The 72089-nt window shown below is 40.6% G+C and overlaps 3 protein-coding genes across 3 annotated transcripts; 1 reads left to right on the top strand and 2 right to left on the bottom strand.

The window, feature by feature from the left end:
* Positions 1 to 17328: 17328 nt before the first annotated feature.
* LOC114274929 (uncharacterized) lies at positions 17329 to 25446 on the bottom strand. Its single transcript, XM_082908574.1, has 7 exons — positions 24619 to 25446; positions 22732 to 24510; positions 22140 to 22575; positions 21768 to 21992; positions 19228 to 19242; positions 18279 to 18413; positions 17329 to 17522 (listed from the first exon to the last, which is right to left on the bottom strand). Exons 1-7 carry the CDS (start codon positions 25444 to 25446, stop codon positions 17329 to 17331), a joined length of 3612 nt encoding a protein of 1203 aa, XP_082764700.1.
* An 18912-nt stretch (positions 25447 to 44358) lies between these two features.
* Positions 44359 to 48173, top strand: LOC145813286 (uncharacterized). The gene is made up of 8 exons (XM_082908573.1): positions 44359 to 44604; positions 44715 to 45029; positions 45167 to 45455; positions 45608 to 45710; positions 45807 to 45987; positions 46096 to 46329; positions 46453 to 47090; positions 47441 to 48173. Exons 1-8 carry the CDS (start codon positions 44359 to 44361, stop codon positions 48171 to 48173), a joined length of 2739 nt encoding a protein of 912 aa, XP_082764699.1.
* Positions 48174 to 57209: 9036 nt separating this feature from the next.
* LOC145813285 (uncharacterized) lies at positions 57210 to 57677 on the bottom strand. Its single transcript, XM_082908572.1, has one exon. The coding sequence runs from the start codon at positions 57675 to 57677 to the stop codon at positions 57210 to 57212; it is 468 nt and encodes a 155-aa protein (XP_082764698.1).
* Positions 57678 to 72089: the final 14412 nt, after the last annotated feature.

Below are 72089 nucleotides of genomic sequence, written 5' to 3'. Positions count from 1 at the left end.
GCCGAAAAGTTGGAATCGAAAAGACCAAGGAGAATCTTGCCGAAGAGGTTTGCCGATGTGAAAATTGGGGATTTAGGCATGGTTGGATCAAGGCATCTCAGGCCGCGAAGGTTCTTCGAGCGTCAGGCATTGATTCGGCATCGCCACTCTACCAGAGTACACATTTTCTGTTTTCTGCTTTTGAAGTCGAGAGGAGTGAGGATGAGGGTGATGCCGAATAAGGATACTCATTGTAAGGTTGAAACGCAGATTACGTTCAAAACTATGTAATTTATTGTTTGATTGAATAAAAACGTGCTAGTTATAAATTTTTCGTTGCAGTTCGTATTCGGCATATACATGTTTCGTTTTGTTGCATTAATGTTTGAATGAACGTATAAGCACTGATCGGCCCAAGTATCTGTTAAATGTCCTATGATGCGCCGGTTTATAGGCAAGGTCAGCCCATGTGTGATATCCGTTTTAGTCTAAACGAGGCCATTGTAATTGGGCAGTTTATAACTAGGCCATTTATCTGTGATCGTTGTCTAGATAACTAGGCCATTGTAGCTTGAGGAAGTTGAAAACCAGTGAGTGGAGTGGCTGCGGCAAATTCATCCCGGCCTGGGGCCTGGATGTTTGGCCGGTTGCATTGATAATTCTGTCCTTGCCCAGCCAGTGCATGTGCTTCAAAAGGCCGTTTGGATAACTAGGCAGTGGTGAATGTCGACCGACGTTCGTCTCGTGGAGTTTGAGCGTTAATGAAATTGCCTCGGGATTGGGGCCTCGAGATCGCTACCAGTATTGAAAATAAAAGGAGTGGGCGTCTCATGCAAAATAAGCACGCTTGATTCCTCATCACTTGTTATGTGAGGTAAGATAAGTGGGGGTGTTAGTTAGAGAAGCTCGAACTTCGGTCGAGCTTGCTGTTGCAATGGATCGTAGTAGAGAACCCACCCATATGGGAGGTAGGGCATCCAAAAGATGGCATGAGTCTTCAAGTCATCGAAGTAGATCGCCCCGAAAGGAGAGACAACGACCATTGAGTTTGTCCTTCCTTGTCCTGGATCTTCGCCTTGACGTTGTCAATGGTATCAGGGGAAGTTTGGCAATGCGCAAGTCATGGGCTTGGGCAAAGTTGGCTCAAGGCATTCCAAGACGTGGAGGGCGTCGATTTGGCGTTGCCACTTTACCAACGCGTCTTTTCCCCTTTTTCGCTTTTGAGGTTGAAAATGGATATTGTAATGTTCAAATGCGGGTTGTGTTTATGTAACTACTGTTTTAATCAAATAAAATGTTTCATTTTGAACGTTTGTGCCTTATTCTGGGCGTTTTTATAGATTTAATTAGGCACCTCACTTTGCATATTGGCATATTTTGTTTCGTTCATGTGGACTTGTAGTTTGTGTGATAATTTTCGTATGTAACAAGAGGTCCATAAGATGTGCCCAATTCGCTAAGTTGATGAATGGCATTGTGTTCAATTATAGTCTGATTCGGCTCAGCTTAGGTACTTGGCCGTCCGACATAATGAATCAGCCTGTACGAGCTTTAGGAGCCGAATGGGGATATGATTTGCAGAAGGGGCTCCGAATCCGGAGGCTTATTTGAGCCAATCGTGGTATCAATGAAAGACGCTCCGAATCCGGAGACTTTAATCGGCCCCAACATGTTTTGAACCGAAGGGAACTCTGAATCCGGAGGCTTAATCGGCCCTAAGGTGTCATGCACCGTAGGGCGCTCCGAATCAGGAGGTTTATTTGAACCAATCGTGATATCGACGAAGGGCGCTCTGAATCCGGAGACTTAATCGGCCCTAAGGTTTCATGCACCGTAAGGCGCTCCGAATCCGGAGGCTTAATCGGCCCTACGGTGTCATGCACTGTAGGGTGCTCCGAATACGGAGGCTTATTTGAGCCAATCGTGATATCTACGAAGGGCGCTCCGAATCCGGAGACTTAATCGGCCCTACAGTTCTGCACCGTAGAGCGCTCTGAATCCAGAGGCTTAATCGGCCCTAAGGTGTCATGCACCGTAGGGCGCTCTGAATTCGGAGGCTTATTTGAGCCAATTGTGATATCCACGAAGGGCGCTCCGAATCCAAAGACTTAATCAGCCCTAAGGTGTCATACACCGTTGGGCGCTCTAAATCCGGAGGCTTGAGCCAATCATGATATCCACGAAGGGCACTTCGAATCCGGATATTTAATCGGCCCTAAGGTGTCATACACGGTAGGGCGCTCCAAATCCGGAGGCTTAATCGGCCCTAAGGTGTCATGCACCGTAAGGCGCTCCAAATCCGGAGGCTTATTTGAGCTAATCGTGATATCCACGAAGGGCACTCCGAATCCGGAGGCTTATTGACACTATAATGGGAGGTGAATTGCACGATGGAAAAAGATGAGACTTTTCATTGCAGAAGTCAGCCAAATACAAGTATCAAAGCCCACAAGTCGGGTCAGTGATAGAACTTTCGTAAAGCTTGCTCATGCTGACTGCCGGCAGCCACGGATCTCTTCAACGCCACGGGCAGTCGGGAAGCGCATAAGCTGATGATAGGTGCTAGGCACGGCCTGCATGATATGCAGCCAGGTTCGCCCCATGATGACATTATACGGTCAAGGAAGCTTTACGACCAAGAATTCAACCTTGATTGTTCTGGAGCCCGCTCGAACGGGTAATGTGATCTTCCCTAACGGGTACTCTAGATTCGTGTTCAAACCGAATAACGGATAAGGCGCTGGAGACAGATCTGACTCGTTGAAGCTGAGTTTGATGAGGGTCTCATAATACATAACCACCGACGTACTCCCTGGATCTACGAGAATGCGTTCGACGGTAAACTGGTTTATTTGTAATCTAATGATCAACGGGTCAATGTGGGAGATTGTCATGTCAACAAGATCAGACTCGTTGAAGGCAATACTCGGAGATTTTTTGGGCCGTTTGGTTGGAGTATGTTGCTCTCGGGGGACTGGATGCGATTGATTTGTGTGCACGGTTAGAGGTACCGGCAGGCTGTATATCATATGGATCATGCCAAGTGGAGGTGAATCTTGTCTTAAGGCTAGTGCCTTGGTTGGGTTGCCTTTTCTTACATACTGTTGCAGCCGGCCATCTTGCACCAGTTCCTCCAGGTGATCCTTTAATGCGTAGCAACTTTCAGTTTCGTGGCCATGATCTTTGTGATACTCGCAGTGCTTATCCCGCCTTCGTGTGTCAGGAGGGCCTACCATCTTCAACGGCCATTTGAAGAACGGGAGATGTTGGATTTTGGACATTACCGCATTGATCGGCTCTGTCAGTTCCATGTATTTTTTGCCGGTACGTCTCGTGTGCCTGCTGTCGACCTGCAGTTGTTCATTCATTCGGTGAGAGCATTGATCGTTCGATCGGCGAGATTCCCGCCTTTTATCTTGTTTACCCCGCTGCCGTGGTTCTGGGCTTTGAGGCGGTACAGAACTTATTGGCTGAGCAATTTCAGGGGAGGCCGTTTTATTGGATATGCATCCGGCTTTAACCCGCTAGGCATCGTCATCTACCTTGCAGTATTCTTCAACTTTCTTCATCAACCCCCAGACCGTTTTGGGGAGTCTTCTAGTCAAGGAACTGCGGAGGGCACTGTCTGGGTTCAATCCCATTTTGAAGGCGGTGATGGCCATGGAGTCATTGCAAGCTTCGTCAACAAGATTAAAGCATTTCCAATAGCGTGCCGAATACGCTCTCAGTGTTTCTTCAGGTTGAATTTGCATCACCCAGAGAGAGTCTGCTTGTTTCAGTTGGACCTTGTTGGTGATAAATCTGGGCCTGAAGGACTTCTGTAATTGATGGAAGCTTTTGACCGAAGCCGGCTCCAGTTTGTAATACCACCTGACTGCCAGAGGTCTCAAGCTGCTGGGGAATATTCGGCACATGAGGGCCTCGTTGTCTGCATGCAATGTCATGGCTTGCTTGTAATGACGGATGTGATCGGTGGGGTCTGATTTTCCATCGTAGATGGTAAATGACAGACCTTTGAACTTCTTGGGCAGAATTGCCCTTGTAATCCATCGGACAAAGGGATCGTGCTGATCTTCTTCATCCGAGGTGTTTCTCCTGCGCTTATTCCTTATTCGTAGACTTTTTTCGAAGGAGCTGGAGGTTTCGGATCGTCCCTTCTCATCGGGCTCCGCGGATAATAAGTTGGAGTCACTATCGGTGTCCCTTGGTCGGGCTCGAGGTCGTTGTTCACCTGCCCTTCGAGGTCGTTCGGGATCTTGGCGCACGGTTTCTTTGGATTTCACTACTTCTAGGGCCAAATCTTGATGGAGACGTCCATTTTCAGCGATCATATTCTCCAGCCTCTGTTCATTCTGCTTTACTTGTTCCATAATTGCTTGCATTGTCTCTTGCGCTGAAGTCGTTGGTGAGTCAAAGTTTAAAGTGCGTCTTGCAGCGATGGTTTCCTCTCCGAGCATATTTGCTGGAGTAAGGTTATTCCTCTGTGTAATCTCGTCAGTGGCTACCAGAGGATCTTCGGTTACACCTTCCATGGATGTATTCGAGTATTTCCCACAGACGGCGCCAGTTGTGGGGATAATGATTTGAAAATACCCTTTGGATCCTGGGAGATGCTAGGGTTCCTCAGATAGTCACCTGAAAGGAAATAAACACTCCGACATGGATGCCGGAATTAGCACTCCAACGGACAAGTCGGTCTCAAACTTTAGGTTACTTGTATTCTAAGTTCAGCCAGGAGATCCTCTCTTTATCTGTAGTTCCTGTATTTATACTCGCTTACTGGGCCTCGAGGCCAGGGCCTACTCGTTACTCATTGTCCTCTCTGATATTCGGCTCCATGGATTTACGCTTATCCGGCCTATCTATTGTATTCGGCCTCCTGAGCACGCCGGATAACACCAAATAGTGTCTGTTCTGCAGAATACGCTCTTCCCGGCCTTGCCAAATATTCGGCTCCCACATTGAGTAATGAGTGTAATGAGGCCCAAGTTGAGTTACCAATAGGGGTTTGTAAATACTCGGATGTCTTTCTGGAGGTCTTACTAATCTATCACCTCACCGAGAGATCAAGTTCTCTATTGATTTAGTGCCTAGCATGGCACCGATCTCTATGGCTCCGTATAGATTTGCACCTGCCGAAATAAGTGAGTCAAAGATTCAACTCCAGGAATTATTAGATAAGGGCTTCATCCACCCTAGTACTTCGCCTTGAGAAGCACCCATCTTGTTTGCCGAAAAGAAAGATGGTGCATTGCGGCTTTGTATAGATTACCAAAAGTTGAACCGGGTAACTGTCAAGAACAAGTATCCAATGCCTCGTATAGATGATCTATTTGATCAATTGAAAGGATCTTGTTGCTTCTCGAAGATAGACTTAAGATCGGGTTATAACTAGTTGAGAGTAAGGGAGAAGGACATCCCAAAGACGGCATTCCGTATGTAGTATGGCCATTATGAGTTTCTAGTAATGCCTTTTGGGCTAACTAATGCACCGGCCGTGTTCATGGATTTGATGAATCGGATTTTTCATGTGTTTCTAGACCGTTTTGTAGTCGCCTTTGTGAACGATATCCTAATTTACTCACACTCTGCAGAGAAACACGATGAACACTTGCGAGTAGTACTTGAGTTACTTAAGGCTCACAAACTATATGCTAAGTTTGGGAAATGTGAGTTTTGGCTGAAAAAGGTTAAGTTCTTAAGTCATGTGGTATTCGGGGAAGAGGTGACTGTAGACTCATCCAAGATAGAGGCAGTTCAAGACTGGGAATAACCCAAGAATGCTTTTGAGGTCCGTAGTTTCTTGGGGTTGGCCGGGTATTACCGCCGATTTGTGAAAGATTTTTCTAGACTAGCCTCGCCATTGACTAAGCTGACGAGAAAAGGGATCAAATTTGTGTGGAGTGAGACTTGTGAGAAATCATTCCAAGAACTTAAAGTTAGGCTAACCACTACTCCAGTTTTGATTATTCCGGAGAAGGGTTTGGGCTATTCAGTATATTATGATGCCTTGCGGAAAGACTTGGGTTATGCTTTGATGCAAGAGGGAAATGTAGTGGCCTATGGCTCACGGTAGTTGAAAACACATGAGAGGAACTATGCTACTCACGACTTAGAGTTAGCGGCGATGATCTTTGCCTTAAAGGTTTGGACGCATTACCTTTATGGTGAGAAGTTCGAGGTGTTTTTCGATCATAAGAGTCTGAAGTATCTGTTTACATAGAAAGATTTGAATTTGAGACAGAGGAGGTGGATGGAGTTCATAGAGGACTATGATTTTGAGTTGCATTATCATCCGAGAAAGGCCAATGTTGTAGCCGACGCCTTGAGTAGAAAGTCAATTAGCAGTATGGCTTGTATCGCAATTTGAGAGTGGAAGATGTTAGGTACTCTTGGTGAGTTTGACTCGCATTTGGGCGAGTCCGTTGAGTTTGCAACCTTGTTTTCAATGGTTACATAGCCTACACTTGTGAATCAAGTGTTAAAAGCACAAAAGGGTGACCTTGAGATGGAATCTCTCGGGGAGAAGATCTCCAATGGGAAGGTAGAGAAGGGCTTGAATATGTATCCCGACCAGAGTATGAGATACGATGGCCGTTTGTTTGTGCCAAAGAGTTGCCGAGAGGAAGTACTCCGAGAGTTTCACCACTCGCGCCTTGCGGTGCATCCGGGAGGCACAAAGATGTGTCACGACCTTAGTCGCCAATTTTGGTGGAGGGGTATGAAGAAGGATGTGGTGGTGTTTGTATCGAGGTGTCTTACTTGTCAGCAAGTGAAGGCCGAACATCAGAGACTAGTAGGTTTGTTGTAACCCTTACCTATAGCCAAATAGAAGTGGGAGCATGTTACGATGGATTTCGTTGTGGGTCTTCCTAGAACTCAGCGGGGCAGTGATGCCATTTGGGTTGTAGTTGACCGGTTGACCAAGTTGGCGCATTTTATACCTATGCGTGTGAGTGACTAAATAGATTTCCTTGCCGACTTGTATATTCGGGACCTAATGAGGTTGCACGAGGTCCCAGTGACGATTATTTCGAATAGAGATCCGTGTTTTACGGCCCAGTTGTGGTAGAGTTTACAGAGTGCCTTGGGCACTAGACTGACTTTTAGCACAGCATATCATCCTCAAAAGATGGGCAGTCAGAGCGTACCATTCAGATTTTAAAGGATATGCTTTGGGATTGTGTCCTCGATTTTAATGGTTTATGGGAGAAGCACTTGCCCTTGGTAGAGTTTGCCTATAACATTAGCTTCTAGTCGAGTATTGGCATGGCACCATTTGAGGCCTTGTATGGCCGACCGTGTAGGTCTCCTATGTATTAGGCCGAGATGGGTGATACACCTTTGTTGGGTCCAGAGTTGGTTCGGGAACTGATAGAGAAAGTAGCACTTATTCATAGGAGGTTAGTTACGGCTCAGAGTCTCCAGAAAAGCTATGCTGACCGTAGGAGGAGACCATTGTCTTTTGAGGTAGGAGATCACGTCTTTTTGAAGATATCACCTAGACGAGGTTTGATGAGATTTGGCAAGAGTGGGAAGTTGTCTCCTCGATTTATTGGGCCTTTTGAGATCCTTGAGCGGATCGGAGAGGTTGCTTATCGTTTGGCGTTGCCACCACAGCTTTTCGGGATTCATGGTGTGTTTCATATTAGCATGCTTTGGAAATATGAGTCGGATCCATCACCTGTATTGGATTAGACCGATTTAGAGGTAGACGAAGACGTCTCGTATGAGGAGAGACCGGTGAGAGTCTTGGATACCCGGGATTGAGTGTTGCGAGGCAAGACAATTCCCTTAGTAAAAGTATTGTGAAAACATCACGAAGTCAAGGAAGTGACTTGGGAGCATGAATTAGAAGTCTGAGACAAATATCCAGATTTGTTTGTGGGTGGTTAATCATGTTTTGAGATTTTGATTATGTTAATGGAATGTAATAACATTGTATATGTCTTAAATTATAAAACATTGTATATGTCAGGGGAGTTTGGGATCATAAGTTCAATATAAAAATTGTATATGTTTTAAGAATATAAAATATTGTGTATGTTGTATCACTTTTGGGAGCATTGTATATGCCGTATAAATTTCAGAAAAAGAACATGGATTTTGATTAATCATTACACATGATTTGGGAAAGTGTGAATTATTTATTCAATATTGAGATGTTGTCAAATTTGTGGATGAGAATGGATGACGGATGAATAGGTCATGGTGATGGAATTAAATGATTATCGTGGTTGTAATTAGTTTTAACTGTGTTTTAAAACTTAATTTGAAATTTTGGGGACGAAATTCTTTAAGAGGGGAAGGTTATAGCAATTCTGATTTTGACCCCGACACTTGTAGCAGTCCGGACTCAGGTTTATGGTTTCTGCATGTTGTTCATTGTCTTTCCCCTTTATTTCTCCTTAAACTTGGTTATTTGGACGTGTTGAGTGTGTTTGGAATAGGTTGGATGCTTAGTTGTCAAACCTTGCTGCCTAGAATTTTGCCCCTCCGCTTGAGCAGGCCTTCTTGTGCTCGAGTGGGGTTTGCCAACCCTCAGTACTTTGCACGTCTGCAAAAAAAAATACTAGATGAGTGTTTTCTACGCTCGAGCGGCATTTCCTACGCTCGAGCGAGTGAGGGCTCGAGCGTCCCTTTTTGCGCTTAAATGGTTTGTCTGTTATTTGCAAAAGTACTGGAGGTGTGTATTCTACGCTCGAGCAGGCCTCTTCTTACGCTTAAGCAGAACAACTTATTGTGTTTGACGCTCGAGCGTCAACTCCTCTGCTCGAGCGGACTGTGCATCTATCAGATCGCAAAAATGACTTTGCACATCACTTTTTCAGATCTTTTCTTCTAAAAACCGTAAAGTGAGGCCTTCTGTCTCTAAAATACTCTCTCTCTACTTTTTCTCCTTGATTCGTTGATCTCTCTGCCCTAGTGTCTTGGGAAAAAGGGTAGAGCATCATGGGAGCTTCACTTTGAACCGATTGGAATTTGCTTTTAGCATCGTTGGAGTTTTATGCTTGCTCCATTGGCCTTCTAAACTTGAGGTAGGGACTCTCTACACCTTAATATGGGTTTTAGTTTGGTTATAGGTTGTTATATGAAAATGGTGAGATTTTGGGGATGTTTTGAGCAAACCTAGGGTTGGGATCAAAGTTTGAAAAGTGTGGTTTTATGTGAGTGTTGTATAAATGGTTTTGGAATTTGGATATAAGGTTACCATGTGTCAAAATAGTTGATTTTGGCCTTTGGATTGATATTTGGAAAATAAGAAGTTTGCCTTAAAATATCTTGGGTAATTATTTTGTACAAATAATGAAATTGGTATGGAGAATGTGAAATTGGGAGGATGTATACATAAATGGTATTGTTGGATTTGTTTAATCACTCACCTATGGAAATTTGATGAATTATCTGTTATAACGATTGCGTATCTATATAGAGATAACTGTTTTAGACTATCGATAGAGGATAGTCATGATTGTTGTAGACACTGTATGTGAATTAGGCAAATTGACACTAATCATTTAGCCATTATCATTGAATATGATATGAATGATATACATTGTATATGTAAGATATTTGGGAGTTAAAAGATGATGTAGTCCATGATTTTTAGGAGAAGAAAGGAGATGGACTCCATTGAACTAAGTTGGCCTTTTTGTCTAGGGTGAAAGTCTCGAAAACCATTTGTATACATGAGTGGCGATTCCCGCGGATGAAATTTTCGTAAAATAGTAAATGGAAGTGAATGTATTTATATGATGATTTATCTGTGGAAACTTTTGAGGTGTAACCTCTGTTGACGGATTAAATGCAGTGAATGTATCTATTAAACAAAAGGAATGAATTGAGGTGTACGTTTTGATATCTCATGGTTGTGGAAAGAGTTACACGGATTTTGTCATTGGACAATGAACATATGCATTATACTTATATCTTATTAATTCTCATATACTGTGCTAGTATGTTTCTCTTGAGCTTTGCTCACCCTACTTGGGAAACCATTTCCGCTGAGGCAATAGCTTGAAAGAATACATGGGAGCGAGGGCTTCTTTATTTTGTTGTATATTTTTGTATAGCCAAGGGCTTTAAACTGTATTAAGCTAGGCTCACTTTTGTGTAACCAAGTAATGACTTGGAAAGATGTAAGCCCGTAAGGCATCCTTTTTGTCAATCATTAACTGGTATTATATGCAATAGGTTCAGGATGTGTATTTATAAATGTATATCGCATGTATTATCTTTTGTAACAGAACTCTGATGAATGAAGGCATATCGTTCCCATTATTACTTCTCTTATGAGTTGGATTTATTATAATAATTTTGGGGCATGACAACTTATCAGTCCCTCACAAGTTGAAAGGTGGGAGACCAACTACAAGCTTGGACTGGAGAAAAAGAAAATGAGAAACAGGAAGAGATTTGTTAAAAATGCCAGCCACTTGATCAGAAGAAGCCACATGATAAATAGGAAGTTGCTTAGCTGAGACTTTCTCACGCACAAAGTGATAATCAATTTCGATATGCTCGGTCCGAGCGTGAAACACTAGGTTAGTGTAGACACTTCATTTTTGACCGTCCTCAAGACTTGGACATCATCATTTGAACACTCGATGATCATCCATGTTTGTGTTCGTTTTGAGTTCTCGGAGGTCTCGATTGCACGCCTTGCCTCAAGACCTCTCGACTTGTTTGTTTTGTGCTTGGTTGTGGACCAAACACTTGTTTTTTGGCTTCTAGGGGCAGGGAATGGCTTGTTGGCCATCCCCACACCTCACTGGCCATGGCTTGAGGCCACCGGCCCTATTTTCTTACTACCGGCCAAATGTGTTGGCCGGTCGGCATTGTTTTTGGTTAGCCGACCATTGTTTTGGTCGATCGGCCACTTTTTCTGGCCGAGACCTTTTCTTTGCCTTTTTCAGGCATTATGTATACCAGCTGTGCCAGCTGGTAAGCATAGACCCTGCCCTCCATACACGTGTATGGAGGATTTGCACCCTTGTTTTAGCTTCTTGAGGAAGTTTGAACCTTTTGGACCTTTGTTTTAGCTTCTTGAGGAAGCTTGAAACTTTTGAACCCTTGTTTTAGCTTCTTGAGGAAGCTTGAACCTTTTGGACCTTTGTTTTAGCTTCTTGAGGAAGTTTGAACCTTTTGAACCCTTATTTTAGCTTCTTGAGGAAGCTTGAATCTTTGTTTTAGTTTCTTGAGGATGCTTGAACCTTTGCTCTGGCTTCTCCACGAAGCTTGAACCCTCTTGTTTCTCTATAAGAGAGGGTCTCCCTCTCCTTTAGAGAGGTTCCAAAAAAATTAGTCTAAGGCAAAAAGATATATATCCCTTTATATCTCTCTATTTTGGCTCCAAGTGTGCATTGTTCTTGACCCTTTTTGAGGTCCTTTCGATGTTTGTTTAAGACTATTTTGTTGTTGAGGGTCATCTACCCTCTTGCATGCTTGTTTTAGCCTTGTTTTGTGCCATGCCATATGGCCTTCGAGCTAGTCTTTTCTTGGCCTTCCTACCACTGAAATCCAGTGGATTTTCAGTAGTGAGAATGTGATTTTGAGGGCCAAAATCAGAGAGGGGTGACCCTCTCCCTTGTTGTCTTGTTTACTAGCATATTTGGCCCTTCAAAGGAGCCTATATTTTCACACCTCCAAGCCTTGTTTCAGCCCCTTTTTGGTGACTTTTAGGGCCTTCCTAGGCTCTGTCCAGAGTTGGTTTTGTCATCTTGGGTGTCCCTCTTGCATGTGTAGAATAATCCTATTCATAGCTTATCAAAGGAGTATGTCATTCTTGCATGTATTGATCACTTTTCAGTGGGTTTTTGGGCATTATTTGGCATGTCATACCTCTGTATTTTGCTGGTTTAGCGGCCTCTTGAATGCTTCACATACTTGTAGTGTAAACCATGCTCGCTAGCTTACATTGCATGTTGTCTTGGCCCTTGATTCTAGCATATTTTGGCCATGTTCTAAACTGATTTTATTCATGATTTGGGCTGCCTTAGCTCTGTTTTGAGGTCCCATGGTCTAATGATGCTTTCCATGTATGCTTGTAGTGTAATAGCCATGCCTAGCTTTGAGTTTTGAAGCCTATTGCATGCTTATATTGAGGTGCTTGCATGTTTTAGTATCATTATGTATGATATTTCAGAGCTTATTCATTCACCATCTTCCCATGTTTATCACTCTTTAAGAACATTTGAGAGTTATACTTGTATGCCCCATTTATGAGCCATTGCATGAGCTTCATTTTTTTGTGCACTTCAAGACATCATCTTAGTCCATTTTGGCCACTGATTTGGGCCTATTTGAGAGCTGCCCATATTGGTTTAAGTCCATTGTTTGCATGTTGTTGCATGCTTGCCTTGCATGTTGTTACATACTTGGCTTATTAACACGTTGTTGCATGTTTAAGTGGTATTGCATTTGGCATGCACCTCTTGTTAAGTTGCCTAACATGTTGTTACATGTTTGCCTCACATGTTGTTACATGCTTGAATGTTGTCACATGCCTTGCATGTTTGCATGCTTGTTTAGGTTGCATTGCATTTGGCATGCTTGTTACTATTAGCCTTGCATGGCATTGCCATTAACATGCTCATGTTGCATTAGTTTTGCTTGCATGTTTACATCTCTTGTCTCTTGATCAAACATGATAGAGGTTGGGGGCCCCTTTTATGTTGTGTGCATTTCATTTGGTATTAAATGCATATTTGACACCTTTGGCCATCATGCATCGAAATGCGTGATTGGTGGCCCGAGGGTTGAGGACCATGCTCCTTTGAGTCTTAAACATGATAAGGAGGGTGGTCGTGCATACATTTGGCTTGCAAATTCCATGACATGCACTGTTTGTCCTCTGTTACAGCAAAACCAGTGTTCTGCAAGAAGAAATGGCCGGTCGGCAACTTTCAGTGCCGACCAACTACCAATATCCAGCTGATGGCTCCATCGTTGGTCGATGACCTTCCTTCCATGGCCTGTAGTCCTGTCTCTTGGCTGGTGACCTCCCACAGTGTTCAGGGAGTGGTTCAGAAGTAGCCTTTGGACTTGTGTAGCTTTTAGAGGCATGAAACAGTGCAAACAGAGGCAACAGTTGGCATGGCAACGGGTTTCCAAGCAAGGCGAATCGAGCATACATCATCCAATCATTTCGAGGTGGAGCTGCGGTGGCCTCTTTACTTCATACTTGGATTGTTTTGTAATTAATTTGTTAATTAATTCAGGGTTTTGTAATATTTAATTAGCTAGGGTAGTTGATTAATTATTCGGTCTGTATTATTTATTCGGACCCTTCGCGAGAGGGCGAGCTTTATAATAAGTGTGCGTGTGTGTGATGCATGTCTTCCAACCCCCATTTCTTTCTCCCTTTTATTTACTAGCTTTTGATGGTTAGTTTAGGGCATGTTTCAATTAGCATACTTATTCTCGCATGTTTGCATCATTCATCTGTATTGCATACACCGGGCTTGGCGCATCATACTAATCGCATAGCATTTCAATTCCAACTTGAATACGTGTATCGAATTGCCGCATTTCACATGTCATTCTTAGAATAGACGAGCTTATTTTAGTTGCATTTTGCATGTGTTGCATTAGCCATCTTAACATGAATTAGGATCATGCATGATTCCTAACTAGTTTCTTGTTTTGGCTCGGAGTACTAGGTAAGCTTTTTATGCTTTAGAATCTTACATGAGTGTGAGTGTTGCCATGACAACATGCTTGTCATGAGGCTATTTGCTTACGTGATATAACTGCCTGAATACCTGTGGATGAAGGTTGGGTTGCTTAAATTAGAATAATTCGTCGAAACCCGTGTTTTAGCCTACTTGCGAGTAGCAAACTTCAAACCATTTTCAAAACAAACGGATATGCGATGCATTGTTCCAACTTAGGCAATCTAGTCTATACTTGTATGCTGTGCACATCACATAGTAATTCTAGGCTAATAAACTGGAATAAGAGCACATGTGTTTTCAAAAACTTGATACCATGCTTAGCAGTGGCCGATCTTCGATCGGGTGAGCAGAGGTGTTCATGAAATGACCTTCCCCAATCGTACCCAAGTTCCCAAGCCGAGACAACTTTTGTGATGATGGACACGTGGCCTTAGGCATGAGTCAGGGTTTCCTAAATTCTCCCAAAACAAAATATTTAGGTGGCGACTCTGTATCTGACAAAGCAATCCATGTTTGGCACTTCTTTCTAAAAATTTGTTTTTGAAAACGATTTGCCGGATTTGGACTCTTTGGTGATTTATCGGTCTCGCATTGCACTTTGCGGGATTAGGTTCAAAACCATGACATTTGAGTCCGAATTGTAGTGAGCCCAAATGAACAAAACAGGATTTCCTCCTGGGACGTTCAGGGACGTCTACAGTTAGCAGCAAGAGAAAGAGCAAACAAGTTATCACACCAGAGAACAGGAACTGAAGAAGGAGTAAAAGAAGTAGAAGTAACTGAGATTGAGACAAAAAAAATAACCAAAAGAAGAAGTAACAGAAATGCCAAGGAAATAGGAGAGTTTGCCTAATTCCTTAAGGGAAAAAAGCTGAATGTAACTGAGAAATGAGGTGTTGAAGATGAGAAACAGAACTCCCAATAATGAGAATATCATCCACATAAACCAAAAGACAGGTTAATGAGGAAAAAGAGGCTTGAACAAACAAAAAATTGTCACAATGAATATTGACAAAACCAAGAGAAAGCAAGAAATTAGAGAAAGTGGAAAACCAAGCACGTGGAGCTTGTTTCAAACCATAGAGAGACTTTTTATGCTTGCAAACATAGGTATGAAATTGAGAATGAACAAAACTAGGAGGCTGAGACATGAAAACATCTTTTTCAAGGTGGCCATGAAAAAAAGCATTGGAGACATCCAATTGTTGAATAGGCCAGTTATAGTGGAGAGCAATACAAAGAAAAACTCTGATGGTAGGCAACTTAGTAATTGGACTGAAAGTGTCTAAGAAATCAATGCATGCTTCCTAAAGATATCCCTTTGCAACAAGTCGAGATTTGTACCTAGCAATAAAACCATCTGAGCCTTTTTTTAATCCAAAACACCCATTTGCAACCAACAATATTTTGAATAAGAGAACATGGCACAAAAGTCCAAGTATGCTGATCTTGTAAGGCAATAAACTCCTCAAGCATAGAATTAAACCAATGAGGACATTGAAGAGCTTCTTTATAAGATTGTGGTTCTGAGGTAAAAAGAGAAAATGAAGAAGAAGAAAGAGCAGTTAGACCAAATTGAGAAGAAGTGGTAGCTGCTTTAGCTCGAGCAAATTGAGAAGAAGTGGCAGCAGCTTTAGCTCGAGTAACCATAGAATGGGAATTTGTAGAAGCATGAGGAGGTAAAATTGGAATAGTAAGATGAATACCAGGTGGAGAAGAAGAAATAGGAGAGGAAATACAACCAGGAGCTGTAGAAGAGGATGTAGGAGAAGGAGAGGCTGAACTAGGGAAGACAGAACCAGGAGATACGGAACTTGAATCATTGAGAGTAGAAGAAGATGACTCAGACATAAGAGAATCAGAACTAGCAAGAGGAAGAGTATGAGATAAAGTAGAAGGAGAAGGGGGAACAGAAGATGTAGGACCTTAGAAAAATAAAGAAATAGCATCCTTAGAAGAAAGGAGAAGAGGAAGAAATGAAGATAAGGAAGCAAAGGAAAAGAGAGCTCATCAAAAATGACATGTCCAGAGATATAAACAGTGCCAGAGAGACGATCCAAACACCTATAACCCTTGTAACTATGATGATAGCCAATAAACACACAAGCCTTTGATCTAGGCTCCAACTTATGAGAGGTATAGGGACGTAACCAAGGATAACATTTACGCCCAAACACCTTAAGAAATGCATAGTCTAGAGCAGTCTTGTATAAAACTTCAAAATGACTAAGATAGCCCAGCTTAGGACTGCTATTCGATTTATCAAATAAGTAGCTGTAGCTAGAGTTTCAAACCAGAACTTCAAAGGAACAAAAGACTGATCAAGTAAGGTAATGGCAATCTCAATGAGATGTCGATGTTTTCTTTCAGCCACACCATTCTGAGATGGTATATGAGGACAACTCAATTAATGAACAATACCAGTAAACTGAAGAAGAGAATGAAACTATCTTGATGTATATTCACCTCCACCATCAGTCCTTAAGATCTTAAGAGAGGCAGAGAATTGTTTTTCAACATAAACTTTGAAATCCAAAAACTTAGAGTACACTTCACTTTTGTAAGAGAGAGTGTAAATCCAAGTAAAATTGTTAAAATCATCTTTAAAAACAACATAATACTTAGAAGAATCAGATTGAACAAATAGCCCCCAAACATCTGAGTGAATTAAAGCAAGAAGAGATGTAGTTTTATTAGTAGACAACACAAAAGGAAATCTGTGGCTTTTGGATACACAACAACTATTACAAAGGAAAGAACAATCTTTATGACAAAACTGAAAGCCACATTTATTTGCCATAGTATGAAAAACATCAGAAGATGGATGCCTTAGTCTTTTGTGCCAAGTAGTAACAAGAGAATTAGTACTAGAAAAGGCTTTAAAAGTAGCAGAGAATGAAGAAGGAAAATGGTAAAAACCATTGTGGTATTGACCTCTACATAGCACCTTGTTGCTGAGATTGTCCTGAACAACAAATGACTTATCATCAAAAGTAATAAAGCAATTATTATCATAAGTCAATTGATGAATAGATAACAAGTTGGATGATATTTGAGGAACATGAAGCAAGTTATTAAGTTTGAAGTGAAAAGAAGGAGTAGACAAAATACCAGTTCCTGAGTTGTGAATAGGAAGAGCATTACCATCGCCAATCAAGACCGGATCAGAGCCTTGATAAGGTTTATAAAGGTGAAGATTACTCAAGTCATTGGTAAAATGAGATGTGGCTGCGGAGTCCACATACCATGGAGGAGGAGATGAAACTGAATTCACAGGTAATGGATGATAGACTGGAGCAGAATAAGCCTTGGGATTGGAAGTACCAACAGAAGGACCCACAGTATAGGAAGGAAACACGGGCTGAAAAGATGAATTCATATGATGTCTACACTCAAGAGCTGAGTGATTTCCTTTACCACAAATTTGACAGACCAAACCATAGCTTTGAGGCCTACCATTTCTTCGATCTCGATTATTGTTGTATCTGCCTCCACGATACTAATATTGTGAAGAATGACCTCTTCCGTTCTGAAATGAGAAGTGCTTAGTAAAAGCAAGGCCAGAGGAACTCTAATTAAAATTAGAAGCACCAGAGGAATGACGTAAAATGTTAGATCCATTTGTAGCAACAAAAGTTATAGTAAGGTCAGAAGAACTACCAATTTTATGACATTATTCAACATATATAGCCTCAGAACAAAGTAAAGCACATAAATCATCCATAGTAAGCACTTCAGATTTAGCACGAGTAGCAGTTTTGAAAGCATTGTACTCTTCAGGGAGTCCATTGAGAACTAGAAGAATTAGATATTCATCATAGATATGAGAAGAAGCCAGAGCTAACTGATCAACAAGATCTCTGATTTCTTAAAGATAAACTTCCATAGATTTAGATTTCTTGGAGACTGTACTCAATTTGTTCTTGAGCTGGTGTATATATGATCTAGACAAGGAAGTAAACCGCTTCTCAAGACTAAACCAAAGCTCTATGCTACGTTTCAGATGAAGAACTGAAGAATAGATTTAAGGTGTAAGAGTGGATATGAGACAACTAAGCAGACAAGAATCAACAAGTTTCCATTTCAAAAACTCAAAATTAGCAATAGCTTGATTATTGAAATCTAGGACTGTAGTAGGAGGACAAATAGTAGATCCATCAAGAAAACTGAAAAGTTCAGTAGCTTCAAAGAAATTCTTAATTGACTCTTCCGGATGGAATAATTTGTTGATTCAAGTTTAACTGTTATCAGGGAATTAAGATTGGAGACAAACAGAAGCACATTGGAAGGCAATGAAGTCTTCTCAGATGAAACCGTTCCTGACTGATCTACCATGGAAGACTTGCTAGGTTGTATCACCATTGTTGTTCATGAGAGCTTGAGGAGGCTCTGATACCATGTAAAAAGTAGAGAGAGAGAGAGAGAGAGAGAGAGAGAAAAAAACTTTAAAAGATATTATTCATTTCAGTTACACAATTGTAGCACTTGACTAGTTCACTTATACACACAGATGTATTGTTCACTCTAACTAAGTTTGCCACAGAATTTGTTGTGAATTTGTTACATGCAAATGATCTCATGTAAACAGACTAGACGATTGTACTATTCCCTCAACATTCATACCAATAGCTAACCTACAATTGCCATACAAAGTAGTCTTAGTAGGTCTCCTATGTGCACCTGAAGAGAACCTCGAGACCTGACTTATACCAGCTGCTATAGCAAATATAGCTGGAGCTGCTATAGCTGAAGGTGTAACTGTTGAAACAATCTTCTGTGTAAATAAAATAAATTGAAACTAAATCAAACAAAATAAATAAATAACGTACCGAATTTATTTATTGAACCGAATTAAAAATAAAAGACCAAGTCAAGTGTGTGACACTCTGTCCTTAAGATAGATTTGCCCCGCTATGGTGCTTACGGTTGAGTGGCGTCTATCCCCCAGGATACAATGATCTTCACAAAATTGTTGTAGCACACCAAACAAATTTGTACGGTGAACCAAACCTGTGTTCTATACCCTCTTTATTATTTCCTAAAACTATATATGAAGAATATATGCACTAGAGCAAAGTGGACAGCAAATGGGACAATTTCCAGACTGATTTTCAAATCCCTAACCACTGCTGGAATGTTGGTGTTTATAGGCAATAAAAAGCTGCCCGAACATGTCATGCCCCTAACTCGCCCCTAAAAGTTTTGGGCATGAACTAATCCGAAACAGACATCTAACCTGCTATATAAAATATTTGGGGCCTGAATGGAAGAGTTAATATAAAAGTTTAACATACAAACACAACCATTGAGCTACTACACAAATGCCAGGATCATGACTCGGAATTAAACTCATAGTAGACATGTGTCTGATATGACGTTATATACACATTTACAAGTCCAGCCCAGAGGTTGGGCATACAACAAAATATTAGATACAACAAGTTTGGTCTACAAAACATTAGCACAAAATGACATGGTCTGACAAAACTGCCCTAGCATGCAAAAGGCTTCTCCAAATGCCTGGTTGTCCTTAGGTTGACAAAAGATAGATGATAACGATGCTAGAACTGACCTCCAAGTTGGTTTCCTACAGAATCAGACAAAATTTCAAAGTGAGACAAGCTCAGTGAATAATAATACTTAAGCAGTTTAATAACTAGCTTTAGTAACAATGCGTAACAATGCATTCACAAAATGAGATTCAAAAGTGAGTCTGATATGGTTTTACTTGCAGAACGGCCGTTGGCCCAGAATAATCAGAACAGCCTTTCGACCCAGAACAGCCTTTCGGCCCAGAACAGTCTTTCAGCCCAAAACGTACAAATATGTACGTATATCTTTTCAGTATTTCATTTTCATTAAGTTCCAATCAATACATATGCTAAAATCGAAACTGACGGAAAACAGAATGTTATTAACAGATATAGCGGAAAATAAATGTACATTCAATGTACTATTACTCACAGTGTTGTGATGGTGTGCTAGTTCCTTCCGGAGTGTGCCCTGCATACAACCATAACTTGTGAATTAGTTCTCTTTCTTCTTAACTCATTGAGGAATCATTCCCTGTGTTATTACCCTTCAAATGAATTATAACCATCTTAAATCATTAGAAAATATTCTAAAAATACCAGAGAGTCAAGCACGCAAAACTGAACCAATACAGTTTCTTTCTGAAAATAAGTTCCCCGCTCGAGCGCCAATTTGGCCGCTCGAGCGTACTGTACAATTTTAACAAAAATGCTAAAAGGTCGATTTTTGCGCTCGAGCGGAAATTCCTCCGGTCGAGCGGACAGGGTAATTTCGGAAAAACTGCTGAGAGGGTCATTTTCCCGCTCGAGCGGCCATGGCCTCCGCTCGAGCAGCCGCAGCCCTGAATTGGGGCAGCTCAATTCCATACCGAAAATCCATCTTTTACAACACAAAATAAAGCCTCAAAATGGTTCGAACATCAAAATAAGGTACTAAATCACACAACAAATCAATCACAACCCTCCTTACACTTTCAATCACTAAATCCATACTCAAACCAACCATAATCTTTCCAAAATTCCCTTATTTTTGGGTTTACATAAACATATGCATAGAAAGCTACCTAAGCTTCTAATTCAAACACATAATTGAATAATCTCATGAAATTTCAAGGAAATAAGGGATAGATTTCCCTTCATAACTCAATTTGATTATCAACATAAATCATCTCCTAAAACCCTCACATCTACCATAACCTTCCAAAACAAAAGAAGAATCCCCAACCAAGATCAAGAGAGAGACTAGATCAAGAAATTTTCCATACCTTGACTTCAATCTAAACAATCCTCACAAATTTCCCCAAATTCTTCACTTGGAGAGCTTCTCTCCAACACTCACGTTTTCCCCTCTTCTTGGTTGCACACAAGAGATACTCTCAAGTCAAAGACATCTTAGAGTTTAAGATAGATATTTATGTTTATAATAAGACAAAATTTAATCGTTTAAGCATCCTAAATTGAAATTTCACAGAAAATCCCATTAGAGCTTAAAAATTATGCAGATTCCAAATATCAAATCAATTTTTGAAAATTAAGCCTCTAAGTTGCCCAATTTCAGATTCAAATAGTTTATTGTGACAGATAATTTCCTTATTCAACAGATAGGAATCCATATTTCTAAGTTTCATGTAATTCAATGTACTTTCACACAGAATTTCACAATAAGCATTCAAAAACACAGAATAGAGGACCAAAGAGATACCAAAATCATGTACGAGGGTCGGGTTATTACACTCTTCCCCCCTTAAATAAGTTTGGTCCTCCAAACTTGTTTTACCTTAGGATGGAAATAGATGCGGATATTGGTGTTGCATTTCATCTTCCTTTTCCCAAGTTGCCTCGGTTCCGTAGTGCTCTTGCCATTCCACTTTTACCATTGGAATTTCTCGGTTCCGTAACTGTTTCACTTGACGATCTAGAATTCAAATTGGTTTTTCCTCGTATGTTAATTTGTCAATCAACACAATTTGGTGATAATCAATAACATGTGACGGATCTGGAAGGTATCCTCAAAGCATAGAAACATGGAACACGTTATGAATCTGACTCATATATGGCAGAAGGGCAACTCGGTAGGCTACTGGACCCACTTTTTCTAAGATCTGGAAGGGACCAACATATCGAGGTGTCAGTTTACCCCTTTTTCCGAATCTTGGATGTCCTTTCATTGGGGTAACTTTGACAAAAACATGATTGTTCACGTCAAACTTCGAATTCCTTCGCCGGTTATCTGCATAACTCTTCTGTCTACTTTGGGCAGTTTTCAATCTTTCTCGAATAATTCTAACCTTTTTAGTTGTCAACTGGACAATTTCTGGCCCTAACAATGGCCTATCTCCAACCTCAGCCCAACACACGGGAGAACGACACGGTCTTCCATACAGAGCTTCATAGGGTGCCATTTCAATACTCGAATGGTAACTGTTATTATACGCAAACTCAACCAACGGCAGATGAGTTTCCCAACTTTCCTGAAAATCCAGAACACACATTCGAAGCATATCTTCTAGCGTCTAAATCGTCCTCTCGGATTGTCCATCTGTTTGAGGGTGAAAAGTTGTGCTAAACTTTAATTCTGTACCCATTGCCTCCTGTAGACTTTGCCAGAACCTTGAAACAAATTTTGGATCTCTATCTGACACAATTGAGACCGGAACACCATGAAGCCTTACAATTTCATTCACATAGATCACAGCAAGTTTATCTGCATTATACTGGGTCTTCACAGGCAGGAAGTGGGCGGACTTTGTCAATCGATCGACAATGACCCATATAGAATTCATCCCCCGAGGTGTCCGTGGTAAGCCTACAACAAAATCCATGGTCAGATGTTCCCATTTCCATTCTGGGATTGGAAGAGGTTGTAATAATCCTGCGGGTTTCTGATGCTCTGCTTTTACCTGCTGACACTACAAACACCTAGAAATGAATTCTACGATTTCTTTTTTCATACTTGGCCACCAAAAATTTTGTTTCAAATCTCGGTACATTTTAGAACTTCCTGGATGCATTGAAACTCTTGAGGCATGTGCCTCTTCGATTAACTTCCGTTTAAGTTCTACGACATTAGGGACACATACTCGATTTTGAAATTTAAGCACAGCATCTGTCAAAGCGAACCCCAGTTTCGGTTTTGTCTCCAGTTCATCACATATCTTCTTTAGAGCTCCATCCTCCATTTGGCGTAATTTAATCTCCTCAGGTAATGTTGGTTGGGCCATCATTGTTGCCACTGTTGCTTCTTGACTATGTATCACCAAGTCGACCCCCATCTTATTCAACTCACTTATCAACTCCTTTTCCTCTGTCAATAAACTTGCCAAATTTCCCACATTTTTCCGACTAAGCGCGTCTGCTACCGTGTTAGCTTTACCAGGATGATAATGGATCTGCAAATCATAATCTTTAATAAGTTCTAACCATCACCGTTGGTGCATATTCAACTCTTTTTGGGTAAAAAGGTATTTGAGACTTTTATGATCAGTATAAATGTCACAAGTAGTCCCATACAGATAATGCCGCCAAATCTTTAAAGCAAAAATTACAGCGGCTAGTTCAAGATCATGCGTAGGATAATTCTTCTCATGAGGTTTAAGTTGTCGAGAGGCATAAGTGATAACCCTTCCGTTTTGCATAAGCACACAACCAAGTCCCTTATGTGAAGCATCACTGTAAAACACAAATCCCTCAGTACCAGATGGTAGTGCAAGGACCAGAGCTGTAGTTAACTTCATTTTTAATTCGTGAAAAGCAGATTCCCGCTGTTCCGACCATTCAAATGCAACTCCCTTTTTAGTCAACTGTGTAAGTGGTACAGCAATCTTGGAAAAATCCTGAACAAATCTCCGATAATATCCGACTAACCCCATAAAACTACGCACTTCAGTCACATTCGTCGGAGTCGGCCAGTTCACAATTGCATCAATCTTGTTTGGATCAACAGAGACTCCTTCCTTAGTTATAACATGCCCCAGAAATGCCACTTCATGTAACCAGAATTCACACTTCTTTAGCTTTGCATACAATTTTTTTTCTCGGAGGGTTTGAAGGATTAAGCGAAGATGGTCTTCATGAGCCTCTGCATTCTTGGAGTAAATAAGGATGTCGTCAATAAAGACCACTACAAACTCATCCAGATAAGGTTTGAAGACACGGTTCATCAGATCCATAAATGCTGCTGGTGCGTTAGTAACTCCAAAGGGCATAACCAGAAATTCATAATGACCGTATCGGGTTCGGAAAGCTGTCTTCTCAACATCATCAGCTTTAACTTTCAATTGGTGGTATCCGGACCGTAAATTAATCTTGGAAAAGACCTGTGCCCCTTGTAATTGATCAAATAAATCATCGATCCACGGTAATGGATACTTATTTTTTATTGTTACTTTATTAAGCTCCCGGTAGTCTATACATAAGCGGAGTGTTCCGTCTTTCTTTTTCACAAACAGAACTGGTGCACCCCATGGAGAAACACTCGGGCGGATAAACCCCTTATCCAGTAGGTCTTGCAACTGAGTCTTCAATTCCCTCATTTCAACTGGTGCCATTCGATACGGCGTTTTAGAAATGGGTTGGATTCCCGGTAGCACTCCAATCGTGAATTCGATTTCACGGTCCACTAATTCTCCTGGTAATTCTTCCGGAAAGACGTCCAGAAATTCACAGACAACTGGAATCGCACCAATATTCTCATTCATTGTTGGCCCTTCCAAAACACTACATAAGTATCCTTGACACCCTTTCTGAATTAACTTACAAGCCCTGGCCGCAGAAATCACATACGGTGGAGGAGTCACTCCTTGTCCCTGAAAAGTAGATTCTAATTGCCCTGGAGGGTGGAATTGGATTTGCTTTGTCAGACAGTCGATAGTGGCACTATATTCATCCAACCAATCCATCTCCAGAATAATATCAAAAGAAGTCATATCAAGTGGTAATAGATTAGCATATACACGGATATCCCCAATGAGAAGTTCACAAGCAGAATAGACAGAAGTACAGATCATGGAATTTTCCATAGGTGAAGATACACACAACACATAAGTCAATTCTTCTTCAGGTTTATCTAAGTTTTTCACAAATAATTTTGACACAAAGGAACTGGTAGAGCCAGAATCAAATAAGACGTAAGCAGAATGACCATGAACCATAAATGTACCTGACACCACTATTGTTGCATTCTGTACATCTCCCGGAACCAACGCAAATACCCTACCTTGCCTCGTAGTATCCTTATTGTTAGCGGGTTTAGCAATTGCCTTGGCATTAGGAGCCGGTGTAGACCCTGCTGAGCTTGTGGCGGCCTTATTACCAGTTTGTTGATTCTTTGGCGGACAGTCTTTTATCAAATGCCCCGTTTTGCCACATCGAAAACAGGCCCCAGACAATCGGTGACAAATCTCTCAATGCCTCCATCCACACTCTAGACACACAGGAGCTGAATTTTGAGGAGAGGTCGTAGTGTTGGAAGTCCCTGAATTTTGCTTCTTGTTTGGTGGAGTAGTTGACCCCTTGATCCATTGGTTGTTCTGCCTCTTTCCTTTGCATTCAGAAATTCGAGTCTGAGCAGCAATGTTCCCTTCTGCTATAACAGCTCGTTCTAACACATCAACATAGGTAGGCAACTTCAATATGTTAACTCGGTCCAGAATAGCACCCCACAATCCTCCTTCGAATTTTCGTGCCTTCTTATATTCTGTATCCACCATGTGAGGTGCATACCGGGCTAGTTCCGCGAATTGAGCTTCATATTCGGCAACCATTTTATTTCCTTGTCTCAATGTTTCGAATTCAGTCACCTTCTTGTCTCGCATACTCTGGGGAAAATATTTATCATAAAACAGCACCAAAAACCTGTCCCATGTCAACCCCTGATGCATTGTTCTTGTAAGCATCCACCACCTCCGTGCTTCATTTTCAAGAGTAAAAGCAGCAAGCTGTACCTTTTGGATTTCAATATAGGGGAAAATTTCGAACAATTTTTCTATTCCTAACACCCATGCCTCAGCCTTCATTGGTTCAATTCCTCCTTTAAACGATGGTGGTTTCATCTTTTTAAACTCCTTTGTAAGTGTAATGGTGCGGTCCTCAGCGTGGAAATCTTGCACTACAAGTGGGGGTACTGGTGGTGGTGGCAGCTGTGGCTGTTGTTGCTTTTGTTGTTGTCGTAGTGTTTCCGCCATTTCCATAATCATCCTTTCCATCCTGTCCAACCGTGCTGAGGTAGCATCTTCCTGATCTTCGGTCCTTGTTCTCACCATAGTCTATAGAACAATCAATTACAACATACACAAAAGAATACAATAGACATTGATCATCATCATTAGCATTAGCAGAAAACATTTAACGTTACTATCAATCTTCCTTTACTACATGATGCCTACGTCTTTATAGACATCCTGAAGCTCAATGGATCCGTGTGTGAGATAGCAACTCGTGCTCTGATACCACTTGTCACGCCCCTAACTTGCCCCTCAAAGTTTTGGGCATGACTTAATCCGAAACAGACATTTAACTTGCTATATAAAATATCCGGGGCCTGAATGGAAGTGTTAATATAAACGTTTAACATACAGACACAACCATTGAGCTACTACACAAATGCCAGGATCATGAGTCGGAATTAAACTCATTGTAGACATGTGTCTGATATGACGTTATATACACATTTACAAGTCCAGCCCAGAGGTTGGGCATACAACAAAATATTAGATACAACAAGTTTGGTCTACAAAACATTAGCACAAAATGACATGGTCTGACAAAACTGCCCTAGCATGCAAAAGGCTTCTCCAAGTGCCTGGTTGTCCTTAGGTTGACAAAAGATAGATGATAACGATGCTAGAACTGACCTCCAAGTTGGTTTCCTACAGAATCAGACAAAATTACAAAGTGAGACAAGCTCAGTGAATAATAATACTTAAGCAGTTTAATAACCAGCTTTAGTAACAATGCGTAACAATGCATTCACAAAATGAGATTCAAAAGTGAGTCTGATATGGTTTTACTTGCAGAACGGCCGTTGGCCTAGAATAATCAGAACAGCCTTTCGACCCAGAACAGCCTTTCGGCCCAGAATGTACAAATATGTACATATATCTTTTCAGTATTTCATTTTCATTAAGTTCCAATCAATACATATGCTAAAATCGTAACTGACGGAAAACAAAATGTTATTAACAGATATAGCGGAAAATAAATGTACATTCAATGTACTATTACTCACAGCGTTGTGATGGCGTGCTAGTTCCTTCCGGATGTGCCCTGCATACAACCATAACTTGTGAATTAGTTCTCTTTCTTCTTAACTCATTGAGGAATCATTCCCTGTGTTATTACCCTTCAAATGAATTATAACCATCTTAAATCATCAGAAAATATTCTAAAAATACCAGAGAGTCAAGCACGCAAAACTGAACCAATACAGTTTCTTTCTGAAAATAAGTTCCCCGTTCGAGCGCCAATTTGGCCGCTCGAGCGTACTGTACAATTTTAACAAAAATGCTGAAAGGTCGATTTTTGCGCTCGAGCGGAAATTCCTCCGGTCGAGCGGACAGGGTAATTTCGAAAAAACTGCTGAGAGGGTCATTTTCCCGCTTGAGCGGCCATAGCCCTGAATTGGGGCAGCTCAATTCCATACCGAAAATCCATCTTTTACAACACAAAATAAAGCCTCAAAATGGTTCGAACATCAAATTAAGGTGCTAAATCACACAACAAATCAATCACAACCCTCCTTACACTTTCAATCACTAAATCCATACTCAAACCAACCATAATCTTTCCAAAATTCCCTTATTTTTGGGTTTACATAAACATATGCATAGAAAGCTACCTAAGCTTCTAATTCAAACACATAATTGAATAATCTCATGAAATTTCAAGGAAATAAGGGATAGATTTCCCTTCATAACTCAATTTGATTATCAACATAAATCATCTCCTAAAACCCACACATCTACCATAACCTTCCAAAACAAAAAAAGAATCCCCAACCAAGATCAAGAGAGAGAGACTACATCAAGAAATTTTCCATACCTTGACTTCAATCTAAACAATCCTCACAAATTTCCCCAAATTCTTCACTTGGAGAGCTTCTCTCCAACACTCACGTTTTCCCCTCTTCTTGGTTGCACACAAGAGATACTCTCAAGTCAAAGACATCTTAGAGTTTAGGATAGATATTTATGTTTATAATAAGACAAAATTTAATCGTTTAAGCATCCTAAATTGAAATTTCACAGAAAATCCCATTAGAGCTTAAAAATTATGCAGATTCCAAATATCAAATCAATTTTTGAAAATTAAGCCTCTAAGTTGCCCAATTTCAGATTCAAATAGTTTATTGTGACAGATAATTTCCTTATTCAACAGATAGGAATCCATATTTCTAAGTTTCATGTAATTCAATGTACTTTCACACAGAATTTCACAATAAGCATTCAAAAACACAGAATAGAGGACCAAAGAGATACCAGAATCATGTACGAGGGTCGGGTTATTATAGAACAGGTATGAAGACAACCTGTACAGGTGTATTTTCAAACTGTACAGGTATAGTTTGAATTTTAAACAGATTTGGCATTGTTCCAACAGATAACTCCTGCAGTTATTCACCTATTCAGAAACTACTCAAAACCAAATCTGTTATGGATTTCAACCTGTTTTGACATGGACCAAATAAGGAGAGAATTTAGGACACAAATTAAATTCAAATTTGAATTTAATTAAATTTTCCCACAAGTAATTTTTTAGAAAAATTCAAAAGAATTTTGTCCAAAAAATTAATACAAGAACCGACCCGACCCAACACTCACACCAGCACACGGCATAGCCCGGCCCGGCTGCGGTGCGCGCGCGTGTGGTGGTTTAAGCTAAGGTTCACTTTGTCCATAACTCCTCCCTTCTACAAACTTGGGGTGCCCCTTGGGGCCCAACCCAAGTATTGTAGGCCAGAGCTTATATACACATAAAAGCTCTCTTAAAGTTTCAATGTGGGACAACCCATTTCAAAGAAACCCACATTTACTTCTTTAACCATCTATTCCACGAACCCGAAAAACGAAGTCAAATTCCCATTCACTCATAAATGGTTTTGACGAACCGTCTTCACCGTGTGACTTACCATGCGGCAAGGAACACATCACCTCTTCGGATCCACCCCAAAAGACGTTTGGGGCACACTTCATTTTGGGCTCAAAGTTGGCCCAAAATAAGCCTAATAAACCAAATTTTCCAACAATCCCCCACATGAATGAAATTTAACGGAAAGAAAATGCAACAACATGATCTAATTTCAGAGAGTACAAAAATTGGAAATATTCTGCAAAGGATAGGTAGCTTTTGGCTTTGAACCTTCCCATATGAGACACTATCAGATTTACTAGCTAACCAGTGAACATGATGTCTTGAACTGTTCAGCCGTTTGCGTAAACCAAAACAATAGAACTCACACAGTATATCCCCAGACATAGTTTGGTTCTCACTATTGTGTTCATTTTGGCCCTGAACAACTTGGTCTTTCATGAGTGCTCTAGAGAATTGTAGCCCTTCACAAATCTCATAGAACCAGCCCAGTTCACACTCACATAGGTGATTCTTATGAAGAGTATCCTATCATACTCCACTAGGTTTACCTAGATATAAGAATCATTAAAAGTATTACTTAACCTAAACCGCTGCAGACATCACTATTTCATCATAGAAATGGGTAGGAGTTGGACTCCCCAGTGATCTTTCTGAGTCAATCACAACTCGGTTGTCCCTTTGAGCCTAGATCATGGGATCTCCAATCAACTAGGTTGGGTTGCCGTTGTGGTAACTCTTATTTAATAGGCTTAAGTCCCATTTCCCTCAATGAATTCTCTACTAGCTCTCTTGCTAACCCTTTGGTTAGTGGATCCGCTATGTTGTCTTTAGACTTCACATAATCAATGGAAATAATTCCATTAGAGAGTAGTTGTCTTACGGTATTATGTCGACGACGAATGTGTCTAGACTTATGGTTATACATATAACTCTGTGCTCTACCTATTGCTGATTGACTATCGCAATGTATGCATATAGCAGGCACTGATTTTGGCCATATTGGAATATCTTCAAGGAAGTGCAAAGCCATTCTGCCTCTTCCCCTGCTTTATCTAAAGCTATGAATTCTGATTCCATAGTAGACCTAGAAATGCAAGTCTGTTTGGAAGATTTCCAAGATACAGTCGCCCCACCAAGAGTAAAGACATACCTACTGGTGGACTTTGAGTCTCTAGTATCCGATATCTAATTTGCATCACAGTATCCTTCAAGTACTGCTGGATATCCAGTATAATTAAGTCCAATGTTACGAGTAAATCGGAGATATCTAAGAACCCTTATAATTGCTTGCCAGTGTTTTACTCATGGGTTACTCATACATCTACTTAATTTACTTACTGCATAAGCTATATCCGGGCGAGTGCAATTCATCAAGTACATTAAGCTTCCAATAATTTGGGCATACTTTAATTGAGAAATACTTTCCTGTACATTCTTAGAAAGATACAAATTAACATCTACAGGTGTTCTAGCAAGATGATCATCATCTTTGCTGAATTTGTCAAGTATTTTCTCAATGTAATGAGATTGTGACAAAGCATATCCTTCTGATGTTTTGGTAATTTTCATACCAAGAATTACATCTGCAATGCCCATGTCTTTCATGTCAAAATGTTTATTTAAAATTTTCTTGGTAGTTTTAATCATATCATTATTACTACCTATGATGAGCATATCATCTACATATAGACATACAATGACATAACCTTTGTCTGTGTTTTTAATGTAAACACATTTGTCACACTCATTAATTTTAAATCCATTTGACATCATTGCCTTGTCAAATTTCTCATGCCATTGCTTTGATGCTTGTTTTAAACCATATAATAATTTAACCAATTTACACACTTTCTTTTCTTTTCCTAGAACAGAAAACCCTTCTAGTTGTTCCATGTAAATTTCTTCATCTAACTCATCATTTAAGAAAGCGGTTTTCACATCCATTTGATGAATTTCTAGATTGTATAGAGATGCAATGGCAATTAGCATTCTAATGGATGTTATTCTAGTAACTGGTGAGTATGTGTCAAAGTAATCAAGACCTTCTTTTTGTCTAAAACCATTGACCACAAGTCTTGCCTTGTATTTGTCAATTGATCCATCTGCTTTCAATTTTCTTTTGAAAATCCACTTGTACCCAAGAGGTTTACAACCTGGTGGCAAATCCACCAATTCCCAAGTGTGATTTTGCAAGATGGATTCAACTTCACTATTGACAGCTTCTTTCCATAAAGGAGCCTCAGGACTAGACATAAAAGTTAAAGGCTTATTTTCTGACAAATATGTTAGAAAATCTAGACCAAAAGATTTTGAGGTTCTAGCACATTTACTACGCCTAAGTTCCTCTTCTTCATTTTGATCTAGCTCTTGCTCTTAATCATGTTCATGTTCTTAATCCTGACTAGTAATAGCATCATGAGATCTTTTATTACTACTAGTCTCTTGTCCAATCTTATTTGGAAATACATGTTCAAAGAATGATGCATTCCAAGACTCCATAATAGTATTTACATGCATTTTGGTATGTTCTGATTTGTGAATCAAAAACCGATATGCACTACTATTCTTAGCATAACCAATGAAAATGCAATCAATAGTCTTAGGACCTATCTTAGTCTTTTTAGGACTAGGAATAGCCACTTTAGCCAAACACCCCCACACTTTTAAGTATTTGTAGGATGGTACTATTCCATGTTACAATTCATAAGGTGTTTGATTCACTTTCTTTCGGGGTACTTTATTTAAAATATAATTAGCAGAAAGTATTGCTTCCCCCTGCAAGTTCTGAGGTAATCCAGAACTTATTAACATGGCATTCATCATTTCTTTTAAAGTCTTATTTTTCCTTTCAACAATTCCATTTTGTTGAGGTGAGTAAGGAGTGGTGGTGTGATGAATTATTCCATGTTCTTTACAAAACTCACCAAAAGGTGATTCATATTCACCACCTCTATCACTTCTTAGTTTCTTGATTTTCTTACCAAGTTGATTTTCAACTTCATTCTTATATTGAATGAAAGTTTCCAAAACTTCATCCTTGGTTCGAATTAAATAAACATAACTATATCTAGTATAGTCATCTTGAATCAATGTCAAATTTAGGTAAACATTCCATATTAATTAATCTACTCAAAGATCCATAATTAACATGTCCTAATCTACCATGCCATAAATTTGAAGACTCAAGCAAGTAAGAAGAAAATGTATTTTTATTAATAACTGAGGGCACAACAGTCATTACATTTAACTTGAAAAGGCCATCAGACATGTAACATTTTTCTACATACATCCTATTCTTAGTAAGTACAAATTTATCACTCTCAAATACTAGCCTAAACCCATTCTTAATCAACAAAGATCCGGAAACAAAATTCTTGCGAATGTCCGGTACATGCAGCACATTATTGAGAGTGAGTTCCTTTCTTGATGTCATCTTAAATACAATCTTTCCTTGTCCTTCAACTTTGGAAGTTAAGGAGTTACCCATAAAAAGTTGTTCACCGTTGTCCACTGTAGAATAAGATGTGAACATCTTTTTGTCGGCACAGATATGGCGAGTAGCACTGTAGACACCCCATTTTTGACCGACCTTAAGACTCAGACGTCACCGATTGAGCGCTTGGTGATGTTGCATAATGTGCTCGTTCAGAAGTTTTAGAGTCGCGGCCGTGAGCCCTGCCTCCGGACTTCCGAACCCTCTTCTGTGCCTTGTCTTAGTTTGCGAACCAGACTTGATTTTCTCTGTTTCTTTTCCTGAGGGGAGGGAGAGGTCCCGTAGACCATCTCTCGATGTCCGTAGGCTACGTTTGGTGGCCGTAGGCCATTTTTCCCATTTCGGAGTCCGGTTTCCGATTTTCGGAGCCGTCAGGCCGTGTGCCTCGGTTCGGGACCGCTTAACCATCTCCTATTGCTCTAATTTTTGGCATACTTCCTATTTGCTCCCTTTTGAGGGACACTGGGGTCTGAGAAACCCACTTCGTGGCTGAATGCCACTTTCGGTGCTTAACAGCCCATTTTCGGGACTCCCCGAGCATTCGTTTTGCAACGGTTTTCGTTCATTTTTGGCAGGTACCTCTGTTTTATCACCAGGGAGGTCACTGAAGGGTGGGAGGCCAGTAATTGTTGCAGCAACCAGTTATACATCCTCCGACGCCCTCCGGCGCCCGTTTTTCACACTTCTGGGCTAATGTTGAACCCCTTGGACCCATTTTCTCAAACTTTGAACCACATATTTGTGATGTACACACATAAGAGGACCCTAAAAGTTGGTGGCCGGCCAGTAATTCAATTTGACCCTTTTGACCCCCTCTTTCAGAGCTATTGTTGAACCCCCTGGACCCACTTTCTTGGACTTTTAACCACAGGGTTGTGTTGTACACATGAAGGAGAACACCATCAGTTGGTGGCCGGCCAGAAAATCTGATTGACCCTTTTGACCCCTAGCCGGCCGGCTAGGGGGTGTGGCCGGTCGGCCACCTGCAGCAAAAGTAACAGGCCGGCCGTATTCCTTGCACTGTGCACTTTACAGCTGTGGAGCTTTATCCCCCAGAAAAGATCTTTATCCGGGGGATATTTTGTGGGGGAATATTACTCTCCTTTTCCCCCACCTTTACACCCCCTTGTTGGCCTATATAGCAAGCAAGCCTTGTAGTATTTTGGGGTTAGAAAAACTCTTCTTCAAACCTCCATACACAACTCCATCTTTATACCTCTCATTTCTTTAAAAAACCTTAAGTCCTTAATCACCATTTCTTCTACACCACCAAGCTCTACCACCACCACCTCATTTCCAGCAACAAGGAAGGTTTCTCAAAGGCAAAATAAGCTGCAAATTGGTCCAAGAAGCAACAAAAGTCTTAGTCTTCAAGGGTGAGTAACATTTTCTTCACTTTGACCCTTTTTCTTGATCCATTGGTAAGCCCCCTATGATTTTTGTTTCAAGCTCCGGCCCTAACTGAAAAGGGCCCTCTTTTGAGCTCATCTTCACTTTTCATCAAGGGCTCAACCCTGTTTGAGCCCTCCATGATACACTTGCTTCATTGATCCTCTTATATGTCATAATCTTGCATGCTATTTTTGGCCCATGAGAAATTTGTTTTCGAGCATGTTGTAAACTGATATTAGGCTTATTTTGAGCCCCTCTTCAACATTGAAGAAGGGCTCAACATTGTTTGGTGCCTCCATGTGTCACTTGTGGTTATATCCCTTATTTGGCCCCATTTTTGCATAAATTGGCAGCCCCCTTTGCTTCTGTTTTTGGACCTTGGTCCGAACTGAAAGTGGCATTTTTTTGGCCTATACTTCATGTTTCATTAACATTTTTTTTCTGTTTGGTGATTATTTTGTATACTTCATGTTATAGCACCTTTTGAGCCTTATTTTGCATCACATTTTTAGCATATTTGTATACTGATTTTGAGGCTGACATATACTGTAAATATTCATATTTTTGGTCCCTCTTCAGTGTTGTATAAGGAAATTTTTCAGTTTGGGCTTTGCTTATATCACTTGCCTCATTACCCCTCTTTTGGCCCCCATTCTTGCATGCTATTTTTGCCATACCTATGCTTGCTGTTTGGCCATGTTTATAACTGTGAAAGTGCCTTTTTTGGGACTGTCTAGCTTCTGTCTTTGCATTGCATGTCCATATTGTGCATGTTTAGCATAGCTATAGGTCATTTCGGGTGCCTAAACTCGCATTTCGGGACAATTCCATGCATTTCATATCATTTCGCCTCATTTCGGGACTGTTTTCCCCCATATTTTACTGCTGAAATTCCATTAGAATGATTGCATATCATTTCCATGTCATTTCATCGCATTCCGCCATTGCCTCGGTTTGCGTGCCCGTGTGCACGCATTTCGAGGCACCTCATTTTCATTCACCGGCCTCTTATGTGAGTGTGGCTGAGGCTCTCTCATGTTAGTATAAGTCCATGTTGCATTTTTCATGCATTTGCATTGCATATACCATTGCCTCGGTTTGCGTACCCGTGTGCACGCATTTCGAGGCACTTCATTTTCATCCATCGGCATCCTATGTGAGTGTGGCTGAGGCTCTCTCATGTTAGTGTAAGCCAATATCATATTTCCATGTCATTTGCATTGCGTATGTCATTTTCTTGATTTGCGTGCCCGTGTGCACGCATTTCGAGACATCTCATTTTTACAGCATAGTGCATTCTAGGTTGTTTCTTAGATCACATAATGTCATTTTTCTCGATTTGCGTGCCCGTGTGCACGCATTTCGAGACATCTCATTTTCACAGCATTGTGTATGTTAGGATTGTATCTTAGTTGCACTTCATACCTGCCATGCATATTGCATTGTGTTCGGAATAGGAGTTAGCCCGGGCACAGGAAACGAGGTGCGTTTCGTACTCCAAGTGACGAAACGCGTCTCCATTCCCCAGTCACCGACACTCCGGATTATCCATGATGGAGTTAGGTTTTAGCTGTGTTTTCATGTGCATTCATCCTATATTGAATTGTGCAATTCGACTCCTCGGCCATCATGCCTCGGTATGCGTGATTGGTGGCACGAGGATCGAGGCATGCATATATTTGTGAAAATACATTGCTATGCCCCTTTCCTGTTCTCTGTTGTAGCAAAATGAAGAATCAGCAACTTTTCGGAGTCTGGCACGCTTTCCAAGAATAACTGCTAAACAGAGGCTAATTGGGGCATCCCAGTGGATTTCCGCGCAAGGCAGCCCAGGCATACATCATCCATCAGAAGCAAGGCAGTCCCTGGCTTGCACGCCAGTTTTATTTGCTTTCTTAGTTAATTCATTAATTAATTAGGATTTTGTAATATTTTGGACTGTAATATTCTTTTATTCGGGACTGTAATATTTGGACTGTATTATTTATTCGGACCCTCTGCGCGAGGGCACAACTGTAATAAGTGTGCGTGAGTGTGTTGTATGTCTTCCAACCCCACGTCTTTCTTCTCTTTTATTTATCCGCTTATGATGGTTAGATTAGGGCATATTTAAATTAGCATACAGTATGACAGCATGTTTGCATCATTCATCTGTATCGCATGCACCGGGCTCGGAGCATCATACTAACTGCATTGTACTTTCAATTCCAAATTGAATACATGATAGTTGTAGCACTCCATATACCATGTTTAGAATAGCCGAGCCTGCTATAGTTGCATTTTGCATGCGTTGCATTAGGCATTTCTGTATAATTAGGATCATGCATGATTTCTAATGAAGTTTCTATTTTGGCTTGGAGTACCCGGTAAGTTTTATGCTTTAGCATCCTTGCATGCGTGTGAGTGACTGCCATGAATAGCATGCTTACCATGAGGCTATGTGCTTATCTGATATAACTGCCTGAATGCCTGTGGGTGAAGGTTGGGTTATCTGAATTGGAATAAATCATCGAATGTTTCAAGCCTACCTGCGGGTAGCAAAACCTCTTTCAAAAACAAACATGAAATGTTTCGTTCCAATTCAGGCGATCCAGTCTATACTTATATGCTGTGAGCATCACATAGTAACCTAGGCTAATAACCGGAATAAGAACACACAATGTTTTCAAAAATAGATATCATGGTTAGTAGAGGCCGGTCTATGACCGGGCGAGCGGGGGTGCTCACGAAGTGACCTTCCCCAATCGTACCCAAGTTCCCGAGCCGAGGCAACTTTGGTGATGACAGACACGTGGCCTTTTGGCACCGAGTCAGGGTTTCCTAAATTTCCCAAAATAAAATATTTAGGTGGCGACTCTGTATCTGGCAAAGCAGTCCATGTTTGGCACTTCTTTCAAAAAATCAGTTTTCTCAAAACGATTTGCCGGATTTGGACTCTTTGGTTCAGATTAAGAACCGTGACTACAAATCGAGTCCGAACTGTAGCATGAGGCCCACGGGCCTGTCTACAGTTTCTGGCGACTCTGCTGGGGATTTAGAGAGCTTGACTCGAACTCGTGATATCTGTTTTTGACTACACTTGTGTGTTTCTTTGCATTGCATTTGCATTGGTGCGCCTAGGACACCGTGTTTGCCATCTGCTATTCCTGAACGGTTTGCCGGAGGCTTGTCTTGTCAAGGCATGACCATAAGGCTGACCGGTTGTGGGCTCTGCCAGTATGGGAACACAAACCCCGGTTTTACCGGGGCACCCTCTTTGACCATTCGACCTAGTGCATATTCGGATCCATAGTGACCATTCCAAACTAGGACAGGTTGCTTACCCGTTTATAGGTTGTTTGAAACCGCTGTGTGCGTAGTGAAACCCTAGCTCCTGACACAATAGGACAGGGAAACCCTACCCCAACATAGGGGTGTTTTGGCTCTCACTTATCTGTTATGTGCTTTAGAGTGCGTCTCTACAGGAATGCATGTATCAGTATATGAGTTTGGGTATCAAGCCTGCGGGCTTCAGTTCAGTATTGTCAGTATCAAGCCTGCGGGCATCAGATCAGTATATGAGTTCAAGTATCAAGCCTGCGGGCATCAGTTCAGTATTGTCAGCATCAGGCCTGCGGGCATCAGTTCGGTATTATGGGTATCAGGCCTGCGGGCATCAGCCAGTATTTGAGAATTAGTTATCTGCGGATATCAGATTCTGTTTTAGGGGACAGTGATACAGGGATAATAATCAGTGTTTGAGGACAGTGTGTTGTTCAGCTTATTGACTGTGTGTTGATTATGCCCGACTGTGTGTCATGCATTCTATGTTAAGCTGTTATGCTGTCCGTTTATCTGTTTATTTATTTCCATTTCGCTTTATTTATCTTTTGCTAGGTCAGTTTTAGCACGATTGCTTCCAACCCAGCAGGCATTCCCCAAGCACATTGGACACGAGGTCGTCGACTCCATCGATCTGAGGATCTAATCGACGGACAGCCAGTGTTCCATTCTCTACCCCCTGTTACCAGAAGGAAGCCGAAAAGGCGCAGTGTGTCAGAACAGAGGTTGTCAGAGCAGTGGGTTACCCTGTCAGAGGACAACAGAGGTGAAGTCCTGATTAGTGCTATAAGAGTAGACATACCAGTCAGTCGAATGGAGCAGCAAAATACAACAGGGATGGAGGCCTTAATGCGCCAGATGCAGGAGAGTATGAAGCAAATGCATGACGATGCCGCCCGTCAAGCGGAATTCTCCTAACAGCAGGCCGTAGTCATGGCCCAGCAGGCTGAGCTGATTACCAGACTGCAACAACAGAATACAGCGTCTGCTTCACACCAAATCCCTCCTCCGGCAGGGGCTCTGTTACCTGAGCAGGCACCTACTGTTCAGAACGCCCCACCAAATGTCATCTACACCATTGAAAATATTGTCCACTTCGGTCATATGGGCTTGAGCAGGCTTCTTGCTTGTTCTTCTTTTACTTTTGTCTTTGCTACAGCAATCTTTGGCCCGATGTCCCTCTTTGTCACAAATGTAACACTTGCCATTAAACTTGTACTTTTTATTTTCTCCCCCTTTAGAGCCTTGTGATGAACATTCTCCAGAAGACTTTCGTTTCTTGGTTTTTGAAGCATGTTCCACTACATTTGCCTTGGACTCCATAGGATGCTTACCAGCCCGCTTTTCAGAATTCCGATTATCCTCCTCAATCCTCAAACGCACAATTAATTTTTCCAAAGACATTTCTTTGCGCTTGTGTTTGAGGTAGTTCTTGAATTCCTTCCAGCCTTGTGGTAATTTCTCAATTAAGGCTGCAACTTGGAAGGATTCACTGAGAAACATGCCTTCTGCGTAAATGTCATGCAGAATGAGTTGGAGATCTTGAACTTAGCTGATCACAGTTTTAGAATCAACCATTACAAAGTCCAGGAATTTGCCAACCACAAATTTCTTTGAGCCGGCATCTTCCGTTTTGTACTTTTTCTCCAACGACTCCCAAAGTTCCTTTGCTGTCTTGATTGGACTGTAGATGTTGTATAATGTGTTGCCAAGTCCGTTCAAGATGTAGTTCCAGCAAAGGAAATCGGCATGTTTCCAGGCATCAACTGCAGCAACCACTTGCCAGTCAGTTTCATCCTCTTTCAAAATAGGAGCATCCTCACAGAGAAAACGAGCCAGGTTCAGAGTTGTAAGATAAAATAACATTTTCTGCTGCCATCTTTTAAAATAAGTTCCTGAGAACTTCTCTGGCTTTTCACCGTGATTTACCGGTACTATCACCACAGGAGAAGGGTTGGTGCAATTGCAACCACCACAGTAGTACTTGTTTAAGCATTTGTTTCAGTAGCCATGAATTCTAAATTATAAACAAAATTATAATTAGAATTTATACTACACAGAAAATTAATCCAAATTCACAGAATTAAATTTTGTAAAAATAAAAGAAACAAAAATGTAACTTTTATTTTTCAATTAATTTGGAAATAAAATAAAATTTTATTTAACCAAATTAATTCCACACAGAAAATTAAATTCTGTTTCACTTCAATAATTAAAAAAAAACTAAAACATAATTTTTTAATTAAAGAAAACTCAGAAAATAATTTCTAAAAACCAAAATTAATTTCTCAAAAAACTTCACAAAAATATATTCTGAATTGTTAATGATACCAGTATAATTACTACTAGTTGTCAAAGAAAATAGACAGTATATTACTTCTATCTGTCAAATAGCATATAATCATTATTTGTTTTTCCAACCAAAATATTATTTTGTAAATCCACAGAAAATAATTTTCTTAAAAGAAGAAATAGAAAAGGAAACAAACGAAAATTTCTGTAAACAGAATAATTCGAATCTGTCATAAGATTGTTGGAACAATCTTCTGTGTAAATAAAATAAATTGAAACTAAATCAAACAAAATAAATAAATAACATACCGAATTTATTTATCGAACCGAATTAAAAATAAAAGACCAAGTCGAGTGTGTGACACTCTATCCTTAAGACAGATTCGCCACGCTACGGTGCTTACGGTTGAGTGGCGTCTATCTCCCAGGATACAATGATCTTCACAAAATTGTTGTAGCACACCAAACAAATTTGTACGGTGAACCAAACCTGTGTTCTATACCCTCTTTTTTTTTTCCTAAAACTATATATTAAAAATATATGCACTAGAGCAAAGTGGATAGCAAATGAGACAATTTCCAGACTGATTTTCGGATCCCTAACCACTGCTGGAATTGTAATAACCCGACCCTCGTACATGTTCTTTGTTGTATTTTCGGATCCTATTTTGTGATTTTGAAAGCTTACTATGGAATCCTATGGAAAATTAAATTAAGTAAGCCAGCCATATGATTAAAGATGTCTATCTGTTCAATAAGAAAAGTATCTGTTACATGAGAATGTTTAGATTAGAAATTGGAAGCCTTAGAGGCTTAATTATCTGGAATTGATTTCACATATATAATCAGCATAATTTTTAAGTCATATTAAGCACTTCTGTGAAATTTCAATTTGGGAATGCTTAAACGATTCATTTTTGTCCCTATTCAAGCTTTCTATATAAGTATACATGCTTATAAGAGTCTTATGACTCATAAGACTTAGGAATCATATTTCTCCTAAGGGAAGATGAGGAGTGAGAGAATTGAAAGGTAAAGGGAGGAGATCATCAAAAAGGTTGGGAAATTGTGGAAGATTAAGTACAAGGTATGTATAAGACTATCCCAATTGACTCCCATAACTCTTCTTCTTAGGATGTGTGAAATACCCTCTTGATCATGTCACTTAGGGGTTGGAATGATGATTCCATATTCCTTGGTTGTTTGATTCAATTAAAATTGAACATGGAGAAGTTATACTCTATCTTCTTACTTTGAACTTGAGTGTAGAACATGATTTTGTGTATCCATGTTATGTCATGTGCATGAGAAGCTAAGAACCTCAAGATATGGAAGAGTGTTTGTGAATTTCAACTTTTGGTCCATTGAATTGAGTTGTGTGCATGGATTTAATTCAAGCTAGAGAATGTTGTATTTTGTACATTGAATTTCATGTTTTTTGAACCATGATTTAGTAATGAAAAGAACTATTTTAGGGTCTTGAACACACTCCTAAAAGAATGGAATTTTTTAGCAAATTTCGGACTGGAAGTGCTGAATCGCCGCACGTGCGGGAGTCATGGCCGCACGTGCGGGAAGTGCTGCCGCACGTGCGGGGGTTGTGGCCTCACGTGCGGGAGAAGGGCAAATTTTGGGGCTTTTGTTCTGCTAAAAAGGCACGTGCGGGGCCAACTGCCGCACGTGCGGGGCTCACAGCCGCACATGCGGCTCATGCTGGAAAATACTGTTTGCTCCGTTTTGCGTGTGGAACCCTCTAATGTGGTCGAAACATGTATTTGATGCCTTTTAATATGTATTAATTCCTTCGAAATGAAGCGAAACAGAAAGTAATCTGATATGGAAAGGGAACTAAATTGTAAAGGTTGAATGTGTGCAGGGCACACTCCGGGGGGAACAAGCACATCATCACAACACTGTGAGTAGTAGTATTATTATCTTCTTTACATATGGCTAATGATTTCCGTTAGCATTTCGTTTACACGGCTATGATAATGTCTCAAGTACGCAACTAAAATTAATGTTTCAAGTATATATGATTCATGTATGTATGGTAATGTTCAAGCATGTTCCAAGTATGTAAAAGAAAGGAATGGAAAAGATAAAATACCTTTATTCTATAAGACTCTGGGCCTACGGCCACTCAATCAAAGCTATTACGATATGAAACAAAGTGCTACACGGAACTAAGTGCTACGACGTGAGCCACCTCTAGAATCCGTGTGAGACACCTCTTGAGTTCGCATAAGTATACTTACAAGGGCCTTGTGCCACCATGTTTAAGGGCCTTGTGCCACTATGTTCAAGGGCAATATGCCACCATGTTTAAGGGCCTTGTGCCACTATGTTCAAGGGCAATATGCCACCATGTTTAAGGGCTTTAAGCCGTTATGAATTAAGAATGTGATATATCAAGCTCTTATGTTCAAGATTGGGCCTAAGGCCGTTATAAGATGAATACAGAACCAGGCTAACTTTGTAACCTCTGCATTTACGCACATATTGATATATGTCATGTTTCAAGTTGAGCATTGCTTCATTATGTATTACTATTCACTGAGCCCGGCTCACTCTCTGTTATGTCTGTTTCTGTAGGCAACCAACCAGGTGGTCAATCCTAACCTATGATGCCCGGTTCCTTTTGACAACCTTCGTGTGTCCAAGCACTCACAAGGCCACCCATTTTGTGAAGTCTACTAAGATAATTGGCTTATTTCTTGGCTACCCTTCCAAGGTTGATTGTATATAACTCCAATAGTTTTTGTTACATGCCCGACTACAGGGCTGGGTCTGTATATGTGTTTGTATATATGTACTGTCAAGAAATATTTTTGTTTGGATTCTATCAACCTCTTATGGTGCATATAATGTATGAGATCCTGGCATGTTAGAAATAGCTCAATGGGATTTGCTTAATATTGTATTCTTGTATGTTTTGTGCTTCCGTCAAGGCCCCATATGATCTATATATATATATATATACCAGGTTAAGTGTCTGTTTCTGAAGTGGTCATGCCCAAACTTCTAGGGGCGGGTTCGGGGCTTGACAGGAATGTTGGTATTTATAGGCAATAAAAAGCTACCCGAACAGGTATGAAGACAACCTGTACAGGTGCATTTTCAAACTATACAGGTATAGTTTGAATTTCAAACAGATTCGGCACTATTCCAACAGATAACTGCTGCAATTATTCACCTATTCAGAAACTGCTCAAAACTGAATCTGTTATGGATTTGAACCTGTTTTGACATGGACCAAATAAGGAAAGAATTTATGACATAAATTAAATTCAAACTTGAATTTAATTAAATTTTTCTGCAAGTAATTTTTTAGAAAAATTCAAAAGAATTTTGTCCAAAAAATTAATACAAGAACTGACCCGACCCACACCCGCGCAAGGCACGGCAGCGATGCGCGCGCGTGTGGTGGTTTGGGCTATGGTTCACTTTGTCCATAACTCCTCCCTTCTACAAACTTGGGGTGCCCCTTGGGGCCCAACCCAAGTGTTATAGGCTAGAGCTTATATACACATAAAAGCTCTATTAAAGTTTCAATGTGGGACAACCCATTTCAAAGAAACCCACATTTACTTCTTTAACCATCTATTCCACGAACCCAAAAAACGACGTCAAATTTCCATTCACTCATAAATGGTTTTGACAAACCGTCTTCACCGTGTGACTTACCATGCGGCAAGGAACACATCACCTCTTCGGACCCACCCCAAAAGACGTTTGGGGCCCACTTCATTTTGAGCTCAAAGTTGGCCCAAAATAAGCCTAATAAACCAAATTTTCCAACGGTAATAGGTGTAGCTAGAGCTGGAGATGTAACAGGTGTAGCTGGAGCTGAAGATGTAGCAGGTGTAGTTGGGTCTGCTAGAGCTGAACACTTATCAACTAGAACCCAAAAATCTCCAAATATGTTCCTTTTGATTTTAGTTGGATTTTCAGGAAGGTTTATAAGAATCTCCGAGGTACCACCATTAAGGCCTTTGAACCAATACTTTTGAATCTTATTCCTAGTGTACTCTGAAACGAGCATGAATGATCGATCCAAACTCACCCCTACCCCCACTAGGTATTGCAAGCCCTCTTAGCAACACGGTGACCAAGACCTACCTCATCAAAAGGTCATATTTCATTAATCTTCCCGTTGAATCAGTTATTACACTTGGCTGCGTTACATTTCTGCATGAACATATATGCTTTAGGAGTTCAGTTTCGATAACAATGAAAACCAAGAAGTCTATGTGATTAGGCACTTCATGTGAGTGTTCTGTGCACTTTTATGCGATTTGAAATGAAAATGATGAATAAGGAATTTGCCTTAGCTCGAGTGTCTCACTGGCGTCTGTAAAATAAATAGTTTCAGTGAATAAGTTGACATCCACAGCAAGAAGCGAAGATGATGGAGAGAGGTGGATGGAACCCAGTGATCTACAAGAGAAAGGTGGGCTGGCAGAGAGGATTACGCAAGGAGGCAGGGCTGATCACCATTTTCGTGGATAATATCCAAGAATCCTTAGATCCTAAAGGTCTATTTGATCTATTTCGTAAGTTTGGCATAGTAAAGGATGTGTTCATTCTAGGGAAGAGAAAGCAAACAACAAGATCTAGGTTTGGTTTTGTAAGATATGATTGTGAAGTTGCTACAGAGATAGCAATCAAGAAGGCAGACAGACTGTGGTGCGACAACAAGGCCTTGAAGGTGAAAAGAGCGGAGTATCACAAGAGCCAAAGTCTTGATTCAAAGGATCATAGGGGGCTAGGCAGAGGTGAGCTCCGGACAAGGGTAAGGCAGTGGAGCCATTTGTAGCAGGGGTATAGCCAGGGGGTAAGAAAGTCTTTTGCAGAGGCATTAATAGGTGAAGGATTACGTGAAGACGAGAAGGTGATCATTAAGGCTCATGAGGAAGGAAATGGGTGGCTTTACGAAAGCTTATTAGTAAAAATGAGTAGCTTTTTAGCCTTCAAGGATTTTAGTGCTGAGTTATACAACAGAGGGATGAAGGATGTGGTTACAAGGGAGTGTGGTGGCAGAATCGTGTTGCTAACTTTCAACTCAGTTCGGCAAATGAAGGAAGGGAAGGTTCAGTTGGAGAAATGGAGTCAGAAGTGATGTGACTCAATTCAAGAATGGGGGGAAGCCCAATTTGTAGAGCAAGAGAGGTGTATATGGCTATATTGCTTCGGCATTCCATTCAACCTTTGGAGTGTTATAACGTTCCGAAGCATAGCCAGCCATTAGGGGCTGGCTGTCCAATACGACGATGATATAATTAATCCTCATTCCTTTCAACAAGGCAGAGTTCGTGTGCTCATAAGGTGTAAGGAGTTGATTAATACGACTGTTTATCTGGAATGTAAGGGTATTCGCATACCAGTAAGAGTCTGCGAGGAATTCCCAAGGTGTTTGTGTTCTAGCCCCAATTCCAGTAAAGAGAATGATGATGTTCAACTTCAATCAAAAGACAAAGTAGAAGTGGATTAATTGTCCGGCAATGGAGGTTGTAGAGAGAGTGTTTAGCCGGTTAATTCAGCAAGGGTAGAAGACATGAGAGGAGGCTCTAGAGGGGTGAGTAGGGTGATGGAGACAGTGCTAGCTATCCCAGAGGTCTTGGGTAGGGGAAATGATGGAGAGAAGGTAGTAACTGAAGTTGATATGCAGAGCTGTATGGGAAATGGTTCAATAGGTGCATGCTCTAAGAAGGGGGGTCTACTTCAGGTAGTCACTTCACAAAAGGCAATGATGAACCATATTCAAAATATTCAAAATGTTGACGGGTCAGATGGCACTTCAGGACTTCCAAGGGCAAGAAGTGGGCCTGAGAAGGTAAGGTCCAAAATTAATTTGGAAGTATTACTGAAGGGGGTGAGTGTTGGGCCTCAGCCTACTAGCCCAACAGTATAGTGGGTTCATACTTGGGTGATTGCGAAGTCCAGCCTAGTATTAGACCCAATTTGGTCCCAGCTATACCCGAGCAGTCGGAGAAGAAGGATGGGGCAAGCAGAAAAGGTAAGGAATTGGCAGTCCAGCAAGCCCATCATACATGGAAAAAAGGCTTCGCTTCAAAAAGGGAAAGAAGGGCAGCTGGTGGTCTGAGCAAAAACAGAGGGGTGGTCGGTAGCCTTGGATTCCAAAGAGGGGCTATTTTCAGAGCCACAGCAGCTGCAGTAGCCTCCTCTTTGTCTTCCTCTCAGAGTCTCTCAAGGATTAAGAAGAGAAATCTAGTTGAAGAAGCTCAGGCAACTCTGAAGGTAGGGATAGCTCTAGGGTTAAATTACCATGGTCAAGAATAAGAGGTTGTGAGCAAGATAGTGGAAATGGAGGTAAATGATTTGGAGAGGCTTGCAGGTGTGGTTGGAACAAATAGATCCTAACTGTTTGTTGATAGGGGTTTTGGGGGTGTAATACCAGTTTCTCCATGAAGTTATTATCTTGGAATGTTAGAGGGTTGGGTAGGCCAGACAAAAGGAGAAAAATTAAGCACCTGGTGAAAGATAGGAGTGTGGACGTCCTATTGCTCCAAGAAACAAATAGGAGTTTTATGGATGCTTGTTTTGTGAAATCTATTTGGCCTTATGAGGAGATGGATTTTATGGAGGTGGATTCAGATGGTAGTGCAGGTGGTTTATTGTGCATCTGGAGGCCAGATATATTCAAGCTAAGGGATTGTTGCTGTGGTAAGAATTTTATTTTACTTTCTAGTTCATCAAGTTTTTCTTTTGAATGTGTTATTGTCAATATATATGCCCGAATAAGACTGTGTGTAGGAGGCAACTGTGGGAGCGTCTGGTTAATGTATACCCACATTACTCAAATCCATGGTGTGTAGGTGGGGATTTCAATGAAATCAGGCTATTGTGTGAGAGGAAATGGTACACGGGTAGGGATAGGGGGATGAAGGATTTCATAGAATTTATTGACATGTTGGAGTTGTCAGATTTGCCTATGCTAAGTAGGAAGTTTACCTAGTGCAATGCAACGGATGGGGAGAGGTAGACCAGAATTGATAGATTTCTTCTGGATTCAAGGTGGTTAGAGAAGTTCTCCTTCAAGCTATGGGGTCTTCCTAGAACCATATCAGACCACTGCCCCATTCTGCTGATGGAGGATGCAAGGGACTGGGGTCCCAAACCCTTTAAGTTCCTAAATCTTTGGCTTTCACACCCTAACTTTATGCCTAAAGTTAAACAGATTTGGGAGAATGTTCAAGTATCAGGTTGGGCTAGGTATAGGTTAATGAGGAAATTGAAAGAATTGAAATCTCACCTCAGAGTGTAGAATAAGGGGGTGTTTGGTAATATTGATAATCTTTTGAAGTCAGCCGAGAAGGAGGTACATGAATGGGATTTGAAGGCTGAATCTACAACTTTGGCTGAGGTGGAACTCAGGAAACGCAGAGAAGCCAGAAGTTTGATGTGGAAATTGAGCAGGGATAAGGAGAGGTTATGGCTACAAAAGTCCAGAATGCTTTGGGCCCGTAACGGGGATAAAAACACTAGGTTTTTCCACATTATGGCCAGCAAGAGGCAAAGAAAGAATATGATAGATTCAGTTTGTGTGTAGGGGGTGACCTTTGAGGATCCTATTCAGATTAAACAAGCCGTGGTTAGGCATTTCAAGCACCAGTTTTCAGAGTCTTGGACTGTGAGGCCAAAGATTTTGGGTCCTTTTAAGGTTATTAGCCCAGAGGCAGCAGCCAAGTTGGAAGAGAAGTTCTCTGCAGATAAGATTTGGGCAGCTATTAAAGATTGTGATGGTTGTAAAGCCCCTGGTCCAGACGACTTTAATCTTGAATGCATTAAAAAGTGTTGGCCTGTTATGAAGAGTGAGATTATACCAATGATTCAAGAATTTCACACAAATGCTAAATTGTCAAGTGGGATCAACAGCTCCTTCATTGTGCTTATTCCAAAGAAGGATAATCCCTTAGGATTGGGTGATTATAGGCCTATTAGTTTGGTTAGCTCCATATACAAGATTTTGTCTAGAAGAATGAAGGAGGTGCTTCCAGCTGTGATTAATGAGGTGCAGTCAGCATTTGTCAGTGGTAGGCACATTCTAGATGGAGTGATGATTGCTAATGAAGTTGTCGATGGGTGGCACAAAGCTAAGAAGAGGGGTATTATCTTGAAATTGGATTTTGAGAAAGCTTATGACGCATTAAATTGGGTCTTTTTGCTGTCAATGTTGGGGAATCTTGGTTTTGGAACAAGGTGGATTAGGTGGATAAAGACTTGCATCATATCAGCCAAGGTGTCTATATTGGTCAATGGTGCTCTCACAAAAGAGTTCGTTCCTCAAAAGGGGCTAAGGCAAGGAGACCTATTATCTCCTTTTTTATTCTTAGTGGCTGCCAAAGGTCTAAATCTTTTATTGTCTAGGGCCTTAGAGAAGGGCTTGATTAAGGGTGCTTCAGTAGGCTCTGAATAGTTGGGCATCTCACACCTTCAATTTGCAGACGACACTATCATTTTTTGTGAAGGTGAGTTGGAGGAAGTTATGACTATAAAAAGGGTTCTGAGGTGCTTTGAGGTGTTATCTGGACTGAGGATCAATTATCATAAGAGTATTGTTTGTGGTGTAGGCATCCAAGAGGAACAAACTAAGGTTTTTGCTAAAGCGTTGAATTGTCTTTCCAAGAAGTTACCCTTTAATTTCTTAGGCTTACCCTTAGGAACCAATCCCAGGAGGAGGAGCACTTGTCTCTAGTTGTGGATAAGATCCAAAAGAATCTTTCTTCTTGGAAGAGGAAGTTGATGTCTTTTGCTAGGAGATTGACTCCTATCAAATCTGCTCTATCCAATCTTCCAACCTATTTTCTTTCTTTTTTCAAGATGCCTAAAGGGGTTGTCAAAACTATATCTAAACTACAGGCCAATTTTCTGTGGGAAGGGTCTGATTCTAGTAGGAAGGTGCATCTAGTGAAATGGAGAGAGGTCACCAATAATAAGAACCAAGGTGGATTGGGTGTGAGGGACTTAGGTGAAGTTAATGTCTGTCTGTTTTTAAAGTGGTGGTGGAAGTATAGCTATGAGGACAAAGCCTTGTGGAAGTCTGTGGTATGCTCCAGGTATGGTAGAATTGGAGGGGGTTGGTTTCCTTCAATGAATTACCCAGCAGGGGTCTCAGTTGTTTGGAAGGATATCACACAGCTGACTGCGACTAACCAGCACCTAGGTGAATTCTTTAGTGATCAGGTCAAGATCAGAGTTGGCAATGGGAGGAGAACAAAGTTCTGGATCGAAGCATGGTTAGTTAACAGAAGTCTCAGGGAGGAGTTCCCCAAATGGTTTAGTTTATCCATCGAGAATGAGGATTCTGTGCAGCAGATGAAGGCAAAGTCTGGGGCCTCTGGAGGGTGGCAGCTTCAATTTAGAAGAAATTTACTAGCCTAAGAGGAAGAGGAATTGCAGAGGTTATTAGGTTTGCTGGCATCATCCCCATGCCTCAGATACGGTTTAGAAGATTATTGTACCTAGTTAGCAGAGAGTTCTGGGAGGTTCACAGTAGCCTCTATATGGAGGTGGTGGGTTGCAAATAGAGGGCCCGGTCTGGTAGTCCCAACAGGGGTTTAGGTTAGTTTAGCCCCTCCAAAAATGCAATTTATCTGCTGGTTGGCTTGGCGAGGTAGGCTTAAAACATCATCATTCCTCCAAAGAATTGGGGCTATTGCTGAAAGTGCTAATACTCTATGTATCTTCTGCCAAGCTGAGGTGGAAACGGTCGATCATGTGTTTCTGTTCTACCCTCTGGTGTAGAAGTTCTGGTCTCATTTGGTAGACTGGTGGGAGCTGGTCTGGGCTATTCCAGGCTTAGTAGCAGGGCTGCTACATTGGTGGTCTGCTGGTAAATTTAGGTTCAAGTCTTGGGAGCTTAAAATCTGGCAGATTATTCCCTCCTTTGTATTTTGGTCTGTGTGGAAGTTAAGGAATGAGTGCTTGTTCAAGGGAACCCATCCTGATTTCAAGTCTTTTGTGAGAAGGTTAAATTGCAAATAGCCTTATGGACCAAGTGGCACTTGAAGGTGGACTACTCAATTCATGATATTGTATCCAATTTGAATCAAATCAGGTGGCATGCTGGTTGATAGAAGCTGCTGTGGTGGTTTTTTGGGTGTTTCTTATGCTGCTGTCTGGCTGATTAATGGTGTGTGGTGCTGCTGCTTTGATGAGGGGTGGTGAGGATGGAGATAGCAAATGAGGAAGTGTGGTATTGCTATGGCTGTGTTTCTGGTTTTGGTGCTTCTGTGCTATTTGCTGGTAGTTGGTGCAAGGAATAATGCATTGGAGTTTTGTGTGTTTGGTTGATTGGCTATATTTGCTTGGCTATATTGCTTTGATCTGTTCTTGTGTGCTATTGGCTGACTGATGGATAACCCAACTGCTATGCTTGGCTAGATTGGCTAATCTGATTTTGGCTATTCCTGCAGATTATGTTTCGATCTGTTCTGCGGGGGCTGAACTGCTATGCTCTGCTAATACTATCTGGTGTGCGTTTGGGTACTCCTGCAGAGCAGATTCTGAAGGTTGTGTTGGTCAGTTTTGTTATTGGTTGATAGGGGTGATTCTTTTTGGTGTTAGCAACTTTGTGTTTTCTAGTGTTTGTTAGTTTTGTTTTTGTTTTTGCTCTGTATGTTGGTTACTCACCAACTTAGAGCTTGGAGTTGGTGCTAGCAGATGATTTGGTGTGCATTTAGGTGCCAACCTAGTTGGGATCTAGGTGTTTCACTGTGATGCAGTTTGCACTCTCCTCTTTATTGATGTATGTTCCCATACTTTGTATGTTTCTCCATCAATAAAGCTTTCTTTTGCTGATCAAAAAAAAAAAAAGTTGACATCCACAACATCAAGGAAACAAAAAGGCATGCCTTCTCTGCACTAGTGGCAAGTTGGGTTGCAAGCCCTCTATTAGGTCCAACCACTAGGAACCCAAAATAAGCATCAACAATGTAGAGATTACCTCTCAGGCTAAAGCTCAAAGCAAATGGCTTGCCACATGCAGGCCCCAAATTTGGGTCAGTTGTACCGTCACACAATTGCTTGTTCCTAAAGCACAATGAGTAAGAAAAGTTTCCTATGCCTAGGGCAGCGCTATAATCATCTTGGTCGAGTATGGACCCTATCTAGAATAAACATAATGCTGCCATGCTGCCAACCAACACAGCATTCTGGACACACTAGTGTAAAAGAATTTGTGGGTTGTGTATTTCCCTCCCCCCCCCCTCCAATTTTCTTCATCCCAAGTGGAAATTAGTATTTCTTGATGTTTCTGTTCTTGTGAATAATGTGCATGATTATGTGATCATTAAAGAAGACTTAATTGGGATATGTTTGTTTGTATGCCCTTCTCTTTTGTTGATATAATTGGATGTATTGCTCTATTTTCACATCAATAAAAGTTCTATTTTTGCAAAAATAAAATAAAATAAAAATAGACTCCCACAAGAAAGTTTACATTGAAGCTCTTTCACTTTTTGTTTATTTATTTATTTTGTTTGGTCATAACCGTAACTTCTCATGCTAGCATTTATGTGTTAAAAAAGCCTAGGCACACTAAAACTGATCATAGAATTGAAATCGACCATAAAACCCTAGAGTTGTATCCAGTTCTGTATAGTTGATTTTTGTATAAGGAACTATTTATCAGTTTGGTGTAATGTAAACGAAATCCGTGAAACCAAATAAGGGGCCTAGCCATCGGAGCATCCTACCATCGGAGATAGCAACAAAAGGTTCTCTTCCCAAAATGTCAAAGGCGACATCCACCGGATGTGTGACATTTGGTGGCAATTGAATCTTGTTGAAGGATGAATATTGACAAAGCACAACGAATGGAAGAGAACTGAAAAATAAAGATAAAGAACTTGCTAGCCATTGTGTTCTACACTTTTCAAAGACACTATAAGTTATCCGTGGCAAAAAATTATTTAATACTCCTAGAACAAATTTAAGTAGTGTTCCATAATAGTAGTTATTGATTTAAATTATAGGGCTCATTACTTTTGTATTAGAATTGTAAGAGACAATAAGCTCTGAATTTTAACTATCTATTAATGTTTTTTACAAAATATGGAACTGGTAATTATTCAAAATTTCTCGATTGTTATCTGACATTCTCGTAACACTCTCAATCAATGATGAGACTTTCGTCCAAGCCACTATTTGGTTTGGAGAGTCCAATTTAGTCAATGATGATTGACTTCAGGTTCACTTGGTTAATTCAAACTATTTAATTTTTAAAGTTTTTTAGTGGATTATCTATAATAAAAAAAATTAAAGTTGATCGGATATTAGTAATCACATGTTTGAATTACATTTGTTTTGAAAAAAATAAAAATTAGGAGGCCTATTTTTTATATTATGAAAATTGAATGATTTAAATCAACGAAATTCCATAATAGCCTAAAATGGCCCCTCTGCTTCCTCAATTAATTCCATAGAGAAAAATTTTATTTACACATTTTTATGGTATACGTTATATAATATTTTGATAATGTTACGATGATTTGTAGTTCAAAAATAAAATTACATATTTTTGTAGTAATGTTATATATTTTGTGATTAAAACATATTTTATTTAAAAAAATACAACATTATCATAAAAATACATATCATTATTATAAAATATATAATTTCATTTTTAAATCACAAATTATGAATAAAACAATTACCATTAAAAAATTGTACCAACCAACTTGAAATTATGGGCAGACCTAGCCGGAGATCAGGGCCGAAAGCCCACATTCCGCCTAAAAAATGGGCGTCTGACCCAAAGGTCCAAGCCCAACATATCATAACCCATTTAGACCCAAAACAAATTTAATACTCCATTAAGTCCTCAAATTAACAATAAGACGAAAATACCCACAATATATCATCCAATTTACACGCGCACAACCATCTCCCACGTCCGCATCATCTCAGTCCGATCACTACACTGTCACGTCTCCGCCGCTCGAAATCGACTCCTCAGTCCTCCATCTCTCTTCCGTTCAACTCCATCCCCTCTGAAACCCTAACCCTAACCAGAAAACGTAACCGTTCATCTTCATCACCCACAATCATCTCAGTCTGATCAGTACACTGTTACATCTCCGCTGCTCGAAATCGCATTCTCAATCCTCCATCTCTCCTCCGTTCGACTCCATTCCCTCTGAAACCCTACCCTAACCACAAAACCAAACCGTTCATCTTCAACACAACACCAAGCCGTTCATATTCTCCAATCGGCGACTCTCAACAACACGAAGAACCATCACCACTCTGAAGAGATTTCATAGTTCCTGACTTCCGATTCACAAAAATGGGGAAAAAAAGTAACATCTCTCTTCACCTATTCATTATTTTTCATTCACATTTGTACATCATTCTTTCATATTTCGTATATACACATTTTACATACTTCCAAATGTATAAACCCTCTTTTATATATAGTCCCCTATTTTTCAACATTCTAAACACTGTTTCTACACATAAATCCCTGTTTTTACACATTCAACACCTTATTCTTATTCTTGTTGTTCAATATTGGCTACTCTTATTCTTATTTTTGAATTTTTAATCTTCTTGTTGTTATTGTTGCTTTTTACAAAATACAATGGGCTGTTCCTATTGTTCATACTGTTTCCTTATAAAAACTGCAACATCATAGTGTTTCATTTCATCACTATACAAGTAACATATCTAAATTTATTCAAACTGCAAAATTACACAGTTTAACCACTACTCAAAACAAATAGCTAACTTATTATAAAGTGCAAATCAAACTATCAAATTATACAGTTTCGTAACTGTTACCAACAAAATACATATAACTTCATATTAAACTGCATATAAAAATTCAAAATTATACAGTTTTGTCACTATATTACTCATACCCTGCTGTCACTTTCATTTTTTCAGAAATAGCTGTTGGAAGATATTGGAAGAAACAAACCCGTATGCCCACAAATCCAATCAGGGATTTAACCATCTCCCCTTTGGAAAGTACATCTCCTATATCCACTAAAATGCCACCACCATCTCCCCATCCACAACAAACCAAACCACCACACCCAAAAACAACCAAACCCAACAGACCCCACCAAAAAACCCACAAAACAACCACACCACCTACAAGAAAAAGCCCAAGAACTACACCACAGGCCCCACCCACCCAACAAACACCAACCACACCTCCAACCACAACAAAAACAAACAAAAGAAAGCCAACAAAAAACCAAGAAGCTCCTCCAACCAAAAAAAGAAAGCTCCAAGAAAGCCAATCAACTCCCAACACAAAAACCAAGGCATCAAAAGGAAAAAAAGCAGCAGTCCCTGCAAAGAGAGTCCAACAATTTAATTATCGTTCCAACATCGGAACGGTAATCAAACTGTTGAAGGGGGTCAAATTCACAAAAGCCCAACAGACAGAGCTGCAAAAAACCCCTTTTTGGCCCCTTATAAATGCTCTCTCCTCAACACAACTGAAGGCCTCTTGGTGCAGATGCTACAATTCCATTGTAGTAGAAATGACAACACTCTACAACAAAAGAAAAAGATCATTTGTACTTGGCAAAAAGGAAATGAAACTCAGAAGCAGTGATGTCAAGCTCATTTTTGGTATCGACTGTGAAGAAGACAGCATCACCACCAAATCCTATGCAAGACCAAAGGATTTTGAGCTTCCATTTTACAAACGAAGATGCAAATCAGTCAAGAGATTGGATAGCAAGTCTTTGACCAAAATGTTTCAACAAACAAAAAAAGGAAAATCAACCAATGATCGTCAAGATCTTGCAAGGGTAATCACCCTTTACTTGTGCTTGAAACTTCTCATGCCCACAACAGGCCATACACTCAGTTGGAGTTTCCTCAACTATGTTGACAATCTCAACAACATCAAGAAGTACAATTAGGTTGAGGCAATAAAAGACACACTGATGAATTCAATGGCAAATGCAAACAACAACCCAAGGCATGTCACTGGATGCATCATGTTACTCTTGGTAAACACATTACTCAACTACTTCCCACAAAAATATCAGACATCCACCTATTTCTAACTATCTAACATATTTCAACTTCTTTTTTTTTTACAGTACTGGTACTGTGAGCACAGTAAACTCCTCCGACCATCCAACAAAGAAGGCTTCCCAAGGTTTATGAAATGGAACCTTGGAAAGATGTACTCCAAGTGGAAACACATCAGCCTTGCTCACTTTGACAAGGTATTCAAACTCTTCTATACTATCATAGCACAAATCTATTCAACACTCCTTTCAATATTCATTGTAGTACAAATCATATTATGAAACTGTGAAAATTTACAGTTTCAAAGCACACACTTCTTTCACATCACTCATGTTATGAAACTGTAACATTTTCAGTTTCAAAAAACATATTTCGACACTTAACCCACATTACTCACAGTACAACTCATCTTATGAAACTGACCAAATTTACACTATTACTGATATATGCCACATTGTTCCAATGCAGGTTAACCAAAGTGCTTTAACCCCAACTGAACAAGAAATACAGTTATTGCATATCAATCAAAGCACATCAACAGACTCTTCAGCAAAGAAACAAGACCACAAAAAGAACAATAAGCAAAAAAAGAAAACAAAAGCAACAAAAAAAAGAACACTTCTAGACAGTGATGAGAATGACTTTCTCGAAGAAGAACATCATTCAGAATCAGAATCACAATCAGAACAAGAAGAATAACAAAAAAAAAGAAAAGAAAGCAAAAACCACAAGAAGAACCAGAAAGTGATGAACAAGAAGAAAAGAGTGATGATGTAAAAAATCAAGTGACTGATGAAGAAAAAACTGATGAAGAAGAAACTGAAGAAGAAGAAGAAACTGAAGAAGAACAAACAAACCAACAAGAAGAAGTCAATGAACAAGAACTGACAAACCAACAACAACAACTGCAAGAGAAATCTGACATATTTCATGCACAAGGTAAACTATTGTCTAATACTAAAGCATACTGCAAAATTTCATTAAACTAACCAAAACACAATCCAACATTTTTATAGGTCATGACCAACCACAAACACCAACCAAAGAGGACGACAAGGACAAGATCATATCAGCCATGAGAGCACAAATGCAAGAAATGGAACAAAAATTCATGGCTGAATTGCATAAAAAAGAAGATCAATTGAAGGAAATGTCCACCAAAAAAACTGGCAGTCCCCAACAAAGATCCATGGTCAAGAGAATCAAACAAAAATCAAGAAAACAAGCACATGACCCAGATTTTGAATACCAACCAATGACCAAACCCAAAGAAGATGCAAGAAACAAGACACAAACTGCTGCTGATGTACCCAAACCAACACAGGGTACTGATGAACAAAAAGAGAAGAAGAATGACAACAAAAAAGAGGGTGCTCATGAAGCAAAACAACAGCAGAAAGAAAAGATGCAAGAACATATTGGCCAAGAGAAAGCAGTTGCTGCTGAAACAAACCCAAAAGAGCATGCCAATCAAAAGAAGACAAAACTTCAAGTATTGGAAAGTGATGTTGATTTCCAGGAAGAATCAATCCCAAACAAGCCACTTGCCATTTCATGCCGCAAAACAAACAAGGTTTGGCATACCCTATCCAAAAAAGACCAAGACCAAATTCAACTCATCAACAACACACAATGAAGTGCTTGTGTCTGGTCTGGCAGCGAAGATGAAAACTGCGTATACTTTTCAGATATATGCAGATTGACCAACAGGGAACCCTTATATGGGAATGTAGGTCTCCAACTGCACAATTTTACAGTTTCTGTACATATTCAATAACCTATTCCACAAACCTAACACATTCTCATATATAACATGTTTCAAGTCATTGATGCCTTCTCAGAAAAGCAAATGGCACTCCAACCAACCATTGAAGAATTTGAGAAAAACGATCTAGTCTTTGCAAGCAATCCATATGCAGGAAGATCTTATGTTTTCTCAACACTCATCAATGTAAGCAAAACTTAACATACCTTACAACTGCAAAATTTTCTACTTTCTCAACATGTATTACTACATAGTTTTATAACATATTTCAAACATATATATAACTTACAGACTCCAATACAAAATCAAGATCAAGCACTGAGAGAAAAACTGATGGACAGCCATTTTCCAGAAACAATGAAAAACAGATATATCCATTTCCCAATCAACCACGACAACCATTGGACAATTGTGGTCTTTGACAATGCTGATGGAATATGGAGACACTATGACTCTTTGAGACCAGCAAAAGATTGCCACAACAAGCACTTTGAAATTGCAAAGCAAATTGTAAGTTAAAATAAAATTTCATACTTAGTTCCATTCCTTTACAAACATCTCAACTCATCACTATAACTAACAAAAATACCCACTAACTATTTTGTAGCAACAACATCAACTGAGATGGAATAAAGCATTACTCAGCAAACAGGGAAACATGTTATCATCTCAAGAGTGCGAGACAGAAATTGCATCAATTGAGGAATGCCCACAACAAACCCCACACTCGTAAGATACAAAATCCATAAACTAATCTTCCAATATGCTAAATTTTGCAGTTTCACCTAACTAATTAACTTCATCTCAAAAACTGCAGGAATGATTGTGCAATCGCCGTCTGAAATGTTATCAACCAATATCTCAACTGGCAACCTGTGTAGAAAAAACTTCGTCCAACTAAGTGGGTCAAATTTCGAGCACAAATCATCACTCAATTCCTCAATGATGAGAACCGATCCTGGAAACTCGAGCACTACCAAATGTTAACAAAACATACCAAACCATAGAAACAATGAACAAACTTCTTGACAATACAAATATTCAAGGGAACATATCTTTGTACCTTTTTTTTTATTTTTCTTTTTTAACATGTGACAAGTACTTTATATACTTTTGGGAATGATCTTTTTCTGGTTATTATGGTTATGGTGAAAATGATTGATGTTGTTGTTGCTCTTCTTCTTATTATTATTATTGTGGTTCTTCTTCTGATTGTTTGTCAACTTGTTTGTGGTTGCATATATTTTCATACAGTAAAGGTTGTTTCTAATAATTCTTCAAACTGCAAAATTTTGCAGTTTCATCAGCTTGTTTCTAATAATTTTAAAAACTGCAAAATTATGCGGTTTCATCAGGTTGTTTCTAATAATTCTTAAAACTGCAAAATTATACAGTTTTCTCGCTATGAAATATGAACTGCATTTCCATATTATACTGTTTCAATAAGAAATTTTCAACAACCTTCTCTGCATTCCATAAAAATAAAAAACAAAACCAGACTGTTACAAAACAACTTCAATAAGTAAAGAACACATCAACAAACAAAAAACAATTCAACCAACTTTATTCATTACTTTCATAATACCAAGTATCATATTTTTTATTATCATAATTCCTCAAATTCAAATACAAATCCAAAAGAATAGATTGTCGCCTCAAATAGCAGCCTTGCACGTCTTCTTATTGTGATTCCCATATTTCAAGCACCTCCCACACTTGATTTGCTTCACATTCTCACCCCTAGAAGGTATCCTCTTCTTCTTGTTCCGCTCGGGCTGCTTCTTCGTTATAGGAGGTTTGATAACCGAACTACTGGCACCATCAAAGTCAAATCTCTCACTTGAAGGCACTGGATAAACAGATTCCTTGTATGACTCTCTAAAACAATCTACATGAAAAAAAGGATCAATGAAACCATACACATCTCTACCACTACTACGCAAAGCATGCACAGCATAACAACAAGGAAAACCATTCAATTGACATTCATGGCAAGAACAAGTCTGTCTACCAATATCAACATAAAAAGAAATAGAAGAATAAACCTCAAGCACAGTATCACTAGCAACAATCACATCCCAAGACTTAACTAGCTCCAAAGAGTCCACCAACTTCTTTTCCATAACTGGACACAATTTCGTAGTTCATCTTCTAGATTCAGCTCTTCTATCCGACAATTGAGTCATGATTTGAACCCTAATCATATCAACCATACAAGTAATAGGCAACTCACGGGCCCCACCAATCCAATTATTGTAAGACTCGGCAGCATTAGATGACATCTCACCATATCGTTTCCCTCTAAAAAATGCATTGGCCCACTTATCATTTTGCAAACCATCCAACATACTATCAACTTTACCATTCCCAGCAATACGCCTCAATTTCTCCATATAATGCTGGAAAGAAGCAACCGTTGGCGCATAAGCACATTTAACTAATATTTTCATCAAACACAGCTTATAGTTAGTACGAAGTCCCACCAATTTGTCAATCAAATTTCTCTTCAAATGATTCAAGCAATACGCATGAAGTGCATTGGGGAAAACCACCGAAAGAGCGTCTAGCAATCCATGTTGACGGTCCGACACAAAAGTCAATCTCCGGCCTGAACCAATAGCCTTCAACAGCTGACTTAAGAACCACATCCAATTATCTTGATTTTCAGCGTCAACAATCGCAAAAGCCAAAGGAAACAAACCTGCAAACAAAACCACATGAAACTGCAAAAATTAGCAGACTCACAATACAATAACACACTGACAAACTAAACCAATACTAACTGCAAATAAATACATACCTTGATTACCATCCTTTGATGTTGCTGCAAGCAAATGCCCCTTGTAACGCCCCTTCAAAAATGTACCATCAATAAACAACAACGGACGACAAAATTGAAAGCCATACAAACATCCATGAAATGCCACAAACAACCTCCGAAAACACCCACTACTTTCATCCACATCTAATTGAAACACACTTCCCGGATTCGTTCTCAAAGCCGTCTCAAGGTACCATCGAAGCTGGTCAAAAGAAGTTGCAAAATCACCAAACAACCCACCTCTTGCCTTATCAACTCCTAACCATGCAACCCGATAAGAAACATCTATACCATATTGCTTCTTCAACTTTTTTTTAACTTCAATAGGACGAGTCAACGGATTATCACTAATATCATTTTGCACAATATCAGACACAAGTCTAGAACCAACCATTTTGCTACAAGATCTACGAGCAACAACCCCACAAGTATGCACATTATCCAACTTCATTATAAAAAAAAAAACACCAGAATCCATCAACACCCTTCCATGCACAAACCATTTACAACCCGTAGACGACTTCATCATACATTCAGCGGTTACTCTTGTTGCATCGTTCTTCAAATAATTCACTGCAAAACCACACTCAACTGCATACTTAGCCAATGCAATGCGGATCCCCGGCACTCCACCTTCAAATTCTTGACCAACACTATGTATAATCCCCTTCCAACTAGCAGACAACAAAACTCTCTCTGGTTCTGGATAAAAACTACGCAACAAACCACCAACATCATCACAATCATTCACAAAAGAACTCTCACAACTTACAGAATCAATCCTACAAGAATTACCATCATCAACCTCCACAACTCTCTTATCCCCCACAATAACATCAACAACATGACAACCACTACCACCTACCATTGACAGCATATTCCCCAAATCATCATCACATTCAACAACACAATTAGAACATCCAGGAACAGAGAAAAACAAACAAAAGTTACCAACACTCAACTCCTTGAACTTCGCACATATTTTCTCAACAACTTCATCATAACTACATCCCTCACTAATCTTAATAGCAGCACAACAATTACTACATTTGCACATTAACATGAAACACCGCTCCATACTACAAAATCACAAACCAACAAACAATTGTTCACAGATTCCAAACTGCAAAAGTATACAGTTACAACATATCAATACCAACAGTGCACAATTTACAATTCCAAATTGCAAAATTATACACTTACAACATATCAGTATCAAAACACCAGAATTCACAATTCCAAAATACAACTTCAAAACACATTACACTATACGACAAACAAAATCAACAAAATCAAAATCAAACAAACAAAATTCGCCAAACATAAACCACATATCACGCAAATTTGCTTATCTATATATACATACATATATATCGACAAATACAAACCACATACACACACAGACATATATATATATACATATATATGTATATCTATGTATCGACAGATACATACATATACATACATATATCTATCACCAGAGAGAGAGAAAGAGAGAGAGAGAGAGAGAGAGAGAGACAACGTACGCAGATATCGCCTGTACACAGAGATTCAAATCGCACAACCAGATCTACCTCACAGCACAATGAGATCGACCACACAGCATAATGAGATCGCCACAACGAAGAGAAATCGAGATCGCGCAGACGAAGATTTGATTTCCTTTTTTTAAACGGAGCAAAAATTTGATTTTTCACGTACATATAGATATCAAAACAAAGGGTAATACAGTCATTTAAAAATACGAAAATAAAAAACGGGACCTCTGGGTATAAAACTTAAAAAACTGTGGACCTATTCATCAATTAAAAATAAATTTGGATTAGAAGGGAAATAGATCCCCCACATAGGACTACATGGTAATTTCCCCCTAAAAAATCCACTAAATATTGGGAAATTCTATTTGCACTAAAAAAAATCATTAAGTATGACCAATTTCTCATTACACCATATTAAATTAATTAGAATTATAATTTACTTTCAATCTACCCTATACTTTTTCTCAAATTACCCTTCAAGCTAGACCCAAATAAACAAATCAAAAATCTCAACGAAGTGCAATTAAGCAAGCATTTTAATAAGATTAAGGGCCAGCTGCTTGTTCATCCCTATGGCCTTGCTCGAGATCCCGATGGCCGGATGAACCTGCTTCAGAACCTTGAAGATGTAGATCTTGTAGGTTATGGAGAGAGAAAAAGGGTAAAGAGGGAATGAGACGCAATGGCTTAAACATTTATGTCTTGGGCAGAGAGAGCCACGATGATTGAAGAACAAAGTAAGGAAGAGGGTTGGGGACTGGAATATCATAATTAACATAAAAGATGTGGGCAATAGAGATAACACATACCGTTTATCCAATTTTTTTAAAAACATTTGCGTGATTATAGTCAAATTTGATGAGTTTTCTTCATAAATTTGATGAGTTTTCTTGACATTACAGTCAACCCAAAACAACAATTAGGAGAACAAAGGTTAAATAACCCATATAACAACACAATAAAAAAATAATGATATTAATGATAATTATGAGTTTTGGTGGAGTGGATTGAAATTTTGAAATAAGAAAGAAGATAAAAAGAAAATTATTGAAACATTGAAAGAAGATGAAAAAACTTGAAAATGAAGAATAGAGTGTACCATGAGAAAAAAAATAATATTTTATTTTAGAATTTAATGTGTATTGTCATTTTTAGTAAATTTACAATAGGGTATAATAAGAATTAAAATTTTAGTTAAGCGTACTGAATTACTATTTGGGTGCAAATAGAATCACCCTAACGTTGTGTTTGATTAGGGATTTGGGAAGCGATTTGAAAAGGAAAAGGGAAAATGTAGGTGAAATATAAATAAAACATACTTACATTTCACCTAATTTCACACACATTTTCCCTTTTCTTTTCTAAATCATTTCTCAACTCCCTCAACCAAATTTGCTATGGGAATTACTACAATGGTCCCCAAAATTTTTTAAATGTCTCATGCTTGCCTATCATCTCCATGGTCCATAAGGGAAACTACATTAAGGTTGTTTTTGAATCACTATAATTTACTTGTTTGGAAATTACTTACAAGTGCCCTTCCCACTTAAAAAGTACTATTCCATAGGTTTTATCTTTCATAAATAGAGCCGTAAACTATTTAAGTTGAGTCGACTAATAAGTTATCTTGAAAATTTAATATTTTTAAGAGAGTTGTTGACTTTAACAATGAAGTGCCCTCCGATGGACAATATGACCGAATAGATACTAAGAGTATCTCTAATGGTTTGCCATTGGAGATGTCAAAGCCATTTTATAGCAAGTGTGGGCCAAAAGTGTTCTCCAACAGTAAATTTTGACAATTGCTATTTTTGGCAAATGTCAAAACTTGTGTCAAATATGGCACAACTTTTGGCAGTTGCCAAGTCACCAAAACCAATTGTTTCCTCCCTCCCTCCCTTTCTCATCATCCTTCCCAGCAAAAAGTTCTAAAACAGAACCAAAATTCACCAAAAAGTAAATAAATTCTGAAGCATTTTTATTTCAGAATCAATAAATCAATCTGAAGCAATAATAATAATAATAATAATAATAATAATAATAATAATAATTTGAATTTCAAGAATTTCAAGCAATATGAATCAATCAATTTCAATAATTTCAAGAAATGAATTTCCAAAAAAAAATATATTTTGAATTTCAGTGAGATAATATCATAAAAAATACTTGCAATTTGAAGAGGAATTTGGCTTCATCTGCTTCATCTTCATGTTTGGATCATCTTTATTATGGCTTTGGGTTGATCTTCTTCATCTTCTTTGGATGATCTTCATTAGGGTTTCGGGTTTGGATCATTTTTTAGAGAGAGGGATCGTTGGAGAAAAGGTTTAGAACAGAGGAAGACATAGATCGAAGAGGGAGAAAGATGATCATTTTGGTTAGGATTAGGGTTTTAATCGTTAGAGAAGAGTGTTTAGAATGGAGGGAGAGAGAGATCGAAGAGGAAAACAGTGAGAACAAGGTGAGAGATAGGGGGTTGTAGTGGAGAAGAGGGTTGGAGAAAAGAGAAGGAAATTTGGGGTTTTAGGGTTGGAGATCGGTGGTGGGTGGATGTCGTGGTGGTTCTGTTGGTTGTGGGAGTGGTGGTTGTGGTGATAAAGAAGGTGAGAGACAGAGGGAGAAGAGGGTTGGAGAATAGATAAGGAAATTTGAGGTTTCTGGGTTGGAGATCGGCAATGGATGTGGTGGTGGTTCTGTTGGTTGTGGTAGTGGTGGTTGTGGTGATAAAGGAGGTGAGAGACAAAATGAGAGATGGAGGAATAATGGAGACAATGAGAGAAAGGGAGAGAGATGAAGACTGGTTCTAGAATGAAGAGAGATAAGAGAGAGAGAGAGAGAGAGAGAGAGAGAGAGAGAGAGAGAGAGAGTAGACTTGGAAGATAAAGTGGGTGGATTGTTCCAGAGGGTAGTGTTGAACCGTTGGATTATTTATAAATTTTTTTCAATTTTTCAATTTTTTTTCATTTTTTATATTTGTCTAGTCGGGTATAATGTAAATATATAATTTTTTTTAGAAGTAGTTGAAAAAAGGTCACAAAAGACGAAAAAAAAATAAACAAAAAAAAAATCACTAAAAAACCTGTATCCAAACAACACCTACAAATTTGAAAGAAAAGTTGGTTGAAATATGCCAAAATAGCATGTAACTATTAGAGCACCATTGCTATAATTTGGCAATTTACTACTATTCATTGCCAAATTATAGCAATAGCAATGGTATTATAACAAATACCATTAGAGATGCTCTAACCTCAGTTTTACAAGTGAGATCTCAAATATTCATTTACACCATTTAGATAGTGTTTGGGGTTTGCTTATTTGATAACTTTTTTTTTTTAGTGAACTTTTTTTAAAATTTTCAAAAAGTTTTAGGCTTCTAGATTTAGCTCGGCGAGAAGAAATATTTTTTTTAAAAGTCTAGAAAAAATAAAAATTAGTAAAACATAGTGGACTTCTTTTACTTATTTTAGATTTTTCAATTTTAATTCAATTTTTTAAACTTTTTCTCTTTTTTTTTTAAGTTTTTAGAGTCTTCTATAGAAGATGGATAGAAAAAGTAAAAAAATTCAATATAATTTTAAGGACAAAGCACTAAAGACAAAAAAAAATAATAAATAAAATAAAATAAAATATGTGACTTTTTTAAGTTCCCAAACACTGTAGTATCGATGCAGGAAAATAAGTACAATGCACATAAATACTTTAAAAAAAATTAGTTTGTTTCTCATGTCAATTTGGTCATTATAGTTCTAATTGCATTAATTTTTATCATTGAATTTTTTACATTGTGATAATTAGGTTAGGTTGATAATGTTTGTTTATAAATTAAATTGAAATTAAGGAGCAAAATTGTTGTGGGAGCCGAATAAATAGAAGAGTCGGAAGGTGCGTATCCCAGAAATCAGATATTATTCGGCTCCATATTGCATGACTAGGATGCCAAATACGTTAATAAAGCCGAATAGCCGGAGATCAGTAGCTCCGAATAAATAAAAGAGGAATGGGATAAAAGTAGGCTCAGGCCCCGAGGCCCAAAAAGCAAGTATAAATACAAGAACCACAGATTTAGAAAGGTATGTAAGAATCACTTCACTTAACTTAGTAAACAAGCTATCCTGAGTGTCTAAACTAACTTGTCCGTCGGAGTGCTAATTTCGGCACCCCCGACCGGAGTGTTTGTATCTTTTCAGGTGACTAGCTGAGGATCACTAGCGTCTCCCAGGATCTGAAGAGTATTTCCAAACCACCTCTCCACAATTGGCGCCGTCTGTGGGAATACTCAAATACATCCATGGCAGGCGTGACTGAAGATCCTCCGATAGCCACAGACGAGACCACACAGAGAGATGACCTCACTCCAGCAAACTCGCTTGGACCAAAAACCATCGCAGCAAGACTTGCCTTGGACCTTTGCTCATCTTCAAACCCAACGCAAAAGACAATACAAGCGACCATGGCACAAGCTAGGCAAACCAAACAGAGGTTGGACAACATCATCGCTGAGAACGAACGCCTTCGTCGCGATCTCGCCTCGAAAATAGCAAAATCCAAACAAACAGTATGCCAGGCTTCTGAACGACCCCCGAGGGCAGATGATCGACGATCTCGAGCCCGACAGCAAGAAACTGACGGTCGCTATGCCTCAACAGATCATCTTGAGGAATTGGCAAAGAACGAACGTCTCCAACAATGCGTCCGGAGGAGTGCGACCAAAACACCTGCCCTTCCGAAGGATGCATTTCTGCTTGACACCGTCCACATGATATACAACCTGCCAGCAGCCCCAGCCGTGCATGTGATCCAATCACATCCAGGCCCCCAACAGCAACTCACGCCAGCAAAGCGACTCCGAGAAATGCCAAGTATCACCTTTGACGAATTTGATTTGATCGGCTTAACACTCCCTCACATCGATCCATTGGTTGTTGAGCTACGCGTAAATCGGTTCACCATCAAACGCGTTCTTATCGACCAAGGCAGTAATTTGGAGGTTATGTATTATAAAGCCTTCATCAAACTTGGATTCAACGAGTCAGACCTGAATCTGACTCCTTATCCACTATTCGACTTCAATGCCAATCCAGAGTACCCATTGGGAAAGATCAGCTTACTCGTTTGAGCAGGTTCCAGAATCGTGGATATGGAATTCTTAGTCGTCAGGCTGCCATCGCCGTACAATCTCATCATGGGGCGATCGTGGTTGCATACCTTGCAGGTCGTCCCAAGCACCTATCATCAACTGCTACGTTTCCCAACAGAACACGGCATTGAGCAAATCTGCGGCTCCCAGAAATCGGCACAAGCATGTTATCTCCTTGCCGCCAAAACGCCAAAGGAACTGCAAGTAAACTCCATTGAGGTGCCGAATCGGGAGATCCTTGATGACGTTGGGCGGCATCCAAATGAGAAGGCCACGGAAGGTTTAGACCGAGTTGACATCGATGGAAGCCCAGAAAAGTTCTTCATGATCGGCGCTTCTCTGAATCAGGCCGACAGGCAGCAGCTGATCTCTTTCTTGCTCAACAACCTCGACGTCTTTGCGTGGACTCCGTACAAAATGCCGGGAATAGACTCGTCAGTTTCACAGCAACATCTGAATGTCGATCCCAAATGTAAGCCGATCATTCAGAAAGGCCGGCGGTCAGTCGCGGAGCACACTGCCGCCGTTGTTGAGGAGGTAGACAGACTGCTTGACGCCAGGGCAATTAAAGAAATCACTTACCCTATGTGGCTCTCCAATACAATGGTGGTGAAGAAGAAAAATGGGACTTGGCGAGTGTGTGTCGATTTCACGGATCTGAACAAAGCTTGCCCCAAAGACTGTTTTCCTCTACCCAGAATCGACCAGCTTATCGATGCGATGGCACGCCATCAATGCATGAGCTTCCTCGATACTTTCAGAGGCTACCATCAAATCGCCATGCATCCAGATGATCAGGACAAAACCCCATTCCTCACCCCAAGAGGAACCTACTGCTACAAAGTTATGCCTTTTGGGCTGAAGAATGCAGGGGCAACCTACCAAAGACTAGTCACCGCCATGTTCAAAGAGCAACTCGGCCACACTATGAAAGTATACATCGATGATATGGTGGTCAAGTCCAATGAAGAACAGAATCATATAGCCGATCTAGAAAAGACATTCAGCATCTTACGCAAATACAGAATAAAATTGAACGCTTCCAAGTGTGCGTTCGGAATCGGCTCTGGCAAATTCCTGGGTTACATCGTCAATCACCGAGGAATTGAAGCCAACCAGAGGCAAGTCACAGCAATCTTGGAACTCGGCTCCCCTCGTTCAGTAAAAGAAGTCCAAAAGTTGATGGGGATGGCCGCTGCACTAAACAGGTTCATCAGCCAGTCTACAGATCGCTGCCGACAATTCTTTCAGACACTACGGTAGGGTAAGGTTTTTGAACGGTCCGCCGAATGCGAAACAGTTTTGAACGGACTCAAGACCTACCTCCGCTCAGTACCTCTCTTGACAACACCTGCCGCTGGTGACCCGCTCATTCTATATCTAGCAGTTTCCGATAGGGCCGTCAGCGCCGTACTGCTAAAAGAGGAGGAGGGAGAGCAACGGCCAGTGTATTATGTGAGCAAGGCAATGGTTAATGCCGAAACACGCTACCTTCCGTTGGAAAAACTCATCTTAGCCCTAGTCATGGCGGCAAGAAAACTGATAAATTACTTCCAGGGACATAGCATTGGGGTGCTACCAGATTATCCCCTCCGATCAGTACTACGGAGTGCAGAAGCCTCAGGATGTGTTTCAAAATGGGCTCTTGAACTCGGCCAATACGACATTCAGTTTTTCCCTAAAACCGCAATCAAGGGGCAGGTGTTGGCCGACTTTGTTGCCGAATTCACCGGCGAGCTTGCCAACCTCAAACCTGACGAAGTTCGACCAAAGGCTGAAGTTTGATCAAAGCCGAACTGGAGAATTTATGTCAGGGATATTTGGCAATTATACTATGATGGATCGTCTAACCAAAAGAGCAGTGGCGCCGGAGTTGTAATCATGTCTCCAGACGGCATAGTAATTGAGCAGGCCGTCAAGCTTGGCTTCGAAGCATCAAATAACGAAGGCGAATACGAAGCCCTTCTAGCCGGTCTGCGGAATGCGCACCTTCTCGGCGCTCGGCGTCTGCTTGTGTTTTGTGATTCAAAATTGGTAATCAGTCAGCTAAAAGGGGAGTACGCGGCAAGAAACAACCGTATGGTGGCCTACATGAAAACGGCCAATTCCTTGCTGGCAAAATTTGACCATCACGAACTGAACCAAATAACACGCGACCAGAACACACACGCGGATGCCTTGGTGTACCTAGCCTCCGCCATCAATTCTGAGATCAAACGGACCATCGAAGTAGGTTTTATCCCGGAGCTGAATATTGGCCCTTCGGAGGAAATCCATGTCAACGTTATAGAATCCGCACCAAGCTGGATGGACCCCATTGCCGCATTCCTCTCTTCTAAACAACTCCCAGAGGACAAAAAAGAAGCACACAAGCTGCGAAATAAAGCCCTGTGATACTATCTGGATCTGCAAGGAGGGCTTTATAAAAAGTCCCTCTCTGGTCCATATTTGGAATGCGTGCACCCCAACAAAGTGGAGGAGCTTCTGACAGAGATACATTAGGGCAGTTGTGATGCCCATTCTGACGGACGCTCCCTGGCCCATCGAGCTATAACACAGGGGTATTATTGGCCGACAATGAGAGCTGACGCGGAGAGTTATGTAAAAAAATGCGAACAGTGCCAAAAGTTCTACCTGCCGAAGGGTTGAACTCTATCACCAGCCCCTGGCTGTTTGCTCAGTGGGGACTTGATATCGCAGGACCATTGCCGAGGGCCCCAGGGAACAAGCGATTCTTAATCGTCGCGACAGATTACTTCACAAAATGAGTCGAAGCGGAGGCTTTAACACATATACGAGATGCCGACATTAAACGCTTTGTATGGAGAAACATCATAACACGATTCAGCATTCCGAGAGCTCTCATCTCAGACAATGGCACCCAGTTCGATTGTGGCGTATATCGAGAGTTATGCAGCAAATATGGCATTCGGCCTTACTTCTCTACACCGGCCTACCCCCAAAGCAATGGTCAAGCCGAAGCCTCTAACAAATCCATCTTGGACGGCATCAAAAAGAGGCTGGAAAAAGCTAAAAGCAAATGGGTCGAAGAATTGCCGAGTGTATTGTGGGCTCATCGTACTACGCCGAGGAGATCCACTGGAGAAACGCCGTTTGCTCTATGCTTTGGAACCCAGGCAATCTTACCCCTGGAAATCGGCCTCCCAACTCTAAAATCGCAAGTTTTTGATACGGGCCGAAACGACATGATGCTTGCCCTGGATCTGATTCTAATCGAAGAACGAAAAGACCGCGCCTTGGCATCCATGGCACGGTATCAGCAGCAGCTCGCCAAGTCGTATAATCAGCAAGTTCAGTTGCGCTGATACATGCCAGGAGAGTTGGTCCTAAAGAAGGTACTTCCAGCCGACCAGAGACCGACTGATGGAAAATTAGGTCCAAACTGGGACGGCCCCTATCAAATAGAATCCATCGCAGGAACAGGGGCATACTGGCTCTCAGACATATCAGGAAGAAGCCTGCCACAGCCTTGGAATTCAACACATTTACGTAAATTCTATCATTGACCCGACTTGTGGGCTTGATACATGTACATATTCCACCGTTGCAATACAAAGCTTCTCGTTTTCTCAAGCTCGCTCCCAAGCCTTTAAGGGCCAATTAAGCCTTCTAAGGCCAAAATAAAGTCTCCGGATTCGGAGCCCCCTTTTGGTGCATGACACCTTAGGGCCGATTAAGACTCCAGATTCGGAGCGCCTTTCGTGGATATCACGATTGGCCAAATTAAAGTCTCCGGATTCGGAACCCCCTTTTGGTGCATGACACCTTAGGGCCGATTAAGACTCCGGATTCGGAGCGCCCTTCGTGGATATCACGATTGGCCAAATTAAAGGCTCCGGATTCGGAGCCCCTTTTGGTGCATGACACCTTAGGGCCGATTAAGTCTCCGGATTCGAAACGCCCTTCGTGGATATCACGATTGCCCAAAATAAAGTATCCGGATTCGGAGCCCCCTTTTGGTGCATGACACCTTAGGGCCGATTAAGACTCCAAATTTGGAGCGCCCTTCATGGATATCACGATTGGCCAAATTAAAGTCTCCGAATTCGGAGCCCCCTTTTGGTGCATGACACCTTAGGGCCGATTAAGTCTCCGGATTCGGAGCGTCCTTCGTGGATATCACGATTGGCCAAATTAAAGTCTCCGGATTCAGAGCCCCTTTTGGTGCATGACACCTTAGGGCTGATTAAGTCTCCGGATTTGGAGCGCCCTTCGTGGATATCACGATTGGCCAAAATAAAGTCTCCGGATTTGGAGGCCCTTTTGGCGCATAACATCTTAGGGCCGATTAAGCCTCGTAAGGCCGATTAAGACTCCGGATTCGGAGCGCCCTTCGTGGATATCACGATTGGCAAAATTAAAGTCTCTGGATTTGGAGCCCCTTTTGGTGCATGATACCTTAGAGCCGATCAAATCTCTGGATTCGGAGCGCCCTTCGTGGATATCACGATTGGCCAAAATAAAGTCTCCGAATTCGGAGCCCCCTTTTGGTGCATGACACCTTAGGGCCGATTAAGACTCCGGATTTGGAGCGCCCTTCATGGATATCACGATTGGCCAAATTAAAGTCTCCGGATTCGGAGCCCCCTTTTGGTGCATGACACCATAGGGCCGATTAAGTCTCCGGATTCGGAGCGCCCTTCGTGGATATCACGATTGGCCAAATTAAAGTCTCCGGATTCAGAGCCCCTTTTGGTGCATGACACCTTAGGGCCGATTAAGTCTCCGGATTTGGAGCGCCCTTCGTGGATATCACGATTGGCCAAAATAAATTCTCCGGATTCGGAGCCCCTTTTGGCGCATAACATCTTAGGGCCGATTAAGCCTCTTAAGGCCGATTAAGACTCCGGATTCGGAGCGCCCTTCGTGGATATCACGATTGGCCAAATTAAAGTCTCCGGATTCGGAGCCCCTTTTGGTGCATGATACCTTAGAGCCGATTAAGTCTCTGGATTCGGAGCGCCCTTCATGGATATCACGATTGGCCAAAATAAAGTCTCCGGATTCGGAGCCCCCTTTTGGTGCATGACACCTTAGGGCCGATTAAGACTCCGGATTCGAAGCGCCCTTCGTAGATATCATGAATATCACGATTGGCCAAATTAAAGTCTCCGGATTCGGGGCCCCTTTTGGTGCATGACACCTTAGGGCCGATTAAGTCTCCGGATTCGGAGTGGCCTTCGTGGATATCACGATTGGCCAAAATAAAGTCTCCGGATTCGGAGCCCCTTTTGGCGCATAACATCTTAGGGCTGATTAAGCCTCTTAATGCCGATTAAGACTCCGGATTCGAAGCGCCCTTCGTGGATTCACGATTGGCCAAATTAAAGTCTCCGGATTCAGAGCCCCTTTTGGTGCATGATACCTTAGGGCCGATTAAGTCTCCGGATTTGGAGCGCCCTTCATGGATATCACGATTGGCCAAAATAAAGTCTTCAGATTCGGAGCCCCTTTTGGCGCATAACATCTTAGGGCCGATTAAGCCTCTTATTCCGAATTCGAAGCGTCCTTCGTGGATATCACGATTAGCCAAAATAGTCTCCGGATTCGGAGCCTTTGTGAGAGATGCATTCGGACCACTTCACTAGCCGAATAAATATTCACTGAGAATTGTTCTTAATTCGAGCCGGTCAATGCATGTTTAAACATTTGCACCACGCAACACAAAACTTGCCAGTAAGTTGAAATAATACGTTTAATTAAGCACATAACATTTCAAGACCAAATACGAACGTTGAAAATAAAAGAAATTCTATTTGTTTGGCAGGAAGTCTGATCCCGCGTTCCAAAGTCTATTTATTCGGCACCCTCATCGTCGCTCTTCTCAATTTCGAAATCGGAATAGGGTAAGTAGTGACGATGATACAGGGGCGAACCCGAATCAATGCCCACGGCTTCGAGAGCTTTCTCGGTTTGAAGGGTCTTGATCCAGCCGTGCTTGAATCCACGATTTTCACATCAGCAGACCTTCTCGGCAAGGTCTCGTTTGGTCTTCTCTATCCCGACCTTCAAGCCGTCTTGAAACCCCTTTTCATAACCCGAGGTCCGTCAGGTCACTCTTTCCTCAACGACCAATTTAGATTGACAGGCCGCCACCGACGCACTCGTTTGAACATTCTTCAGCTCCCGAAGCTCACGCTCAACCTTTTCTGCGCGAATCTCCAGACTACGATTCCTTTCATCCTTTTTCTCCCTCTCACGTCGCGCTTCCCGTAGACACTTGCCGACTTTGTAAGCAGTATATAGTCCTTTCACGGCCCCATGTATGCCATCTTAAAATACTTCAAAATCTTGATGTCCGACCATCGATTGTTGGACTTCCGGCAGGAAGATCTGTTGAGCGAACTCGACTACCACACCTGGGTCTTTAATGATAAAATCCACCTCCGTCATTGGTCTATTCCTCACAAAAACCGCAAAACTCAACGGTCGTGACGTCGCATCGGGCTCGATTCTCGATCACGGGCGCGGAGAATTTCCCCATTGTTGCCTGTCCTTTCAGGGCGATCTGCTTCGACGACTAAGGGGATGTTGTGTTTCCCGATCCTTGGACGTTCTTCTTGCCGTACGCATAGGCTCGCTACTGCGACTCATTGCGGCGTCTAATTTAGCCAATCTTCGTCCCTCCCAACTTGCCTGAATGGAAATAAGTAGGGCCTCTGGCGTGCACCCGCCCCATTTATCCTTCAATGTATGCAGCTCTCCCGAGGCAACGTCAGTAATCCCAAACATCAAAAGACGGATGACAATTGTCTAGCCCACGAGTTAGGCCCGTTCGACTTCACAAGCTCGCGCCCTGGCTAAGGCAAGGGCAGATTTACTAATCTGGTCCGCCATGTTTTCAAGCGCAAGCGCCGATCAATCTGTGCCTCAGCCAGCCCACGAGTTAGACCCATTCGGCTTCCCAAGATTCGGCTTCCCAAGCTCGTGCCCTGGCTAAGGCAAGGGCAGATTTACTAATCTGGTCGGCCATGTTTTCAAGCGCAAGCACCGATCAATCTGTGCCTCAGCCAGC

The sequence above is a fragment of the Camellia sinensis genome, chromosome 15, assembly GCF_055761805.1.
Source record: "Camellia sinensis isolate YWXY chromosome 15, ASM5576180v1, whole genome shotgun sequence".
In the NCBI taxonomy this organism is placed as follows: domain Eukaryota; kingdom Viridiplantae; phylum Streptophyta; class Magnoliopsida; order Ericales; family Theaceae; genus Camellia; species Camellia sinensis.
Note: the sequence above shows the minus strand (reverse complement) of the source record. Positions and strands in the feature narration are given on the sequence as shown.

What these genes read in the sequence shown, in the direction of transcription:
- LOC145813285 (XM_082908572.1), bottom strand. Translation starts at nt 57,677, where the DNA reads ATGGAAAAGAAGTTGGTGGACTCTTTGGAGCTAGTTAAGTCTTGGGAT.
- LOC114274929 (XM_082908574.1), bottom strand. Translation starts at nt 25,446, where the DNA reads ATGGTGAGAACAAGGACCGAAGATCAGGAAGATGCTACCTCAGCACGG. An exon ending in ATGATCTTGAACTAGCCGCT is followed by an intron (nt 22,576 to 22,731) that starts GTAATTTTTGCT and finishes TATGATTTGCAG; the next exon opens with ATCCATTATCATCCTGGTAA. An exon ending in ACAAAATTTTTGGTGGCCAA is followed by an intron (nt 21,993 to 22,139) that starts GTATGAAAAAAG and finishes ATTTTGTTGTAG; the next exon opens with GCTTACCACGGACACCTCGG.
- LOC145813286 (XM_082908573.1), top strand. Translation starts at nt 44,359, where the DNA reads ATGGAGACAGTGCTAGCTATCCCAGAGGTCTTGGGTAGGGGAAATGAT. An exon ending in TTTATTGACATGTTGGAGTT is followed by an intron (nt 45,711 to 45,806) that starts GTCAGATTTGCC and finishes TCTGGATTCAAG; the next exon opens with GTGGTTAGAGAAGTTCTCCT. An exon ending in GTTCCTCAAAAGGGGCTAAG is followed by an intron (nt 47,091 to 47,440) that starts GCAAGGAGACCT and finishes TTAATTTCTTAG; the next exon opens with GCTTACCCTTAGGAACCAAT.